This window comes from Helianthus annuus, chromosome 7 (assembly GCF_002127325.2).
Source record: "Helianthus annuus cultivar XRQ/B chromosome 7, HanXRQr2.0-SUNRISE, whole genome shotgun sequence".
In the NCBI taxonomy this organism is placed as follows: Eukaryota; Viridiplantae; Streptophyta; class Magnoliopsida; order Asterales; family Asteraceae; genus Helianthus; species Helianthus annuus.
In genome coordinates this window covers 145,557,784-145,618,731 of record NC_035439.2, presented here as the reverse complement: position 1 = coordinate 145,618,731, position 60,948 = coordinate 145,557,784, and the positions used below count along the sequence as shown (strand labels likewise).

Genomic DNA, 60,948 nt, shown 5'->3' with positions numbered 1-60,948 from the left:
ATTCCCTCTTTCTGAGTGTAGCCCTTTGCAACCAATCTCGCTTTGTTGCGTTCAACGTTCCCGTTCGGATCCAATTTTGTTTTGAACACCCATTTTCATCCTACGGGTTTGACTCCGTTGGGTAATTCTACCAAATCCCAAACGTCATTTTTCTTCATGGAATCAAGCTCATCAATCATTGCTTTATTCCATTCAGAAGACTGACCACTGCTAATGGCTTCATTGTAAGAGATAGGATCATTGAGCTTTCCGGGATCCATTTCAGTCAGGTAGGTAACATAATCATCCCAGTTAGGAGGCCTTCTTTGCCTGGATGACCTCCTGAGTAGATTATCGGGTTCAGCGTTGTCTTGGTTTTGAGCGTTTGATGTGCCTTCGTCATGAGGTATAATGGGTTCTGATTGTAGAGGTGAATTTGGAGTTGGTGCAGTAGCTTCAGGTGTAATAATTGCATTGGGTACAAGAGGAGTAATCGGAGTAATGGTAAGCGACGAGTCTCTCCCCCCCGCGTCTTGTACTTCTTGCAATTCTTCGTAAGGGTTGGTACTGCTCCCACTGACCTTGAAATCCTCCAGGAACGCGGCACGCTTGGTTTCAACAATACGGGTGACATGGGAAGGACAATAGAAACGATAACCCTTAGAGTTCTCAGGGTACCCGATAAAGAAACAGGTAACTGTCTTAGGGTCAAGTTTCCTTAGGAAAGGATTGTAAAGTTTTGCTTCAGCAATGCAGCCCCATACTTTCATATATTTAAGACTCGGTTTCCTTCCTGTCCAAAGTTCATAAGGAGTTTTAGGGACAGACTTAGAAGGAACTCTATTGAGTATATGAACAGCTGCTTTTAATGCTTCAGTCCAGAGGAATAATGGTAAGTTAGTGTTGGCTAACATACTGCGCACCATGTTCATAAGGGTACGGTTTCTTCTTTCAGCGACACCGTTCTGCTGAGGTGTACCAGGCATGGTGTATTGGTTCACAATCCCCTGGCCCTTACAAAACTCATAAAATGGACCAGGAGCTTGACCCACATCAGTATGTCTTCCATAATACTCACCGCCTCTATCTGATCTCACAACTTTAATCTGACGATCTAATTGCTTTTCAACTTCAGCCTTATAATCTTTAAAAGTTGTTAGAGATTCAGATTTCTCCTTAATAAGATACAAGTACATGTAACGAGAATAATCATCAATAAAAGTGATAAATGAAGTATGTCCTGTTATGCCAGCGATTTGGTAGGGACCACTAATGTCAGTGTGAATGAGTTCTAATAAATTAGAACTCCTAGTGGCACCTTTCTTATTCGCTAATGTCATTTTACCTTTAAGACATTTGACACATGTTCCAAAGTCAGAGAAATCGAGAGGAGGTAAGACTTCATCCTTTACGAGACGATTTAATCGCTCTTTAGAAATGTGGCCTAAACGCTGATGCCACAACATGGATGAAGTCTCTAAGTCTCGTTTCTCTTCCATCTTTGTGAGTGATTCATTAATGTTATATGACAACAAAGATTTGGAAAAGCCATCATCTAGTTCTAATCTATAGAGACCTCCATCCAGAACACCAGTACCATAAAGAACAGAATCATAATGGATAGAGAGTTGGCGATGACCATGGGAAATAATAAAACCGTCCATGTCTAACTTTGGTACTGATACAAGGTTCCGAGTTACCTCAGGAACATATAAGGTATCATAAAGTTTAATACATAAACCAGTTTTCATAACTAATTGTAATGTTCCAATGGCCTTCACTTCTAATTCTCGATCATCCCCAACCTTAAGCGTTCTTTGGTTTCTTTCCAGCTTCCGGATTGAAAGGAATCCCTGAGTAGAATTGGTAACATGAACCATAGAACCAGAATCAAACCACCAAGAATTAGCAGGAACACTTAAATTATAGGACTCAAGTATCATAAAATAATCGTTACCTTTCTTAGCCAGCCACTCCTTAAAGTCAGGGCATTCCTTCTGCATGTGTCCTGTCTTTTTACAGAACTTGCAGCGGATACTGCCTAAGGAGTTCTTAGAGCTGGAAGGTGCACTTGTATTAGGGTTAGGATTAGACTTATGGACTTTAGAAGCATCCTTCCTCTGATAATTGTGCTTCCTTTTCTTAGGATTGGAGGTAGTGAAATTGGCAACATCAGTAGTGCGATCCATCCTCATGCGCTCTTCCTCCTGTACGCACATGGCGACCAGCTCACTCATCGTCCATTTTTCCTTCTGAGTGTTGTAGTTGATCTTAAATGCTTCAAAAGAAGAAGGAAGCGAAGTAATGATGAAATGAACAAGGAAACCATCACTGATTTCCATTTCCAGCCCCTTCAGCTTATTGGCCATGTCATTCATCATCATGATGTGCTCGCGAATGCCGCTCCTCCCATCATACTTAGTTGTCACCAGCTTGAGAATAAGAGTACTAGCGTGCGCCTTAGACGTCCCTTTGAACTGCGCCTCCACATGTTCTAAGTAGGTCTTAGCATCTTCAGAATCAGGAATAGCTCCCCTGATTGCATTGCTTATGGATTGCTTCATAAACATGAGAGACATGCGGTTACACCTAGTCCACTTTTCATGAGTTAACTGCTCAGCAGCAGTACTTTGAGTGGTAAGGTCCGCTGGCTTTTTCTCTCTTAGAGCATAATCAAAATCAAGCAATCCGAGAGTAAGCATGAGAGCATCCTTCCATGCAGCAAAGTTATCACCAGTCAAAGGTGGAATCCCGCAGTTGGGTGCTGATAGTGGAAATAAGATGAGCAAGTTATGATACTAAGGAAGAAAAACTAATGTGATCTATGGGCACGTTAAACTAAGGCAGGCAAAATAATGACCATTTTACATAATGAAGCTGTGATAATGTCTATTACTAACATCAAAATAATAGACTTAACTAAAAAATTCTACTTAAACGAAAACAAAACAGCTTTGGCCAGAAGTGTAATCATTTAAGCATATGTGCAAAATGGTTGTAACAAATCAGCTTTGGCCAGAAATTGAAACAATCACTTTAGGTATGCACTTGCTAAGTATGCCATCTATGAAAGAATTAAATCAGCTTTGGCCAGATATTAAAACATTCATGCTTATGATGCACACTTAGCATAGCTTTCGTAATACTTGAATGATAAGTAGATGTATCAAGTCAGCTTTGGCCAGAAATGATATATCAAAAGCTCATTCAAGTTAAGCTATTCTGGTTTTGCAAAACATTATCTGATTCTGATTAATTAACTAAGTAAATTACAAAACCATTTATTTAATAGCAAACTACCCATTCCTTCATTAGAGTGAAGGATTTCTAAGGAATGTTGAAATAGTCACAAATTTCATGGATTAAAGAAATTCATGGGATTTCAAATTCCTCCCTCCCCCAACCAAGATTAATTTTACAAAGAAAAACTTCCTAATTCCATTCCATTCCATTCCATGAAACAAACGCTACCTAAGGGTTTATAGTTTAAAGTGTTTGGGATTTTAAACATCTCTTTTACATACCTTATCAAATGTTAAAACATGTTTCCAAATTAAATGGATAATCTTTTAGGCCCATCCATATGGTTTGACATATAACTGGCCCATTTAAAGGACAATAGGTAACAGATTTAGACCAAAAGTCAAGGATCATCATCATCATCGGTAATTCAGTAGTAAGATTTGTTCTATTAAGTTTTATCATTTATTGCTTGAAGGTATTACTGTCATGTGTGTGTTTCCTGCCTCGATAAACAGACTTTTCATTACAATTTTTTAAATATCTTAATATGTCTAATCCAAGCTCAATATAAAATATGTGTGACTTTGTAATTTTCATGGATTTTATGTTGAAAATATTACAGGCCAGGGTGTTTCAATTTCAATGTTTAATGTGTTAACATAATTAGGCAAACATCACAAAGCTTGGACACTGGTGCAAGGCTAGTCGGTTGGTGAGGTACCGACTAGCGATTAGTCAGGATTAATAGGGATTAATCGGATTGGTATTTTGTATTTTTTATAGTTTTAAATATACACACACCTTTTTACCGGTAAATGGCCAAAATACTGATACCGTACCGAAAAACGGAAAAAATTGGTACCGGTACCAGTACCGAATATAACCGGTGTGGTACCAATTCGACACCAATACCTGGTATCAAACGCTAGCTTATCCCAAGATAGGACATAAGAAAACATAAATCAAAACATAGGAAAGATAAATAAGAACTCTAATGTCTCTAAAATAATACAAAGTACCATCATGATCCAAAAAAAAAATATTTTTGGACCATTTTCCATCTAGCGAATGTATAAAAACCGTCTACAAATAGAGTGTAATTGTCAATCTCACGGATCAACAACGTATTCATGGGGCAATAACTCACTAACTCCATGAATTTTGGCATGCTAAGTGATTAGACCATATAAAATCCATTGTTTTATTGTCTGATGGATCTCTAAATCTCTTCCAATCATGAACAACGTTGATCAAATCAGTGACTTTTGCTCTAATAGTCCGGCAACAATTAGCATGAACAGTTGAAACAACGTTAATATCTCTACTATCTTCACAAAATCCACTGAAATATATGGTGTCCAAAAATCTAACCCCAAGTCCCAACCTTTTAAAAACTCCTTTATGCATTAGCTCAACAAGAACATCTTGTTCTTTCATTCCAACTGAGGTGTTTCTTTGCATATACCACTCATCGAACAATGCAATTGTCTTGTTGTTGGATTTGATCATGTAGAAACCAGTGTTTAACGGATTCGTTTGTGACCATTGATCGCCATCAAACTGATCGACACTTATTTGAAGATCAACAGTTTCGTTTAGGGTTAGCCTTGGAAATGGATTCCTGAGCCACCAAACATCTGTATCCTGTACATTAATTGATTTCACATATATGTTATTAAGAATTACAAGATATCTTATGTCTATTACTAAATTATTTTAGCTACCCTACTAAGACCATGCGTAGTGGGCAATATTCATCCTTTGGCGTTTTGCGTCATCCGACAGCCCAGTCAGCAATGGGGCATTATTGGGCGTTTTCTAAAATGGGTATGGTGGGGATGGGGCATTATTGGGCATTATGTTTTGTAATAAAATAAAATTAAAAAAAAAAACTTAAAAATCTTATTGGCCAAATAATGTAAGCTGAAATATGATTGGACAAGCTCTCCCCCCTTTGGCGTGATTTTAAGAACGCTTGCACAAAAATATTGCCAAACACGCCCATGCGTAGTGGCTAAAGGGCAGTTTTGGGCGTGATTGAGCATGAAAAACGCTCAAATGGGCAACCACTACGGGTATTCTAAGAAATTTGCATGTATCCATATTTTTTTTTTTTTATATTTAGAGTGTTTACGTAACTATAATAATTTAAATTTAATGTTCAATTAATGTATTATTTGGATTTTATTATAACATGCCTAACTTTATAATTCTTTATTGAATTTATTTTGAAATGGTTTATTAAATGTAACAACATATAATAAAATTGAAATGATTATACAAAAACTATTTTTTTGTGTATACTTATATAACATAATTAAAATTAAAAAATAAGCGGTACTTATAACTTAATGATACAAAATGTTTTTTAAGGTAACAAAAGATGGTTTGAGAATTTTTATACTTCTATGCATCTTTAAAATATAAGTTGTTTTCTTTTCCTTCGATTTAATTTATGAGTCTATGCATTTCTTGAAAAACGTTAGCATCACAACGATCAAACTAAAGCTGACTTACTGTGAAAATAAAGTTGTATCCATGTCGAAGAACATCTCCAAGAAAACGGGTTCTTAGCCACATCATCTTTATGAAATCTTCTGACATGTAAACCTTCTCATCCACAAAGTCATCGCCATTGGTTTTCAGCCAGTAACAATGTAATCTAAGAAACATGCACCGTTCAAACGCGGTTTGATCAACTGCCACGATTAAAAGATGGTTAGTCAATCGCCTTGTATCTTCTCCTAGCCAAAACCCGTCTAAGAATATATCAAACATAGGTTTGTCCCCCACGGTGTAAGCTCGGTTCACAACCGCGATGATCACTGTTTTGTTCGCCATGGAAGCTCCCTCCAAGGCTGCTTCCAACTCATCTCTAGACTCATGCTACAATCACACAAAACTCAAAACTTTATCACAATTTTATTCATACAAATTTGGAAAACTAATAGAATGTAACTCATTGCCATATATCAGACCTTTTAATGCGACATTTATGTTAAGCGAAGTTGAATTATAATTGAATGCAACTCATGTTAAAGAAGTTAAGTTGCTTTGCTTCTAAAAGGTCACATTAGCCTCATTTTCTAATAGTGAGACGATTATCGAAGTATGATGAAGCTTACGATGGCTGATGGCGGTTTGGAACAATACAACTTGTCAGTTATGTTGGTTATGGATGCCGATGGGTTTTGTTCTGGTAAAAAATAAATAAGAAGAAAGGATATAAGCAGTAAAGTGCAAAGGGCAAGAGTGGCTCCAGGTTTGAGTGAACCATACATTGTGATGATGAATATATTAGGAAGGATTTGTGTTAAATTTGGAGAGGAATGGTGATTTGTAATGGTTGGATGGGAGTTCATATATATATATATAGTGTTGGCGTCGTGATTGGTTTCTTTATGGCTTTTACTTGACGTGTTATGCCATGTGTGGTTGTGGATATCACTAGGGGTGTAAACAAACCCAGAGGCTCGAGAGCTACTCGTGATCTGCTCGGTTAATAGCTCGAACGAGCCGAGCCTTAACGAGCCCGAGCCCGAGCTCGAGCTTAAAATAGAGCTCGTTTTGTTATCGAGCCCGAGCTCGAGCCTGAAATACAAAGCTTGTTTAGGCTTGCGAGCCTAAACGAGCCCATACAGAATTTTTTTTTATATATAATATATTAATAATGATGATAACATTGATGAGCCGAGCTAGAGCCGAGCTTTGGCTCGTTTAAGTGATGTTGAAGCGAGCTCGATCCGAGCTTTTAGCTTGTTTAAGCTTGTTCTCAAAATAGTTCCAGCCGAGCTCGAGCTTTGGGTTTTACTCACGAGCCGAGCTCGAGCTTAAAGAAGTAGGCTTGAACCGAGCCGAGCTCGAGTTCGAGCTTCGTATAAACCTAACGAGCCGAGATCAAGTTCGAGCTTCGTATAAACCTAACGAGCCGAGCTCGAGCTTGGTCAAGCTCGGGCTCGGCCCGGCTCGTTTACACCCCTAGATATCACATAATACACCCATCCATGGAGTGAGGATCGTTTCCACATGAGTTAATTTGTTTTGGTTTTCCGATATCTATTAACTTTTTTGGTGTTCAGATTTCCATTAACTCAGGGTCGGCCAAGGGTAAGCCAAATGAGGCTTGGGCCTTAGGCCATCAAAACTATAGGACCTCACAATTTGATAAAACCACAGTCCATTTATAAAAGATTTAGGGTGTGGGTTATCAACAAATTGATGGTTGGTAGTGTAGTGGTTTTGTTTATGTATTGATGTTGGTGAGACCCGGGTTCGAATCCCTGGTTCACCATTTTTTTTGTTTTTAAATTTTAACACAGTCTTTCAAATAATTACACTTGGGCCCTTCAAGTTTAACTTTCAATTACATACATTTTTTTGGGAAAAAGGCCACAAGATTTTACTTCGCCTTAGGCCACCAAAATGGTTGAGCCGGCCCTGCATTAACTCAATGTCCTAAATTTATTTCAATTGTTCAAAAAGATCCCGGCTCACAGCTCGTTTTAATCGCTGGAAAAAAGTTCCGCTTAAAAAAACAATTGGTTTTTAATGAGCCGAACAAGCTCGGCTAGGTTTGTAAATGAGGTGAGCCTAAGCCAAGATAGGTTCAGTTTGTGGCTCGCTCGTTTACAACCCAAAATTAGTGTTTCGTTAGCTTAAATAGCCTTTTATTTATTTTTGTTTTATGTAAATCATTATCAAAATGTGTAAAATAAATAAAAAAATAGAAAACATTTTCTAACAAAATAATAAACGAGCCGGCTCGATGAGCCATGAGCTAGCCCGAGCTTTTTACAAGCTGAGCCTGAGCCGGGCAATTCAACTCGTTAAGATATATGAGCCAACTCGATTTGACTTGGTTTTTTAAACAAGCTGAGCCTGAGCCCACCCTAGCTTGGATTGACTTGGCTCAACTACAACCCTTGTTTTAATGTGGAGGCTCGATTGCTTTGGGCCCGGTTCTAGGAAACTATAGAGCATACGATCAGAAGATCAAATGGGTTGGCCCATTTTGTTTTAAATATGGTCCATATTAGTTTTTTTTTGGTGAATAAAGCAGTAAACCCTAATATTGTATCCATTTATATTTAGCATGTAATTCCTCACGAGTAAAGGATAAAGCAATATGATAATATCCTGGTTGCAGCAAGTGGGCGTAGATTAGTCGACCGAACCACGTAAAACTTGTGTGTTTCTTTGTTTGTTTATTAACTCCTACAATTTTGTTTGGGTTTGTATGTGTTTGCAATACCCAAATCCTTAACAAATGGTATTAGAGCTTTTATTTATTACAAGGAAGGTCGTGTTCTTTGTGCGCCATTCAAAGAAAGAAAAGTCTTGTTCTTTGTGCGCCATTCAAAGAAAGAAAAGGACAAATATATGTATCTTTGTTTTGTTGCAACGTCAAACAATTTAGTGGTCTTGCGTGGATTGGTACCCAAGAAATTTGTCCTAAAGTGGTAATGGGGTATGTGGCGCCATTCGACAATCTACATCCACCATCCGGTGGGTTAGAAACTTGTTTGTCATTTGTTCCTTTTCATATTCGGGACAGAATTTTCTTTCTACCAAGCTCTTAAATTCTTCCCAGTTCATAGCATACGCCATCCTTCTTCCTTTTGCTTGTAACACCGTATTCCACCATTCTAGCGCCCCTTCTTTGAAAAGATTTGACGTGTACATGACCTGATCATCCTGAGCACATATACTTATGGCAATTACTGCCTCAGTTTTCTCTAACCAACGTAGTGCCGCAGTCGCTGCTTCATTGCCTGCAAACTCAGATGGTTTACAAGCAAGAAATTCCTTGTAAGTGCAACCAGGCGTTGCAACTTTCATTTTCTTAGAGAGCGGCGCTTGTTGTGGTTCATTGTCATGATTAACATGATCATTGCCTCTGTTTACGCTATTACTGAAGTTATCTTCAGAAATACGTTTGCTAGGAACGAGTTGTTGTGGTTCTATTGGATTTTTAACAGCAGCAACGATTGCTGGAATAGCGTTGGCTATCCCTTGAGCTATCATTGTTGGAATAGTGTTGGCTATCCCTTGTGCAATGATATTTTCTATATCCTGCCTAGTCATATATTGATCCCCCGGTTGTTGCTCAGAATTATTAACTGGTTCATTATTTGTGTTTTCCATCTGATAATTAATGTATATATATATAAATATATAATTTATTAGTATCAACAATTATATCTAAAATCATCATATAAATTTCTTAATATACATATAACCAAATTATCGATTTCTTAATTCCTATTTTTATATTTTATAGGAGACATCAATACACACTTTTACCTTGTAATGATTTTATAGGTTGATTTTTACTATTTTTATTATACAAGCACAGTTCCATAGATCCCCTATCCTGTGGTCAGATGATATTCTAGTAATGGTGTTCTCTCTCATCGTATTTCCAGGAGATCTGTCCCCCAATCTCTTGGATCCTATTTCCATTGTCCATTAGTTCTTCACCAAGGCGAAGTTTAGCTGTATTCTCGTTACTTATTGGTGGATTTGGTAAAGCTTTTTGAATTGAACTGAGGAAAAAGCTTATAGGGATGGTTTTGTAACTGTATTTCGTTAATCAACCATTCGTCTATTTGCGAGTGGATTGAAGGGTTTGGAACATGGTTGTAAAAGTCCCGCCTAGGCTCTGAGTACTCCCCGAGTACTCGCTACAAGGTAGGCTGCCGAGGCACGAGTACTGGTCTCCCAGGCCAATTACTCCCCGAGTAATCTCCGCCTAAGCCGAGTACTTCCCGAGTACTCCCGAATCCGACTAGGGAGCGCCTAGCGACTTTTACAACCATGGTTTGGAATAGCTGGTTCTAAGTTCATTGGTAGTTGTGTTTCAAGAGAAGGATTAAAAATATTTTCATTAACAGGCTTAATAGTATTATAGCTTGCCATTATAAAATCTAATTCTTCCTGAGATGGTAACTTTTTAATTTGCCTAGAACTTTCCCCAATTTCTATTTCCTTAGGTTTGGGTTTCTCGAGAGGTAAAGCATCGAATTCTATAGGTTCTTCTATGTCTGGTATATATCTATTGAAATCTCTGGAAACCTCTACTCTTACTGGATAGAGATTTAAATTCTGAAGGGCCTCAGACAAGTTACTCATGCTGTTTAGCAAAATAGACATAGTCAGAATTCATAAAATTTATAGAAAACTTTTTAAATATTAGTTCCTGCTGGAGTACTGGGTACTATTAAAATAACTGAAATTTACATCACACGAGGTTTTATTTATAAATTTTATGATTTTCTTGATAAGATTTCTAGACTGTAGATAATAAAGGTACTAATATTTGAGTCAAATTATTTAAGAATTTGCATTACTGGCTACATTGACTAGCATGTAAAGATCTGCTCATACTGTACACAATTAGTCAGATAAATAAACAAATAATCACAAAATAACAATTAATGGAAATTAAGTATTTTCTAAATACTTAATTGGCTTAAATCAGTGGCTTGAAAAGTGGCTCTGATACCACCTTATTTCTGTCACGGCCCCCGACCTGGTTTGACCCGTTTCAGGAGCCGCGAGACAGAAATCCCGTGGTATTTAATTTAGGCGACAGCGGAAGTCTTTTTAAAACAGGATCTTTTATATTTTAATTTAAAACTGCACGTTACATATTTTAGGGATAAAACCCTGTAATTTACAATACGGTGATTTCAATGGAAATCTTTATTTTTCAAAACATGTTTCTTTTATTTATTTTACAATGAGCCATATTTCTAAGCTGGTAGTGCTTCCTGGCACTTTTCTTTGCTCACAACAGATCACCTGAAACATGTTTGAAAAAGGTTTTGTCAGCGGGGAAATACTGAGTGAGTTCATTCAGGTTTGTAGGAAATGACCCATAGTTATAAAATTACAGCATAAGAGCGATTACAATGGTTCATATCTTATTTTTATCTGGCTTTCTGTCACAATGGTGACAAGTCACAATGGTGACGATGGTCATACCACTATTAGGTCAATGAACTCTAATAGTGACGTTCCTCCCTAGTAGGTCAATGAACCTAACTGCGAGAAATAGTAATGTGCACAATACCCCACTAACCAATAAATCAAGATATCCACGACTTAGTCCCTGTAATTATAACTTTTTAAAAATAAATTTGGAGTATTGTAAAACAGTTGATAAAAAGAGAATGACTCACATTGCAGATTTAACGAGCAGTGTATAAGCCTACTGATTAGCCTTGATTATTCCTAATTTAACAATAATGCACACACACAAACGGGTTAGTAACTAATTCAGCAGTTACGTCAATTCACGAGATTAAACCCTCACATCGATTAACAAGTGCTATACTTAATAATTCAATCGGATTCACAACGAATAACAGAGCATAGTCCGAATTCGAACAGTACTCAAATATTCAAGTCGAAATCACGACGAATAATCAAAGTACAAGCTCAATTTGAGCAGCACTCGGACAATCGTTGGATAGTTATAATCGATCGGACGTTGAATCGTAATAGCGATCGAGTTATTACCCTGATTGCGGCAGCAATTCGTGAATTGTGTGTGTTATTGAACTGATTGTGATATAACTCTTCGTACACAACGAATTTCTTCGTCGAAACAAGAACAGAAGGCAAGTCCCGACGTCTGCTATTTATACTAATTTTTGGGACTCGCTTACGGACCGTATGCCTGATCCCTTACGGTCCGTAAGCTAAGCAGTCTAATTATAGGCTGCCTAGGCTCGGGACTAGGCTTGCTGAATCAAAATTTCAGCCAATCAGATGCTAGCAACGAGTTATTTTGGATAACTATCAACTAGGGTTTGCCCCCCTTGAGTTTTAGGGGCCCTGATCCTGATTCCGATTGTTCTGAAAATTTTTGGGCTAATGCAGAATTACTTGGGTGTCTCAATTAGGGTTTTCTTATTGACTAATTATCGTCCTAATTATTGATTTTAGTGACAGTTGTTACAGTTGTTGTTATTGATTATGTAAAATTGTAGTTTGTAGGGTTGTTAGGGTTTAAGTGTTTAGATAAGTTAAATTATACAAAAACTTATACTTTTCTAGTTTTTTTGTTAACAAGAAGAGGGCAAATCTATTAGGTATTTGTTTTACTTTATTTATTATCGTGTTTTTCTTTATTATTGTATGATTGCACGGCAAAAAGAAAAAAAATTGGATACCCCTGACTTAGTGGGCAAGCTCCGCCACTGCCTAGAACGACTCCCACACCCACCTCCAAGTCCCTAACATATGCAAAACCTAGATTACAAGAAGGAAACTAACATAATAGAGTTTAAATAATACAATTGCACGAGGACCCCCAACCCCAACCTCGTTCTATATCCCTAAATCTGCTGAGTGAAGATTCTGGCAGTATTCCGGTAACATCCGAAACCCAATACGCATTAATAGATGTCAACTTGTCAAGTTACATAAACTAGTTGTTTACCATGCGCGCGCGTTGCGGCGCGCTAAACCAAATCGTTCTATAAGAATGACAAAACATGTCAAATAACAAAAAGTAACTCAAACTAAAACGTCACGTATTTTCGGTACCGGTTCGGCACCGGTATTCACTGATTTTACCCTCAAATACAACCCCCGCCCAAGGGGCCACGCCGAAACCCAAGCCCACCCGGGGTGGTGACTTGGGCGTTTGTACCCAACCCACGACACAACCCCAGCCCCATTCCCCATACCCCATATTCTAATATTTTCTAAATCTTTTTTTAAACACATAGCTGTTGGCAAACGGCTAGCCCAAACGGCTACTTGTCTTGGCCAATGAGATCCAACCATGTCATTTTGATAGCCCCGCCCAACGCCCGGGCTGAAACCACCGCCCAAGGGGCAACGCCGAACCCCAAGCTCACCCGGGCTGGTGACTTGGGCGTTTGTACCCAACCCACGACACAACCCCCGCCCCATACCACATATTCTAATATTTCCTAGAATTTTTTTAAACACATAGCCGTTGACAAACGGCTACTTGTCTTGGCCAATGAGATCACGCCATGTCATCTTGATAGCCCCGCCCAACGCCTGGGCTGAAACCCCCGCCTAAGGGGCCACGCCGAAACCCAAGCCCACCCGAGGTGGTGACTTGGGCGTTTGTACCCAACCCACGCCACAACCCCCGCCCTATACCCCATATTCTAATATTTCCTAGATCTTTTTTTTAAACACATAGCCGTTGGCCAACAGCTAGCCTAAACGGCTACTTGTCTTGCCCAATGAGATCCCGCAATGTCATCTTGATAGCCCCGCTCAACACCCGGGCTGAAACCCCCGCCCAAGGGGCCACGCCGAAACCCAACCCACCCGGGGTGGTGAATTGGGCATTTGTACCCAACCCACGCCACAACCCGTGGCCCATACCCCATACCCCATATTCTAATATTTCCTAAATCTTTTTTTAAACACATAGCTGTTGGCAAACGGCTAGCCCAAACGGCTACTTGTCTTGGCCAATGAGATCCAACCATGTCATTTTGATAGCCCCGCCCAACGCCCGGGCTGAAACTCCCGCCCAAGGGGCCACGCCGAAACCCAAGCTCACCCGGGGTGGTGACTTGGGTGTACCCAACCCACGACACAACCCCCGCCCCATACCACATATTCTAATGTTTCATAGATTTTTTTAAACACATAGCCGTTGGCAAACGGCTACTTGTCTTCGCCAATGAGATCACGCCATGTCATTTTGATAGCCCCGCCCAACGTCCGGGCTGAAACCCCCGCCTAAGGGGCCACGCCGAAACCCAAGCCCACCCGAGGTGGTGACTTGGGCGTTTATACCCAACCCACGTCACAACCCCCGCCCCATACCCCATTTTCTTATATTTCCTAGATCACTATTTAATTAATATATATTCACTATTCATTCACTTTTATTTTTATCAGTATATAATACTCTCATTTCTCAACCTCATGCTAGTTTAGGGCCTAAGGTCAATTTTACTTCACATATACTTAGAACTTTTAACGGGCTAACAGTTCTAAGATCTAATGTTCAAGAAGTAGAGATCAAAACTATAATACACATAGACAAACACCATCCGTGTCATTATTTGTGATATTATGCACCCAATAACATTTTCCTTATCAAGTTCATTGTATATTTAATTGAAATTCCAATATGAAATCACACCATCGACTAATCACTGATAAACTCTTGAAGAAACACTGACCTGAACGGTAGATTCCGACTAGGACTTCAACTCTTGGCGATCCGAACCACTAACTGCAAAACAGAACACCGTTAGGACTCGTTACAGGAATGGTGTTATTCCTGTAACCACCATCCGGCGTGAGAATAAGTCTCGGTTTTGGAGTAAGAAAATATGTGTAGAGAGAGAGAGAGAGAGTAAACGAGAGCAGAAAATGCATACCTTTGATGTTTACCTCTATTTATAGTTTACCATTAGGGTTTCCCCTAACTTAGGATGGGCTCCGATAAGTTAGGGATTTGCATGATCTTCCCAAAAAATTGGGGATTCGGTTACGTGGCTTATCCATGCAGAATAGAAGATTCTAGAATAAACATATGTAATTATATATATATAATAAAATAATAGGTAATGACCGAGTCGGGTTAACCGTTCCAGGTCATACCTCGTCAACTCTTGATTAACAGGTCTAGCCAAGACAATGACAGGGAATACAACAAAAATAAAGAAAAAACACCAGCAGTTAGTTTACTTGGACTTCGACAACTTCTTTCATTTTCATTAGTAACGTATAAAAGGATAATTTCGGTTTCGGTTGAAGATAATAACTAAACCAACCAAACAATGCACACCCTTGTAGTATCTGTGTTTTTCGTCGCATCGCGGAGGCGCCCTTAGAGTGTATATATATACAGGTACGTTCTTTATGTAATTTTATTAAGTAGACATGTTTTAACCCCTACTATGCCATTTTAAGTAGACATGTTTAATCACCAGAATAATTATAGGGTTTGGCCAGAATTTGGTTGGAATAGATGGGTTGCCACCGATTCTTGGCCGATTAGGACCGCCTAGTTCTGTCTTTGACCACTGTTGACTGCCTAACGGCTAATGGGCTGATTAGATGACAATTCGTAGGTGAAGATTATATATATATATATATATGTATATATATGTATATGTATATGTATATATATGTATATATATCTATATGTATATATATATGTATATATATATGTATATATATATGTATTTAATCGTGTAGCCATTATAATCATTTATACTATAATGGATCAAAATAATAAATGTACCTTATTAAAATTAGTTGGTAATTGTTGATGGACTATATTACCCTTAATAACTAATAAAAGTTTTCAGTTGGGTGTATTTAAGAAGATAACTAGAGAGGGTTAAAGGTTAGACACTTATCATAACATCAAGAATCGTACTCCTCTCTCTCCATTGTTCATGAGTTCATCATTCATACGAACTCCTAATCCCATTAGTCATATACACCCTAAATTGGAACCTAATCAAGCTGACTAACATGTCGAACTCCATAGTTGCATCAGTTTCTAGATTATCTGCTGACCTCAATGTTGTAATATGTACACAATTCAAATGTTTTCCATTATGTACTTATAGAACTTATCAACATGTAACCCTTGATTAGCAATTAATCGGCGACTAAATGAGAGGCTAGGCGCATATTATATTTTTATGCTGGGAGAGGCTAGGCGCATGTTATGCTTTTATGCTTGCAAAAAAAAATCTCTGATAAGTCGAAAGTCTACCACATGTTGTTGTGTTGATTACAAAAGCAGATAATAACAGTCAAAGTGCAATACTCTTAGCAAAGAACCAAGTTTATCACATAAGGAGCACTTTAGTTTTCTTGCATAACCTTGCATATGACTAGAAGTTTGGTTTTAAGTTTTGTATGAATGTATGAATTCTAGGATGACCCATCTTGCTAATTCGAACTTTGGTAGTAACTCTTATAAGATCTTGACTGATTTTAGTTGTAATACCCTATTGACTTTTTTCTTGGAAATTTGGACTCTTTGATAGGTCGAATCCCCATACCAAACAGTAGGATAACTTCTCAACAAAGGAAGGTAAACATTTAAGTTTGGGTCAAACAACTTGCGACTCCGGTATGCTTCATTTACCTCTTTGTGTTCCGTGAAAGTCCATGGATATAAATGAGTCACACTCTTTAGGAACCAAACTGGACTTGACATTCCTAGCTCTTAATATCAAAGGCCAAAACAGTCTAGTCACACCTCAAGAACAAAACCACAAGGCAGTCCAGAACGCTAATGTGACAGAAACCTCTAGTGTCAAAATCGTTGATGAGCGCTGGAAACATGGGACTAGGGATTTGAACATATTTGTGAAATCTGGAAAAATGGATTGGGATGCTTTGATTGTTGCTTGCAAATAATCATCATGGAATCATTCATCTGCTTATTTGACTTCTTGAATTATGGTCTCACTAAAAGTCAAAGTTTGACTCTTTTCGGTTTGGGAGAAGCCAGGAGAAGAAAGTTTCTTGAATTATTTCCAGAGGCAGTTTGAGTCGCTAAAGGATCTTTTCGGTTTGTTCATGGTGGTCATCGGTGTAGTTGTTTTTAGGCAAACTGAGTCGCTAAAGGATCTCCAGAATCTAGCGGACGAGGCTACGCTTTATGATAAACAATGGCAAGCATCATGTGGAGATCAAATGAAACAAATGTATAAACTAGTGAAACTTCTTGATCCACAACTAGAATCCTTGATTTTAAAGTAATCAACTTTCAGAATCTTTAAATCAAAATTCCTAACTCAAAATTCTTAGTCTAGCAACAATTAGAAGTCAAATGTGAATTTTCTAACTACTTTTTGACAGAGAAATGAAGCACAAACTCACAACTGAAATGCACCAAGCCCTCGAGGTCGCAGATCAAAATTTGGCACATACTACAGTCTGCAAGATCTTAAGAATAGAAAATTAAAACAAATTTACTAGAATAGTAGATTTCAAACTAAACAACTAAACAAAAATGTGAATCAATGAGATCGATGATTCACACGAAATCAAATAAAAAAGGGAAAATCAAGCAAAATCTTCGATGTCAATTTTGAAGAAGTGTGGAATTTACTAAAGGATTCAACTCACTAATGCTTAAATTCACTGATAAAAACTCTCAATTCATAGATAGGGAATGCAACAAAAATAAAACACCAGCAGTTGACTTTGACTTTCACAACCTTTTCACTTTCACTGTTAATTTCTTTTCGAAAAAACAAATATTTATACCAGCTGGATCCAAAATCGACTTTTGGCAACAATTGTCTAATATAGATTAAATTCAAATAATGGTCCCACCTATCTTCATACCGATTTATATTCAACTTGTTGTACAGGTGGAGACGGGGATATTTCAATTTGGGAAAATAAGGAATCTGTTGGTCAACCAAGAGGGTTTTCAATTTTGTCACCCTCCTGCATCCTTGGACGGACCACTGAGCTTCGGAAGAGTCCGCATGTTATGTTGATGCGTCCATGTCCCTAGAAGCTGACACGTGTCCCACATGTTTAAGCGTCGGTGGCCGACGCATCAATATCTTAAAGTTTGTTGATGCGTCCGGCTTTGACTTTGGCTGACGCGTCCCTGCAACCTGTGTACGTGTCTCGGTTGTCGCTTCCGAACGGCTTACTCGACGCTTCCGAATGGTTTGGCCGACTCTTCCAATTTGTTTGGCTCGGCTGAGTTCTCTAATATATTTTTTTTGTTTTTTTACTCTATTAATTATATGATCTCTAAAATGTTCCCACATAACTTATCTTGAAATATAACATTAAACATAATTTTTCAAAGTTAAATATTACAACCTAAACCTAAAGATATGAGCTAAATATAAATTTTTAAAATTTCAGCACATATATACAAGCCCACGTTGTCCATTAGTGTGTATGAGCATGATGGCAACCGGGAGGCGCTCCAGTAACATACCAGAATCAGTAGAAAACATTATTTGGGCCAATGATAAGCAACAACATGAAAATTGGCTTCCAAATATTCTTGAGTTTTATTATACGGGTGACTGTACTTCCTGTTATTCCAGCTATATTGGGAGCACACCTCTAGATAAGCACTGGTGGGGTGGCCAATTAGGTTTCTGTGGAAACGGTTTTATTCAACAAACGGTAATTGTGTAATATATTTAAATTCTATATTCAAAAGTTAAAATATCAAAATATTGTATACAGCATATCGGAGCATGGTGTAACTGGCTCGTGCAGACGAAGAAAAATGAAAATCCCGGAATTGTCACATCATCAGTCAGTAATCGCTGGACGTTGCTCCTGCCTCAATTTCTCAATCTCCTGGTAGAACAAGATCATGATGCTTACGGATATGTAAATGGCTCTAGCGGAATATATCCTGCGTTGTGGGATGTCGATACGGTAAAAATAATAGTAAATTTTTTTTTCCGATACTACAATAGTAATGTTAACTTAACCTTTGTCAGGTATACATACCGGTGTCAAGAGACGAAGAATATTGGGCCGTTATTAAGATTAAAATGCCATCTTATACAAACAATTGCGATGCAATTACTTGTGGTGATTCGTTTTGCGTCCACCGGAGAATATACCAAACTCTTATCGAATTCCAGTCGGCATTCCTATGGTTTCTGGGATAATATTGGACTCAGCGACGCTTAAACATGTGGGACACGTGTCGGACACGTGTCAACTTCTAAGGGCATGGACGCATCAACATAACATGCAGACTCTTTCGAAGCTCAGTGGTCCTTCCAAGGACGCAGGAGGGTGGCAAAATTGAAAACCCTCTTGGTCAATCAACTTCGTAATTTTCCCTTTCAATTTTCATATGCTAACTGGCTATTTCCTAAATGCGTTAGTTTTTTTCAACATAATACCGAAAGCCCTCAAAATTAGAAATCATTATGATATGTTTTTAAGTCTAATATTGATTTAATTCAAAAAATGGTCCCACCTATCTCCATGTAAATTTATTCTCAAGAAACGGTCTGCTCGTTTTGTAGAAGTGGAGAGGATTCGGTCGATCATATCTTCACCAACTGCATGATTGCTGCTATTCTTTGGCAAAAAATATGCTCTTGGTGTTGGGTGGAAAGTTTTATTACATTCTCGTTCAGAGATTTATTTGATGGATATACATAACTATGTGGGCTTGAAGGATCCGGAAAAAGAAGCGCTTCACGGAATCGTCATCATTGGGTGTTGGAGCATATGGAGAGCTAGGAAGATCACATTTTCTCATATGAAAAGGTGAAAGTTGAAGACCTCATAAGCGAAGTGAAGACGGTGGGTTATTTTTGGTTTAAAAGTAGATCCAAATTCAAAAACATCTCATGGGATTCTTGGTGTAAATTTGTTATTATGTAGTTTGTTTTGTTTTCTGCCTCCCGGTTTTTCGGGTTGGCCTTTTGTTGTTTTTATTGAAGTTCTCCTTTCAAGGAAAAAAAAAGTTGTGCAGGTTGAGATGGGGACTTTTCATCTGCTAACTGGCTATTTCCTTGATGCATTAGGGGATACGGAGTGGCATGCGGCAATCAACGGCAAACGTGTTTGCCGAGCGGCAAACACCGCCGCCGGCAAACTTGGGACGCGGCAAAGGAGCAAAATCGGTGATGGATTACCGATTCGAGAAGAGGGAGAAGGAGAGAGAGGGAGGGTATTGTGGGTGGGGTCCATTCCTATCTCAACCAATCACACCTTTTTCCTTTTTTTTAAAAAAAATAGTTTACCACTTCACCAAGTGTTTAAACCATTGCCAACATTTTTCACCAAAGTTTAAACACTTTTGCCTAATTGACATGGCGCGCTCTCATTGGTCGGTTTTTTGGTTTGCCACTTTAAAGTGTTTAACCACTCCTTATACCCTTAGTTTTTTCAAAATAATACTCAAAAGCCCTTAAAATTAGAAATCATTATGATATGTTATCAAGCCTAATATAGAGTAATTAATTCAAAATGGTCATATAAAAAAAAATTCAACTAGTTGTGCAGGTTGAGATGGGGACTTTTCATCTGCTAACTGGCTACTTCCTTGATGAATTACAGAATTAGCCAATGATCTCTAGATCAAGTGGTGGAAGGCTTGTATTTCTCTTGAGAGATGCAGGTTCGACTCCCACTTGGTGCAGAGTGAGGCATTGGTGGACAATGATAGGAGACCCAGGGAAACCTGGGTTGGATCCTTGAGCCAAACGGGTTTTACCGGTAATTTCACTGTCATGTCTACGGGCGGGTGGGTTACCGGGTTTTCCCCGGAATTGGTGGTGGACTCGGGTTACTCTCGGAGTACTCCGTTTGTCCAGTGGGTGCCCCGAGAGTGCTCGGGATTGAGTTTGTTGGCCGTTAAAAAAAATAAAGTTTTTTTTTTCAAAATAATTATACTATCATTATGATATGTTATTAATTCTATTCTAATATAGATTAAATTCAAAATGGTCCCACCTATCTCTAAATAAAAAAAAAAAATTCAACTAGTTGTGCAGGTTGAGATGGGGACTTTTCATCTGCTAACTGGCTACTTCCTTGATGAATTAGTTTTTTTTTTTTTTTTTTTCAAAATAATTATACTAAAAGCCCTCAAAATTAGAAATCATTATGATATGTTTTTAAATTAAACTCAGCATCTCCTTGTGACCTCAAACAGGAATGACTGCCTCTCTAGTTCAAGCTTAGCCTCATTGATGAAGACTATAATTTAATCTCATTTCCAATCATATTCTGGAAAGATGTGAAACATATGACTTTTTGATCCATGATAGACTGACTTGTATTCCATTCATATTCTGGAGAGATGTGAAACATATGACTTTTTGATCCATGATAGACGTTGACTTGTTTGATGTTTGATTAATTCGCTTAGAAAATGCATGATCATTGCTTTCATATTCACAAATTTATATTTAAACTCCGAGCACAAGTAGCTGTAATTTACAACATCATCAAAATCAATATGAGGGATGGTTATACCTTTCCATGTTCCTCGTCTTGCTACTTTTGCTTACTTCTGGTTGTGGCTTTTCTTTGTTTATGCTTAAGTGATAATAGCAAAGGTGATGTACTATGCAAGGATGATGAGAGGGAAGCACTTCTTGAGTTCAAGCATGGGCTCATAGATAAAGCAGATCGACTTGCTTCTTGGGTTGGTGACAAGAACGACTGTTGCAATTGGAATGGGATCGTTTGTGATAACTTTACTGGTCATGTTCACAAGATTCATCTTCCAGGTAATTGTAGTATGAATGATTACAACAAAATCGAAGAATACGAAGAATTCTTGAATCAAAAATTTAGAGGGGACATAAGTCCATCGCTTCTGAATCTAACGCAACTCAAGCATTTAGACTTGAGCTGCAATAACTTTGGTGAAATGGAAGTTCCTAGCTTTATAGGATCTCTTGGAAACTTGAGGTATCTTAATCTCTCGCGTTCCGTGTTTGGTGGAACAATCCCTCCACAACTGGGGAATCTGACAGAATTGCGCGTCCTATGTCTTGGAAGTTTTTATGATATTGAAGATAGTGATGAATACGAATATACTACAATCACCAACATGAAGTGGCTGTCAAGTCTCCGTTTGTTACATCACCTGGATTTGAGTGGCATGGACCTTAGTAAGGCAACAGACTGGCTTGAGGTTATTAACACCCTTCCTTCTTTGGTTGAACTACATTTGTCCCATAGTCAACTTTTGTGTATACATCCTTATGTTGCTAATCTTACTGTCACATCTCTTTCCTTTCTTGATCTTTCTGGAAATGATTTTAATGACAACTGTGTGCTGCAGTGGATTTTCAGTAAAACTAGTCTGGTTTCACTAGATTTACGTGGGTGTGGTCTTCATAGCCCTATTCCTAGAAGCGTTGATAGCTTTCGTAACTTGACTTCTCTCAAGTCGCTTCACGTTCACGGGAATGATTTCATGAGTTCTTCATTAGTGTTAAAAGGGTTGTCTAGTGTAGGTGGTAATCTCATTTCATTAGATATTAGTTCTTGCGGTATTTCAAGTTCACTTCTTGCTTCCCTTCACAACCTGACTTCCATACTTACCCTTGACCTGTCATATAATGTACTCAACAAGACAATACCTACATCATTGGGGAATCTTTGCAATTTGAGACATATTGGTCTAGATGGTAACTCGTTTCCTGATATTAGCTTTACAAGCCTTCTTGAAAGCTTTTTTGAGTGCAAATCACCAAAATTGGAGTCCTTATCTCTTCGGTCTACAGGACTTTCAAGCCATCTTCCAACTCAACTTGGACAACTTGTATATCTGGAGAATCTCCAACTTGAAAATAACCATATTGATGGTACTATTCCTGAATCAATAGGAAGATTAACTCTCTTGAGGTCGCTATATCTTGCAAAGAATCTTATCTCGGGTCCAATACCATATTCAGTCGGAGAATTGTCCTCGGTTGAGGTGTTAGATCTTTCAAATAATCGACTCAATGGCAGCCTTCCTGATAGCCTCGGTCAACTTTCAAAGATAATTTATTTAGATTTTTCTTACAACTTTTTAACCGGTGTTGTGACAGAAGCTCATTTTGACAAACAAGCTAAACTGAAGTACCTAAATGGAGTAGGCAACTACCTATCCCTAAGACCGCGCCTTGTGAACTGGGTTCCCTCTTTCCAGTTGCAGTTCTTGTATTTAAGTTCGTGGAACTTAGGGCCTCAATTTCCATTGTGGTTGCAGCTGCAGAGGGATTTAGTAGAACTGGAAATTAGCAATACAAGGATTACATCAATGATTCACGAGGCATTTTGGAAATCATGGCCTAATCTACAATATCTAAATATGTCACGAAACCAAATTCAAGGAAGGTTGTTTCGTATCCCTGCATCGCTTCAAGTACTTGCCTTGAATTCTAACGAACTTAGCGGGCAACTCCCTGAACTCTCTGAAATTAATTCACATACAAAGATTATGGATTTGTCAAATAATTCCTTTGGGGGATCTTTGCGTCTTTTGGTGTGTCCTTACGGTGAGAAAACTCTAGAAATTCTTAATTTGGCTAACAATAATCTATCAGGTGACATTCCTGAGTGTTGGAGGAAGTGGCCGTATTTAGTATTTCTAAACTTGGAAAACAACCACTTGTTTGGTGGTATACCAAGAACTTTCGGATCATTATCTTCTCTGCAGTTATTAAATATATACAACAACAAGCTCTCTGGAGGAGTACCTACTTCTCTAAAGAACTTGACAAATTTAATAATGCTTCAACTTGGAAGAAATGAGCTTGTTGGACCAATTCCGACTTGGTTTGGAACAAAACTCTTGAGTTTGAAAATTCTTAACCTCCGATCAAACAAATTTAATGGAAATCTGACTCATGAGCTTTGTTTCCTTACCGGTATTCAGATCTTGGATCTTTCTCATAATAATCTATCGGGACATATACCAAGATGTTTCAACAATTTCACTTTACTCTCTGGGAAAGAAACTACCTCAAGTGATAGATTTATCTTCTCTTATACTAGACAGATCATTGGCAGTGCTTCATTGTTTATAAAGGGACGAGAGGATACATATAGCACTATTCTCGGACTTGTGTTGATGTTGGACTTTTCAAGTAACAGTTTTTCTGGGAGCATCCCAAGTGAGCTAATGGACCTCCCAGCATTACAATCTTTGAATTTGTCAAGAAATCAGTTGATAGGGAGAATCCCTGAGAACATTGGAGATCTGAAATCACTTTTTTCATTTGATGTATCTCTTAATCGGCTTTCTGGGGAGCTTCCTAAGACCTTGTCAAGCTTGAATTTTTTGAGTAGCTTCAATGTGTCCTATAACAATTTGACAGGAAAAATCCCACTGGGCACCCAGCTTCAGAGCTTCAACGAGTCATGCTTCTCAGGCAACAAGCTTTGTGGAGATCCACTCACTGAAAGTTGTTCAATTGATCAGGCACCTAACAGATACGAAGAAGAAGACGATGAATCACATGGAGAAGATCGGGACTTGGTTATTAGCATAATGTGTGGATTCCTTGCTGGTTTCTGGCTGGTGTTAGTTCCGTTGATAGTTAGCACCACATGGAGAACTGCACATTTCCGTTTCTTGAGTCATCTGAGATGTATATTTTGTAATGCTATTCAGAAGTACTGTTGTAATCTTCTTTCCAGGTGATTAAGAATATTGTAATATGTTCAGTTATACTTTGAAAAACAGCTACTACTTTTTAATAAAGTTACATGTTAATGTTGGCCCCAGTCTATGAACTTGATATGAAAATAAAGATGAAATAAGAAACAAATTCAACAGAACTTACAGAACTTCAATTGTATTGCATAATTGTGATTTTACAGGCGAGAGATATTTACAAGTGAAATAAACAACCCTATTTTGTTGGGTTATTCAGTTTGTTTGCGGGTCACACGAGTCGACGCGTTATCGGGTCATGAGTCAAATGGTCGAATGGGTCATCCGGGTTGTTCCTTCCAGCATATGCTAATATTGAAAAAGGAATTATACCTAGAATTTAGAATCTGCACGTTTGTGTGAAATGGTCAAGTTTGACCGAGTTTCATGCAAATGAACGTTGGATGGAAGTGAACGTGCAGTAATTGTTTATTAGCATGTGTTCAATTTTCAATTATAAATAGCAGTAGTTTTTTCTTTGTTTCAGTAACCTTTGTAATTCTTTAAAAGATCAATATACAAAGAGTATTGTGTGTGTAAGTTTGTATTAGCCAAGGTCTGAACCAACAATTGGTATCAGAGCGAAGGTTAAAGAGGGCTGTTTTGAGAGTCGACCGTCGCAAGTGTCGTTCGCCTTCGGGTGCAGTGCGGGTTGCCATCGCAACGGAACCGTAGGTGGGTCGACAATCACAGGCTTTGGCTACTGATTCGGGTCGGAAATAGGGGGTGTTACTACACACATAACACGGGAGATCAGCAAACAACAGAAAACGGAGAGAAAGAGGTGTTACGGTTCGGCCGTTGTCGCGGGGAATTGCCGTTTGGAACGGCGGTGTTAACCGATGACGAACACTGAAGATCCTTGGTTGTTAGGGTTATCAAAGGAAATGGTAAGCGAACCAGGGGGTGCAATCGATTCAGGTGCAGGTTTTCAAGATAGGGTGAACAGCACGATTGATTGAGTAGGAAAAAAATAAAGGTTTCAGTTCTAGCGGGTCAAGAGGGTAGCGGAGACGAGTTGTGATTAGGCCAAATCAGCGAGCTTGTAAACCCAGTTTTGTTGATAGGGATCATGTTTTTATTTGTCGGATACTCTTTCTTGCCTAGGAGAAGAATCGCAAGGAGGCGTCGAATTCTTATGGCAGAAAAAACCAACGGGTGTAGCGCGGTAGAAACGAAACAGCGGGGTGGCTGAGATATTCGTTTAGTGACTCGAAGACGGTGCAGCGGGTGGCTGGTGTCTAGTTGGCGGTTGATACGCAAGTGGTGCTTATCAAGTAAGAGTTTGACAGAATAATGAAATCACGATCCGAGATGGCCTTCGACATGACCGAGGAGAGGTCAATGGTCCGGGATAGGTCGAGTAAAAGACGACTTTGGACGTGGTCGAGGTGAAGACCGGGGTGTCCAGGATAGGTCGAGTTAATCGAAGGCTTTGGGCGTGACCGTGGTTGAGGTCGGGAGTCCGATAGAAGATGGTTCGAGAGGAGATTGTGATTCGGGTGTCGTGAACGAGTGGTGTGAACAAACCGATTAAGGGGGTGATTGTTGGGTTATTCAGTTTGTTTGCGGGTCACACGAGTCGACGCGTTATCGGGTCATGAGTCAAATGGTCGAATGGGTCATCCGGGTTGTTCCTTCCAGCATATGCTAATATTGAAAAAGGAATTATACCTAGAATTTAGAATCTGCACGTTTGTGTGAAATGGTCAAGTTTGACCGAGTTTCATGCAAATGAACGTTGGATGGAAGTGAACGTGCAGTAATTGTTTATTAGCATGTGTTCAATTTTCAATTATAAATAGCAGTAGTTTTTTCTTTGTTTCAGTAACCTTTGTAATTCTTTAAAAGATCAATATACAAAGAGTATTGTGTGTGTAAGTTTGTATTAGCCAAGGTCTGAACCAACATATTTGAGGTGCGAATGAATGGATGTGACTCCTCTTGAATCGACATGATGCATGAAGACCTGTGGTGTTGTCGCCTTGTGAAACGTCGTGTCTGCAGGAGAGGTGTCGCTTCCCTTTAGATGTAGGTTGTAATCTTTCCTTTAGTCGCTTCCAGTCCTCGCACTTATTAACTAATCCAATTACAACATAAACGGACTATCTTCAAATTACATAAACAACCTACTTCTTTTGACCCGCATGGATTAAGGAATTACACATCAATAGTTTAGACCTTCTTTTACCTACTTCTAACACCTTCATAATGTAAGAAACGCTAGAGAGATGAGAAATACTAGAATATATATAGTCTTAGTTCCACTATCACTTTCTTCCAAACCCCTTGCCATCCAGTTGTATTACTTTTTATGCCTTCTAATTCAACAAATCTCCACCATGGCGAATACCAATGCCACCAATCTCACTGTTAACCATCATAGTATCCTCAAACCAATGTTCAAGCGGGTTCAATAATGATCAGGTCCAAACAAGAATTGAACGTGGTCACAACCAATACTGCTGGATGTTAACTCAGATATAGAGATACCAAACACTAAAGTGCTTCTTCCTTATGTGATAAACTTGGTTTTCTGCTAAGAGTTTTACACTTTGACTAACATCATCTGCTTTTGTAATCAACACAACGACATCTGACAACATAGTAGAGTTCCAAATTTTCGGAGCTTTTGTATGCGTAAAATCATAAAATATGGTTGACCTTTTCTTGTCTAAAACCTGCACCGTCATAACCAAACCATTGACTGTATTTACTGTTCGAATACCAATCCAACATACGTTGTACTACGGATGTACCGTATAGAATCCATTTAGCAGCTTGCCAATGTTTTTCTCTTCGATCATGCTTATACTCATTCAAATGAAACGGATTTGGGTATTCCACCAGTTAACATTGCAAACAAAAGGATGGGCTTTTTATTGTCCTTCAAATGGGCCAGCTATTTGTTAAACTATATGGGCCTAAACAGTTTATTCATTTAATGTTGAAAACCTATTTCAAGATTTAATAAGGTGTGAAAAAGAGAGGTTTAAAAACCCAGCCAACCCAGAACGAGATTCAATGGCCCATTCAAGTTTGGGTGGGTCAATAAAAATTCACCCTTAACCAAAAAAAAAAAAATTAAAAGAGTTTCACTTTAAACTTTAATAATCATAATACCGAGCGGAAGCATAAAAGACTAAGAGACTAAAAGACGATTGCGCCAAATTCCTTTTTTTGTCAAGTGGTGTCAAATCTTGACAAATTTACAACCTAAATACGATATTAAATGAATAGATAGGCATGTAACTTCTTGTGGTTCATTGTAAGTTGTACATTTTTTCTAGCTCACTTGCTTCTCTTCACTTGTTTCAAATAGGAGTCCGCTAAATTTTGGATGAGCTCTTTATCAACAACCATCAAGATGAACTAAAAAACCTAGATGAACTCACGAATTTCTTCTTTTTTTGTGAGAAAACTTGGTTGCATCACAAATTTTGGTTACGGGTGCCCGGGTACAACAATAACCGGTTCTAGGATTTTTTTTTCTCGGGTCTACTTCCAGATACGAGTTTTTTATGCACCTGTCCTCATGACTTTCGTTTTGGGTTGCTTTTAGTATAATATTAAGGGTTTATAGTTTAAAGTGTTTGGGCTTTTAAACATCTCTTTTACATACCTTATTAAATGTTAAAACAAGTTTCCAAATTAAGTGGATAATCTTTTAGGCCCATCCATATGGTTTGACATATAACTGGCCCCTTTGAAGGACAAAAGGTAACAGATTTAGACCAAACGTCATCATCATCATCATCAGTAGTAAGATTTGTTCTATTAAGTTTTATCATCTATTGCTTGAAGGTATTACTATGTCATGTGTGTGTTTCCTGCCTCGGTAAATAGACTTTTCATTACAATTTTTTTTTTAAATCTTAACATGTCTAATCCAAGCTCAATATTAACATATGTGTGACTTTGTAATTTTCATGGATTTTACGTTGAAAAAATTACAGGGGTGTTTCAATTTCAGTGTTTAATGTCTTAATATAATTAGGAATCTGGAGGCGCTAGTCGGTTGGTGAGGTACCGACTAGCGATTAGTCAGGATTAATAGGGATTAATCGGATTGGTATTTTGTATTTTTTTATAGTTTTATTGATGTAGACTAGGAAATAGGATATGAAATTGGACCTGTTGATTCACACAGAATACCAGGAACAACTCTTCCAAAATTCGTTGATTCTTGTGGAATACCGAAAATTGGGGGTTTCACACTCAAGACACTCACAAGTGAATTGGGAGAAAAAAATGACTTTTCATTAAACTCAAAACTGATTATCTTCCTCCCATTACATCCATATAAATAACAACCTAAATTCAAAACGGGCCTCAAAACACACTTGGGCCAAAAGCTAGAAGCAAATAAAAGTCCACGAAAAGCACTAAAAAACATAAAAATGTAAATAACTCATAGAAATAAGCGTTTTTGGGCCTGGACGTTGACCCACGTGGTTTGTGGAAAGATGGGCTTCGTTCTCACGATCGTATCGCCTGGTCGCACGCCCAAAACGGACACCTGTAGCCCAAGTTAGAGCCATTTTAGTGAAGCCCCTTTTGTCACGCGATCTTGGGCCTCTAAATACAAGATGGCCCGTTCCTCAACACTTGGGCCTGCATCATTCCCCCCTGGATAGACAAAATTCGCCCTCGAATTACCAACAGGTTCATCATCGGAAGAATCACCATAATAAGGCACCAGATGCTTCACGTTAAACACATCAGAACAACGAATGTGACTCGGCAGCTTCAGACGATACGCATTCGGATTGATCTTCTCCACGATTTCAACTGGACCAATCTTCTTGGCTGACAACTTATTGTATTCCCCAACTGTAAAACGATCTTTAGTCAAAACAGCCCAAACAAAATCACCTTCCTCAAACTCAACATGCCTACGCTTCTGATCAGCAGCTTGCTTATACTTCAGATTAGTTCGGGTCAAATGATCATACACAGCACTATGAACTTCATGTAAACCCTCTACAAAATCTTGAACTTTCTTTGGGACAGATCCAGAAACAGAAAGAGACATCAAATCAAGTGGTCTCCGAGGCTGAGATGAGTAAACTACCTGAAATGGGCTATACCCGGTGCTCCGATTAACAGCATGATTATGAGCAAACTCAGCTTGGCATAATTTTTGATCCCATGCCTTCACATGATCACCAACCAAACACCTCAGCAAATTCCCAAGTGACCGATTAACAACTTCAGTTTGGCCATCAGTTTGTGGGTGATAAGCACTACTGAAGTTGAGCTGAGTATTTACCATCTTCCACAAGCTACGCCAAAAATGACTCAGAAATCGGGTATCCCGATCAGACACAATAGAAGAAGGTAGCCCATGCAAACGATACACGTCCCGAAAAAAGAGTTGGGCCACATTAACAGCATCAGTCGTCTTCTTGCAAGGAATAAAATGGACCATCTTAGAAAACCGATCCACCACAACAAAAATAGAATCGTTACCCCTCTGAGTACGAGGTAACCCCAACACAAAATCCATACTAATATCAACCCATGGCTGCGAGGGGACTGGCAAAGGCATATAGAGACCCGCATTGGTAGCCGTGCCCTTTGAAACTTGACAAATACGACACCTCTTCACATAACGATCCACCTCTTTCCTCATAGTAGGCCAATAATAAGAAGCTTGCACCAACTGTAAAGTGCGGTCACGACCAACATGCCCTTCACCATGTAACTCCTTAATAATCTGTAAACGAAGACTAGAATCAGGAATACATAGCTGATTCCCCTTGAACAAAAAGCCATCATGCAAAAGAAAGTCTGACTTCTTCCCAGTTTCCACATCCTGCAAAATAACTGAGAAATAAGGGTCAATGGCTAACTGCTCACGAATGACCTCCAGACCTGGCACATCAACCCTCATAGAAACAAGCAGATTATTCCTCCTGCTTAAGGCATCAGCAACCTTATTTGAAACACCATTCTTGTGCTTGACCACAAAAGTAAACTTCTCAAGAAAAGCCAACCATCGTCCATGCTTATGAGATACCTTGTCTTGAGTACGAATATGCCTTAAGGAATCATGATCCGTAAACAAAACAAACTCCTTTTGAAACAAGTAATGACGCCAATGCTTTACAGCTTGGACCACTGCAAAAAACTCCAGATCATAAGTACTGTACCTCAACTTAGGCCCAGTTAACTTCTCACTAAAATAAGCAACAGGTCGACCACCCTGACTAAGAACCCCACCAATTCCAACCTTTGAGGCATCAGTATGAAGTTCAAAAACTTGAGAAAAATCAGGCAATACCAGAATTGGTGCTGTAGTGAGCTTCTCCTTCACAACTTGAAAAGCCAAATCTGCCTCAACTGTCCATACAAACGTCTTCCCCTTGATACAATCTGTCACTGGGGCCATAATAGAACTGAAGTGTGGAATAAACCGTCTATAAAAAGAAGCAAGCCCATGGAAACTAAGAACTTCAGTAATGGTAGTAAGAGTTGGCCAATTTTGAACAGCCGCTACTTTGGATTCATCAACCTGTATCCCATCACCAGAAACAACATACCCCAAGAACAACACCTTAGGGGTCATGAACACACACTTCTTGGTGGCTGCATAAAAACGGTCCCTGCGTAGTAAGGCCAAAACCTGCCTCACATGCCCAGCATGATCGCTGAAGGAAGCACTATAAATAAGAATATCATCAAAATACACAACCACGAACTTCCCAAGAAAAGGTCCAAGTAACTGATTCATCACACGCATAAAAGTACTAGGTGCGTTTGATAAACCAAATGGCATCACCAACCACTCATACAACCCTTCACGAGTCTTGAAGGCAGTTTTCCACTCGTCACCCGGTCTAAGACGAATCTGGTAATACCCACTCTTCAAGTCTAACTTCGTAAAAATAGTAGCACCACTAATCTGATCAAGTAAATCATCAAGTCGAGAAATAGGAAACCTGTACCTCACAGTAATCTTGTTGATTGCCCGACTGTCAACACACATACGCCAAGTGCCATCTTTCTTTGGAGTCAATAAAGCCGGAACAGCACAAGGGCTCATACTTTCACGAACGTGGCCCTTAGAAATCAATTTCCTCAACCTGCCTTCGCAACTCTTCATGCTCACCAGGGCTCATCCTGTAATGTGGTCTATTGGGTAACTGTGACCCAGGCTCCAAATCAATATGATGTTGGATGTCACGCAAAGGTGGCAATCCATCAGGCAATTCATCAGGGAAAACATCAGAAAATTCTTCAAGCAAAGGAACCATAGCTTCAGGAATGTTGACCCCATCAACCACTTCCTTACCAATCAACACAAAAACATCATCTCCCACCTCCAATTCATTCTCAAACTGAGAAAGAGTCAACAGGGTACCGGTGGGCTTGGCGGCTACTTCTTTGGGTTTATTAGGCAACAAAGTTATCTTCACATTATCAAACATGAAACTGTATGTATTAGAACGCCCGTTATGCACTACGCATCGATCATATTCCCAAGGCCTCCCCAACAACAAATGACAAGCGTCCATAGGTACCACATCACACCACACATCATCCTTATATGTTTTACCAACAGAAAAAGAAACAAGGGTACGCTTACTGACTTGTACCTCGCCTCCCTTCTTGAGCCACTGGAGCTTATAAGGTTTACGGTGGTTCTCCGTCTTCAAACCTAGCTTTCTGACAGCCTCCTCAGAAACTAGATTGTCACAACTCCCTGAGTCAATAACAAAGGTACAAACCTTTCCCAACACAGTACAAGTCGAATGGAAGATGTTATGCTTAAGCCAATCATCATCACTGGCCTTTGGTGTATAGCATGAACGCCTAACCACCAGACTCAACCCCACATCTCCAGCCACCTCCTCTTCTTCACACTCAGGCTCCTCATCATAAACCGGGCCGTCTTCATAAGTCTCACCAACCTCATCATCATCTTCCCATCCATCAGGCTCGTTATACAAGTGTCTCTTCCCAGCCTTCTTGCACTCTGCCTGGCGATGACCCGTCTCCCCACAATTAAAACATTTCATATTGCTAGTACCGGCCCCTTTAGAACTAGACCCAGCAGCGCCACCACCCGATTTTGCTTGATTGGGCACAAAACAAGACGCCACATTGCCCGAACCCGAACTACCTCCTGTCAAGGCAGATGAGGCTGAACCACCACTACGTCGGGTTTGCTTTTCAAAAACCAGGGCACGCTGATGTGCATCAGAAATAGTCAACGGATCAAACAAATTCACAGACTCCATAATTGCAAGCCTTAGACCACCAATGTAACGAGAGACAAGTTGATCTTCAGTCTCTTGAATATCATTTCGAGCCACCAACTGATAGAATTCCGTTGTGTAATCTTCAACCGTTTTGGATCCCTGCTTTAAATTCTGTAACCGCTGGTACATTAAACGCTGATAATTATGAGGAATAAAGTTGGCCCTCATGCACTTCTTCATCTTCCTCTAGGTTGTGACCTTTGACTTTCCCATCCTTTCACGAGACAGTTTCAGTTGTTTCCACCAAGCCGATGCCCTACCACGTAACCTGGTAGCAATCAAAGGAACCCTTTTGTCTTCGGGTACCTCTTTGAATTCGAACCCCTCTTCAACCACAGCAAGCCAATCAATGAAATTTTCTGGATTCAAAGTGTCACCATCAAATTCTGGAATGCTAGTACGCATCCCCGCCTCCCAACGCCGATTACCATCTCCACGTTCACCCCTTGGTTGCCCCTCCTGTTCGTCTTCGGAAGTCGAATCATCACCAAATGGGTTACTAATTTCAGAACCATACCCATCATTGGGTCTCTGCCTCCTACGATTGATCAAATCGGCCATCCGATCAGTCAACTGATTGACCACTTGATCCAACCGTTCATCCACTCTCGCCATGAGTCGCTGCTCCAACTCTCGTTCATACACTTCATCAAGAGGCCTGTTGTTGTTTCTCCTTGGAGGCATTTTGAGCCAGGAATTCGGCTCTGATACCAACTGATGTAGACTAGGAAATAGGATATGAAATTGGACCTGTTGATTCACACAGAATACCAGGAACAACTCTTCCAAAATTCGTTGATTCTTGTGGAATACCGAAAATTGGGGGTTTCATACTCAAGACGCTCACAAGTGAATTGGGAGAAAAAAATGACTTTTCATTAAACTCAAAACTGATTATCTTCCTCCCATTACATCCATATAAATAACAACCTAAATTCAAAACGGGCCTCAAAACACACTTGGGCCAAAAGCTAGAAGCAAATAAAAGTCCACGAAAAGCACTAAAAAACATAAAAATGTAAATAACTCATAGAAATAAGCGTTTTTGGGCCTGGACGTTGACCCAAACCACCTACGGTGGTTTGTGGAAAGATGGGCTTCGTTCTCACGATCGTATCGCCTGGTCGCACGCCCAAAACGGACACCTGTAGCCCAAGTTAGAGCCATTTTAGTGAAGCCCCTTTTATCACGCGATCTTGGGCCTCTAAATACAAGATGGCCCGTTCCTCAACACTTGGGCCTGCATCATTTATATATACACACACCTTTTTACAGGTAAATAGCCAAAATACTAATACCGTATCGAAAAACGGAAAAAATGGGTACCGGTGCCAGTACCGAATATAACTGGTGCGGTACCAATTCGGCACCAATACCCAGTATCATCTCGAGGTTCAACAATACCCAGTATCATCCATGAAAATTACCAAGTCACACATATTTTAGATGTGAAGACTACAGGTTTTTTGTGGTTCAACAATAGGTATAAAAAGAGGGTTGTAGATTGGAACAAGGGGTGTAAATTTGACATTATGTGATGCGTGTTTGGTTGCGGCTTCGTCTCATCTCGAGGTGAAGTGCGCGCCTGTTTTTGGTTGTGGTTGAATGAAGTTTATTTTTCAAAAAAAAAAACCAATACCCAGTATCAAAGGCTAGCTCATCCCAAGATAGGAGATAAGAAAACATAAATCTAAACATAGGAAAGATACATAAGAACTCTAATGTCTCTAAAATAATACAAAGTACCATCATGATCCCCAAAAAAAAAAAAAAATGGACCAATTTCCATCTAGCGTATAAAAACCGTCTACAAATAGAGTGTAATTGTCAATCTCACGGATCTACAACGTATTCATGGGGCAATAACTCACTAAGTCCATGAATTTTGGCATGCTAAGTGATTAGACCATATAAAATCCATTGTTTTATTGTCTGATGGATCTCTAAATCTCTTCCAATCATGAACAACGTTGATTAAATCATTGACTTTCGCTCTAATAGTCCGACAACAATTTGCATGAACAGTTGAAACAACGTTAATATCTCTACTATCTTCACAAAATCCACTGAAATATATGGTGTCCAAAAATCTAACCCCAAGTCCCAACCTATTAAAAACTCCTTTATGCATTAGCTCAACAAGAACATCTTGTTCTTTCATTCCAACTGAGGTGTTTCTTTGCATATACCACTCATCGAACAATGCAATTGTCTTGTTGTTAGATTTGATCATGTAGAAACCAGTGTTTAACGGATTCGTTTGTGACCACTGATCGCCATTAAACCGATCGACGCTTATCTGAAGATCAACAGTTTCGTTTAGGGTTAGCCTTGGAAATGGATTCCTGAGCCACAAAACATCTGTATCCTGTACATTTATTGATTTCACATATATGTTATTAAGAATTACAAGATATCTTATGTGTTTTAGTAAATTATTTTAGCTACCCTACTAAGAAATTTATAACCTTCTTATTTCTTTTTATTTAGAGTGTTTACATAACTATAATAATTTATATTTAATGTTCAATTAATGTAATATTTGAATTTTATCGTAACATGCCTAACATTACATTTTCACGTATGATAGTGGAAACAATCAATTAAAGTCGTATTTTGTCGAAAATATCAACTGAGTAACATGTTTCATCTTTAAAAAGGCAAAAAAGTGAAATGACCAAATGTGTCAAAAGTATTTGAATGCTTAAAATGTTCTTAATCGTTTTATCAAAAAGAAATCTTGTATCATACTTTTGATAATATGTTTTCGCTACTCATAATATATAGAAAAAAATAGAATGCACAAACGGTGTTGAAACGTTGGCCTAACATGACTTAAATCCTTTTGACCCGTACTCATTTGACATGAACCCGTTACAACCTAAAAAGAAAGATAAATAAGATTCAAACACTTCCCATTAAAAAGAAACAAAAATCCTATTTTACGAGTATGTGGTTGACCTGAGTAGTTTATTGTGAAATAAAAAATAAATCGGAAACCACAACTAATATGTTGAATATGAAAATTGCATATTATATGAAAAAAAAAAACAAAAAAGTATTGAATCATAGGTTTTAAAATTATAGATAATTGTCCTTAAAAAAAGATAAAAAAGAAAAGTTGAAGTATTCTTTTTATAAAAACTTTAAGTATTTGCATAATACTATTAATAATCATTAATTAGAATTAGATATAAATTAAATAATATTATTAATTAATAATTTAAACAAGAAAATGACATGTGGCATTAGTGAGAATTTTTTATTATAATTAGATTAGATTTAATGTAACAACATATAATAAAATTGAAATGATTATGCAAAAACTAATTTGTTTGTGTATACTTATATAACATAATGAAAATTAAAATTCAAGTGGTACTTATAACTTACTGTGAAAATAAAGTTGTATCCACGCCGGAGAACATCTCCAAGAAAACGGGTTCTTATCCACATCATCTTTATGAAATCTTCCGACATGTAAACCTTCTCATCCATAAAGTCATCGCCATCGGTTTTCAGCCTGTAACAATGTAATCTAAGAAACATGCAACGTTCAAACGCAGTTTGATCAACTGCCACGATTAAAAGATGGTTAGTCAATTGCCTTGTATCTTCTCCTAGCCAAAACCCATCTAAGAATATATCAAACATAGGTTTGTCCCCCTCGGTGTAAGCTCGGTTCACAACCGCGATGATCACTGTTTTGTTCGCCATGGAAGCTCCCTCCAAGGCTGCTTCCAACTCGTCTCTATACATCGAGGCCTCATGCTACAATCACACAAAACTCAAAACTTTATCACAATTTTATTCATATAATTTTGGAAAAGTAATAGAATGTAACTGATTGCCATATATCAGATCTTTTAATGCAACATTTATGTTAAGTGAAGTTGAATTATAATTGAATGCAACTCATGTTAAAGAGGTTACGTTTCTTTGCTTCTGAAAGGTCACATTAGCCTCATTATAGTGAGATTATTATCCAAGTTTGATGAAGCTTACGATGGCTGATGGCGGTTTGGATCGATACGGCTTGTCGGTTATGGATGCCGATGGGTTTTTTTCTGATAAAAAATAAATAAGAAGTAAGGATATAAGCAGTAAAGTGCAAAGGGCAAGAGTGGCTCCAGGTTTGAGTGAACCATCCATTGTGGTGATGATGTGGTGACGACTAGTTTAAGGGTTCATGAATATATTAGGAGGGATTTGTGTTAAATTAATTGTAGTGGAATGGTTGGATGGGAGTTCGTATATATATAGTGTTGGCGCCATATTGGTTTCTTTTATGGCTTTAACTTGACGTGTTATGCCATGTGTGGTTGTGAATATCACATAATACACCCATCCATGGAATGAGGATCGTTTCCACATGAGTTAATTTGTTTTGTTTTTCCGAAATCTATCAACTTTTTTGGTGTTCGGATTTCCATTGACTCAATGTCTTAAATTTATTTCAAATTTGTTCAAAAGATCACGGCTCGCAGCTCGTTTTAATCGCTGAAAAACGTTCAAGAAAACAATCGGTTTTAAATTAGCCGAACAAGCTCGGCTAGGTTTGTAAATAAGGCGAGCCTAAGCCAAAACAATTGGTTTTAAATGAGCCGAACAAGCTTGGCTAGGTTTGTAAATAAGGCGAGCCTAAGCCAAGATAGGTTTAGTTTGTGGCTCGCTCGTTTACAACCCCCGCTTAAATAGGCTTTTATTTATTTATTTTTGTTTTATGTAAATCATTATCATAATGTGTAAAATAAATACAAAAATAGAAAACATTTTCTAAGAAAATAATAAACGAACCGACTCAATGAGCCATGAGCTAGGTCGAGCTTTTTACAAGCCGAGCCTGAGCCATGCAATTCAACTCGTTAAGATATATGGGTCAGCTCGACTTGACTTGGTTTTTAAACAAGCTGAGCCTCAGCCCACCCTGGCTTAGAGTGGCTTGGCTCAATTACAACCCTTGTTTTAATGTGGAGGCTTGATTGTTTTGGGCACCATTCTAGAGAACTATAGAGCAGACGATCAGAAGATGGGTTGGCCCATTTTATTTTAAATATGGTCCATATTAGTTTTCTTGGTGAATAAAGTAGTAAACCCGTATCCATTTATATTTAGTATGTAATTCCTACCGAGTAAAGGAGAATGCAATAGGGTAATGTTCTGGTTGCAGCACGTGGCGTAGATTCGTTGACCGAACCACATAAAACTTGTGTGTTTATTAACTCCTAAAATTTAGTTTGGGTTTGTATGTGTTTACAATACCCAAATCCTTAACAAATGCTATTGTAACTCCTAAAATTTAGTTTAGGCTCTGCATATTCACACACCCAAGGGCCTATTTCCACACCTTCAAGACGCCTATTCATTTTTAAAATACGAACGTCATAAAATCCAAATAATGCATGCCATCAAACATGAAAATACACATGGATTAAACTTAAATTACGCATGGGTTGTGTTAACCCTAACTAGACATGTTATAATAGATAATTATGCACGTTATTTGCTTAATGTGCACCTACGTACGTTAAAACACATCTATGTTTAAATTGTCACTAAATATAACACACACACATATATATAAGGTACTAGAGTAACACTAGGTTGAGAATGAACTGTGTGAACTAATCTAGGCCATTGGATGACATCATCTAGAGATTTTTAAACAATGGCAAGTGATGTGTGTAAAATGCAATATATAAATTACATCAAATAAGGCATAAAACTAACCCATTTTTAGTACTAATGTTGGAAAAAGTGTGCTTTTGTCTTCCTTTTGTATTTTCAGGATTAAATGAGCTCAAATTAACAAAAGAAACAAAAAGACAGCTAAATCTAACATAAATACAAGAAAAGGAATAGAAATGGATTGCCCGACCCCTCGACAGCATCCTCCCAAGCAAAACAGAGAAGACAGAAGACAGAAGACTGAACACGCCACGTGCTCAGCCAGCACGGGCCGTGCCCAAGAAGCAGCAGATAAGACAAACCTGCAGAAGCTTCTATTGCCCACCACGGGGCCGTGCCAAGTGAACACGGGGGCATGACGAAAGTACTGCATGCGCATTTATTGTAATTGCGAATTACAACTAATGAAGAGAGAGATTGTCAGACGGGCACGGGGCCGTGCCCAGGCTTCTGTTCAGCCTATAAATAGGAGTGCTTGGAACCATTGCAACTCATCCCTTGGCACACCACCTCTCTCACACTTCATCCACCACCCACCACCATCACAACACCATCATCCACCACCATCATCCATTGTCCATGATAGAGTGTGTGAGTTGTCTCGGGATGCAAGATTGATCGTAAGAGTTCTTGACAATCAAGGCCATGTTTGCCTAAGTCTCTTACATCACTTGGTGAAGACAAGTGTTTAGTATAATACTTTTTATTTTTAATCTTTTGCACTTTTTATTTGGTTTTGCATTAATGACTTTAATAACTAGTTTCTTATGTTGAAGGTGATTCTTCCTTATCATTTGTTCGTGGTGTCTTGGCATTATTTTACTGTCTATGTAAAATAAAAGATTTTCACCATTCATATCTCCACGGTCTATATGGAGGTATGTTGGCTACCTAGTCGGGAGTTAAGGGAACGGTTTGGTAAGGGTCTTGCCCTTGTTTAGCATTTAGAGGTCCTGCAAGGGACCTGGGTGTCACGGCCCCCGACCCGGTTTGACCCGTTTCTGGAGCCGCGAGACAGAAACCCCGTGATATTTGTTTAATTGAGTTTAGCAGCGGAAATTTTTAACATCAGGATCGTTGTGAAGCTAAAACTTTTCCCGATTATTTTTATTTCACAATTCGGGATAAAACCCCGCTAATTTACACTACATAAGTTTAGTGATAAATTCTTATTTCAAAACATCTTTCTTTATTTTATATTGAGCCACTATTTTAAGCTTGAAATGCTCCTCAGCACTTTTCCCTGATTTACAGCAGATCACCTGAAACATGTTTGGAAAAAGATTTTGTCAGCGGGAAATACTGAGTGAATTATTCTAATTACTGAAAACGACACATTTTATGATTATTCACAGTGTTAAGATCTTTTACGCATGTTTCTGATATCAACCAACTACCCACAGTATTTGTCACTCGACCGAATCTGTGACAGTGGTCATATCACCATTGGCTGCCCCAATGAATGACGTAAATCAATTAAATTAGGTTTGCCCACCTAAAATGATTTAAACTGTAGTAATGTGCACAATACCCCACATACTGGCTGTAATTTGGTGATTACATCAACTTAATCATTGGTATTATAATCTCGGAAAAATGAATTTGGAGTATTGTAAAATAGTTAACACTCACAAACGGTGAGAAAAGAGTTTATAAAAGAAGAATAACTCACATTGCAGATTTACTACGGATAGAATAGGATTTTAGCTCTGTTAACCTAATTTCACAACAATGCACACAAAACAGGGTTAGTGATCAATACAGCAGTTACGATAACTTACGAGATCAATTTCTCACAATGAATGACAAAGTGCAATACTTCAACTCATTTAACAAAATGACAAACGACAAAGTATAATACTTCAACTCATTTATCGAATTATCGACAAACGACAAAGTATAATGCTTCAACTCATTTATCGAATTATCGACAAACGACAAAGCATAACCCAATGTGGGCGGCACTTAGACATTCCTTGGATATATTGATCCCGGAAACTGAATCGTAATAGCGATCGAGTAATTACCCTGTTCCGCGGCAGCACCTCGATACTAGTGTGTGTTTAATTGTGATATAATTGATCTAATTCGATGCACAGAACTCTTTTGATCGAACTATGAACACCTTCAGTCGACTGCCAAGGTCGGCTATTTATAGTGCAAATTTCGACTCGCATACGGATCGTATGGCTTGACCTTTACGGTCCGTAAGGGACCTGGTTAGCTTACGGTCCGTATGGACTTAGCTTTACGGTCCGTAAGGGTTACTTTTAGGCTTATAGACTAGCCTTCTCAGTAGCCTAGCTTTGGTGATTCAATATTTTCGAAATTTCTCAAATAGACAACGAAGTTTTAAGATAAATATTAATTAGGGTTTAACCCCCCTGAGTTTTAGGGGTCCTGATCCTGATTCTGATTATTCCGGAAATTTCAGGGTTAGTGCCAAATCACTTGGGTGTCTCAATTAGGGTTTCCTTATTGACTAATTATCATTCTAATTATTAATTTTAATGAGAGTTGTTACATCCTCCCCACCTTAGGAAAAATCTCGTCCTCGAGATTTACTGAAACAGATGAGGATACTTGCGCTTCATTTCTGCTTCTAGTTCCCAAGTGTATTCTGGTCCTCTCTTGGAATTCCATTTGACTTTTACCAATACAAGTCGTTTGTGTTTGAGAAATTTGACTTTCCGGTCTTCTATTTGTAAAGGTTTTTCTATGAATTTCAGTTTTTCATTTACCTCTATGTCTTGAAGAGGTACTATCAGAGATTCGTCTGATAAACATTTCTTAAGATTGGATACATGAAATACATCATGTACTCCAGCTAGTTCTTCTGGTAGTTGTAACCGATAAGCAACTGGTCCGATTCGTTGAATTACTGAAAATGGTCCAACATATCGGGGACTCAGTTTTCCTTTCTTACCGAATCTTACAACTCCTTTCCAGGGAGATACTTTCAGTAGTACTTTGTCTCCTATTTGGAATTCAAGTGGTTTGCGACGATTTTCTGCATAGCTTTTCTGGCGATCTGTGGCTGTTTTCAATCTGTCCTTGATTTGAGTTATCTTGTCTGTGGTTTCTTGCACAATTTCTGGACCTGATAATTGACTTTCTCCTATTTCCGCCCAACATACAGGGGTTCTGCATTTGCGTCCATATAGTGCCTCGAATGGAGCGGCTTCGATACTTGAGTGATAACTATTGTTATAGGAAAATTCAATTAATGGTAAATGGTTATCCCAATTACCTCCAAAGTCAATTACACATGCCCGGAGCATGTCTTCCAGAGTTTGGATCGTCCTTTCACTTTGTCCGTCTGTTTATGGATGATATGCGGTGCTTAGATTGAGTCGGGTTCCCATTGATTCTTGAAAACTTGTCCAAAATCGGGAAGTGAAACGACTATCTCTATCCGATACAATGGAGAGCGGGACTCCATGTAAGGATACTATTTCATCTGTATACAATTTGGCTAATCTTTCCATGCTAAAGGTTTCTTTTATGGGTAGAAAATGAGCTGATTTGGTTAATCGATCCACGATTACCCAAATTGCATCATTACCTTATCTGGTCTTGGGTAACTTAGTAACAAAGTCCATTGTTATGAGTTCCCATTTCCATACAGGCATTTCTAACTGTTGTAATAGACCTGAGGGTTTCTGGTGTTCGGCTTTAACTTGTGAACAAGTTAATCACTTGGATACGTATTCAGCTATATCCTTTTTCATTCCTATCCACCAGAAATTCTTTCTTAAATCTTGGTACATTTTATTGTTTCCTGGGTGTACAGTATACCTAGATTTATGGGCTTCTTCTAAAATTTTCGATCTTAAATTTCCTTGGTTAGGTACCCAAATTCTGCTTTTGTGGAATTTCCAAATTCCATCATTTCCTTGTTCCAATTCTTTTAGGTAACCTTTCATTCCTTCAGCATCGTCCTTGATTGCCGTTTTCTGGATTTCCTTTACTTGTTCCCTTAAATCTACTTGTAGATTTATTCTAAGAGCACGGACTCGCTTTTGCTTTTCCTGGAACTTACGACTTAAGGCATCCGCTACTACGTTAGCTTTTCCTTCGTGATATTGAATATCACAGTCGTAATCACTCAAGACTTCCATCCATCTTCTTTGCCTCATGTTTAACTCTTTTTGCCCGAATATATACCTTAAACTTTTGTGATCTGTATAAACAGTAAACTTACTTCCATACAGATAATGTCTCCAAATCTTAAGGGCAAAAATTATAGCTCCTAATTCTAAATCATGAGTTGTATAGTTTTCTTCGTGCTTTTTCAATTGTCTGGAAGCATATGCAATTACCTTCTTGCGTTGCATCAACAAACATCCGTATCCTAATTTTGAAGCATCGCAATACACTTCAAAATCTTCTGTTCCTTCTGGTAAGGCTAAGATTGGTGCATTGGTTAATTTCTACTTTAGGATTCTGAAGGCTTCTTCTTGTTTTGGTCCCCATTCAAACTTAGTGGCTTTACAGGTTAGCTTAGTTAATGGTACAGCTATCTTGGAAAAATCCTTAATAAACCGTCTATAATAACCGGCTAAACCTATAAAACTTCTAATTTCCATTGCAGTTTGTGGAACTTTCCAGTTGGTAATGGCTTCGATCTTAGCAGGATCTACGTGAATACCTTCGTGATTCACCATGTGGCCTAAGAATTGCACTTCCTGTAGCCAAAATTCACATTTTGAGAATTTAGCATACAACTTTTCTTTTCTTAACAAAGTTAAGAGTGCATGTAAGTGCTGACAATGTTCGACTTGGCTTTTGGAATAAATGAGTATATCGTCAATGAACACAATCACAAATTTATCCAAATATGGTTTACAAATTCGGTTCATCATGTCCATAAATGCAGCTGGGGCATTTGTTAATCCGAAGGGCATGACTGTAAACTCATAATGACCATACCTAGTTCTGAAAGCAGTTTTAGGTATGTCTTCTTCTTGTACTTTTAATTGATGGTATCAGATCTTAAGTCTATTTTAGAGAAATACCTAGCTCCTTGTAATTGATCGAAAAGATCATCAATCCTAGGTAATGGGTATCGATTCTTAATTGTAACTTTATTCAATTCTCTATAATCATTACACATTCTCATTGATCCATCTTTCTTTTTCACAAACAACACTGGTGCACCCCAAGGGGATGAACTAGGTTGTATAAATCCCTTGCTTAGTAATTAATCTAATTGTTTCTTTAATTCTAGCATTTCGGTAGGAGCTAATCGATAAGGTGCCTTGGCTATTGGTTTAGTTCCTGGAATTAGATGAATCCTAAATTCTACCTCTCTATCTGGTGGTAACCCAGGTAAATCTTCTGGAAATACTTCTGGGTATTCGGAGACTACAGGGATTTCCTTGAGTTCCTTATCTTTAGTACAAATGATTACGGAAATCATATATACTATTCCTTGGTTCCGTTCATAATTAGCAACTTTCATTACTGATATGAACTTTACGGTCTTCCGAGGTTTATCTCCTGCAATCTTAATTACCTGTCCATTAGGTGCTTGAATTTCTATAGAGTTCTTATCACAAATGATTTGAGCATGGTTGGCTATTAACCAATCCATTCCTAACACAACATCGAATTCAGCTAATTTCATAGGAAATAGGTTTGCAGTAAATTTATGACCTAAAAGTTCTATTTCTACTTTTTGCAAAACCTGATTGATTTTAACTGAATTCCCATCTGCAGTTTCGACTGTAAAGATCTGCCTAACTGTAGTTAATGGCAACTTAAGAGCTTGACAGAATGAAGTATTTATAAAACTTTGGTTTGCACCAGAGTCAAATAATACTTTGGCATAGACGTTGTGGACTAAGAACGTATCGGCGATCACATCCGGAATGAGTTCTGCTTCTTGATTAGTCAGCTGAAATGCTCTAACATTCTTCTTAGTAGTTCCTTCAGCTGCCTTGGGTTTGTCTACTAGATTAACTAACTTAGGACATTCGGTTTTGAAATGGCCAGCTTCTCCACAATGGTAACAAATTACAGATTTCTTCCTGCAATTTTCCTCACGATGTCCTGTTGTTTTGCAAAAATTGCAAATTCTATTGCATCTTCCAAAATGGTTCTTACGACAAATTTTGCAGAATGGCATAGTTGCAGATCGCCCTGTCCCTCTTTTCTTGAAATTACTACTATTACCCATCTTGAATCCTTGGGTAATTTTCTGAGCTAATTCTTTCTTCTTATCTTCGTCCCTTGTGCGTATCAGTTCATCAGTTAAGGTGTTAGCTAATTCTACTGCATCGTCAATAGTGCGAGGTCTCGTAGCTTTAACGATATTACGAATTTCGCTAATTAATCCCCAAATATAGCGAGAAATGAGTACTGGTTCTGGCGAAGCCAGTGTTGGTACCACTCTAGCATATTCGAAGAATGTCGAAGTATAACCACGACAATCTACCCCGGTCATTCGATGATTTAGGAACTTATTTGCCATCTGTTCCTTCTCATACTCAGGACAGAATTTTCTTTCGACAAGATTTTTAAATTCGCCCCAAGTCATAGCATAAGCTACCCGTCTGCCTTTTGCCTGCAGCACGGTGTTCCACCATTCTAGTGCTCCTTCTTTAAACAGGTTTGAGGCATACATGACTTGATCTTCTTCAGCACATTTACTTATTGCAATTACTGCTTTGGTTTTCTCTAACCATCGCAGTGTTGCAGTTGCTCCTTCGTTGCCTGCAAATTCAGCGGGTTTACAAGCAAGGAATTCTTTGAAAGTGCAACCAGGTGTTGCAGCTTTTCGCTTCTTAGGGCGCGGCGTGTGCTGAGATTCATTGTCATGATTTATATGATCATTGCCCCCGTTTATACTATTACTGAAATTATCTTCGATAGTATGTTTACTAGGAACGATATGTTGCGGATCGTTTGGATTTTTCATAGCAGCAACGAACATTGGAATTGCGTTGGCTATTCCTTGGGCAACCATATTTTCAATATCTTGTTTGGTCATATATTGATCTTCTGGGTGTTGCTCTGATTGATTAACTTCATTTACTGGTTTGTTATCATTATTTGCCATCTGATGATAATTTATTAGGAGTAATTAGCAATTAGCAATTTATACAAATAATCGAACAATTTGTAACACATATAAGTCAAAATTATCGATTTCTCGATTCCATTTTATATCAGTATAGTATGCATCAATACACACCGATATTTTACAACGTTTTATTCGTTATGTTACAACTGGTTTTACTATTTACTTGTACTATTATACAAAGATAGCTTTACCACCCTCCTACTGGTCATTCTAGAAACGGAGTTCCCTCTCGTCATACTTCCAGGCAATCTGTCCCCCTATTTCCCTAATTCTATTCCCTGCATCCATCAATTCTTCACCGAAATGGCGAAGTTCAGCCAGGTTTTCATTGCTCATTGGTGGATTAGGTAGGGGTTCTGGGTCGAACTGTGGAAGGAACGAGTAAGGGCTATTGACAATATTTTGAAATTGCCAATCGTTAGTCCACCATTCTTCCATTTCTACAGGTTGGTCATGGACTATTGGTTCAGTAATTGTTGGTGCAAAATTCATAGGAATTGGGTTTTCGATAGGATAGGTAAAGATACCCGGGCTGGCAGGTTGCATAGTCTCACATTTTTCTAGTAAAATATCTATCTGCTCTTGAAAAGTAATTCTCTTGTTTTGGTTAGAGCTCTCTCCGACTTCTACCTGAGTTGTTCTAGACCCTTGCCCTATTTCTATTTCTATTTCTTGAGAATACTGATCAAACTGTTCCTCCATTTGCCTAAACTCTTTATTGGCTTCAGTTTCTTGTTCTTGCGGATTAGGGTTTTCCTGGATTATAATCGCCTTTCCTTTTTCTAAAGGTTTACTAATTCTAGGAGGTTTTGTAACTGACTTTTTCTTACGTATACGGCTTCCCCATACATAATTTTTCTTTGGCCTTCTTTTTGGTTTGGTCACTGCTGGAATAGGGAATTTTACAGGTTGGTCCACATCAGCAAAATATCCCGTAAATTCATGAGAAACTTCGATATTCACTGGCTACAGATTGAGGTTCTGAAAAGCTTCAGATATCTCGTTCATGTTGTGTAGCATATATGCAAAATGCACAAAATATCAAGTTAAAACTTTGGAACAAAGTTTAACAAATAACATGGAAGTTTTATTGCACACTATTTGTACAAAATACAGGAAACACACTCAGATTTATTTTACTTTATTTATTTACTTATTGGGAAGTACTGCTTGCTAAATTTAGGGCATCTAGAGATTTGCATGTTCTGCCACAGTGGCTAGCATATACAAATTTGCCCATTTTTCATCGAGTTTATCTTCCCAAGGTGATTTCTTAAGTAACTCCAGGGTTTCCTTTTTGATTTTCTTTTCTCTGATTTGCTCCTTACTTTTCTTAATAATCATATTCCTTTTTCTAGGAGAAAGCGGATATTCATAATTTGCTTTTTGCACAAATATTCCTTCTTCAGGAATTGTAGGGAGCTTTGAAAATTTAGTTTTGGACGAACTTCCCTCTTCGTAAATTGATCTATCTAATTTAAGATAGATATCTTGCAACTTTTGTTTACCCATACTGTAACTAACAAATAATCAGTTAAAAGCACATAAACATATAATCACATAATAGTAATCAGGAAAATTAAGTATTGTTTAAATACTTAATTAGCTTAACTCAGTGGCTCTGGTACCACCTTGTTTCTGTCACGGCCCCCGACCCGGTTTGACCCGTTTCTGGAGCCGCGAGACAGAAACCCCGTGATATTTGTTTAATTGAGTTTAGCAGCGGAAATTTTTAACATCAGGATCGTTGTGAAGCTAAAACTTTTCCCGATTATTTTTATTTCACAATTCGGGATAAAACCCCGACAATTTACACTACATAAGTTTAGTGATAAATTCTTATTTCAAAATATCTTTCTTTATTTTATATTGAGCCACTATTTTAAGCTTGAAATGCTCCTCAGCACTTTTTCCTGATTTACAGCAGATCACCTGAAACATGTTTGGAAAAAGATTTTGTCAGCGGGAAATACTGAGTGAATTATTCTAATTACTGAAAACGACACATTTTATGATTATTCACAGTGTTAAGATCTTTTACGCATGTTTCTGATATCAACCAACTACCCACAGTATTTGTCACTCGACCGGATCTGTGACAGTGGTCATATCACCATTGGCTGCCCCAATGAATGACGTAAATCAATTAAATTAGGTTCGCCCACCTAAAATGATTTAAACTGTAGTAATGTGCACAATACCCCACATACTGGCTGTAATTTGGTGATTACATCAACTTAATCACTGGTATTATAATCTCGGAAAAATGAATTTGGAGTATTGTAAAATAGTTAACACTCACAAACGGTGAGAAAAGAGTTTATAAAAGAAGAATAACTCACATTGCAGATTTACTACGGATAGAATAGGATTTTAGCTCTGTTAACCTAATTTCACAACAATGCACACAAAACAGGGTTAGTGATCAATACAACAGTTACGATAACTTACGAGATCAATTTCTCACAATGAATGACAAAGTGCAATACTTCAACTCATTTATCAAAATGACAAACGACAAAGTATAATACTTCAACTCATTTATCGAATTATCGACAAACGACAAAGTATAATGCTTCAACTCATTTATCGAATTATCGACAAACGACAAAGCATAACCCAATGTGGGCGGCACTTAGACATTCCTTGGATATATTGATCCCGGAAACTGAATCGTAATAGCGATCGAGTAATTACCCTGTTCCGCGGCAGCACCTCGATACTAGTGTGTGTTTAATTGTGATATAATTGATCTAATTCGATGCACAGAACTCCTTTGATCGAACTATGAACACCTTCAGTCGACTGCCAAGGTCGGCTATTTATAGTGCAAATTTCTGTTAGAGCTTATGAGATCGTTGGTACTTGTGCTGGATTAGTTTGATAGTAGTTTGTATGCATTTTGAATGTTTAGGGGGTTATTTTGTAATTATCTAGAAGTTGTGATCCTGACTTGGTGTAGTTAAGATTCCAGCAAATTTATAAATTTGCTGGCAAGTCAGGAGGCTAGTATAAATACCCCAAGCATTGTAACTTATTCAAGCTTTTGGCTCTTGGTTGAATCAAGTGTTGTTTACATTCATATTGTGCTTAGAGCTGATTTCTAAGGTTATTCATTGCTATATCTTTCTGTTTGGATTCAATACAACACTAGTTGTATTCATCAATCCATTAGCTTCATCTTCATTCTTGATCTTTCTTGACTTTTCATAGTTCAAACACTTAATCAATAGGTGTTTTGGACTAAAACAACCAACCACTGTGATCCGGATACGTTTTGGGATCTACAATTTGGTATCTACAATTTGGTATCAGAGCCTTTGTGCTCTTGGTTGTTGTGTTCTTGTTGAGATTTTTCATTGTTTTGAAGGTTTTTCAAAGTTTCAAGGTTTTTCAAATTTTTGGGCTTAAAATGGATTGATTTGGTGTGTTTAATCGATATGTTGTTGTTAATACTTGATTAGGGAGTCATTTTGGTCATTTTGGTGCATCAAAACATGGTTTTTGGGCTGTTTTTGAGTGATTAGAGGGTTTTAGTTCGTGTTAAACCCTCTGTCCAGCGAAATTATCTTGAAGACAGCGAAGAATATTTGAATACAGCGAACTTATTCTTTGAATATAGCGATCTCAGCGTTGAATATAGCGAAATAATTCAAATCGCTAAGTGTTTTATCGCATAATCAACAAATTCGCCGACTATCGTTCGAGTGAATTTGCTGATCATCAGCGAAATAGTGCCACTTGTCCCTTAAGCGAAATTATCGAAGGCGACTTCGAGAACCGTGATAGCGAACCATAGTGTTCTTATCACGGTCACCGGCGAAATTAACCTAACCCTTGTCTGTGTTTGTTTTGTCAGCGTAGATAGGTTGATCGCTCGTGCAGGATTCATAACTTACCAGCGAAGGTTAGCGAACCAGTCAGCGAAGATCTTTAATCAATATCGCTCACTGGCGAATTTAAGCTCCTGTCGGCGAAATTAAGTCTGTTCAGCTCTCGTCTGTCAAAAACAAGGAAAAATGTCGCTAAATCAACTAAGTCCAATTGCTCAAGCGGAACTTGAAACTGGAACCACCACTCGCCCGCCTAAGTTGAAAGGGGCGGAAGACTTTAGCACTTGGAAAACTCGCATTCAATCGTTCTTCGAATACACGGATTACAATCTGTGGCTCTCTGTTACCGCTGGACCTCACATTCCAACGGTAGTTAGAGGAGAAGCAGTTGTTGCTAACAACGACGCCGCTACCTTCACTGATGAAGACAAGGCTCTCATTCAACGTGATCGTCGTGCACACGCTGCTCTAACCATGGCTCTATCAACAAACGATTGCAACATGTTTGAAGAACACCGAACTGCAAATGCACTCTGTAATGCATTGATCGAGTACTATGAGGGAAATGAAGAACTGATCGAAAGCAAGAGAGATATGGTGCAGAAGCAATACGACATGTTTTGCGGAGTCCGTGGAGAAAGTTTGTCTGATCACATTAGCCGCTTCCTAAACATGATGACCAAAATGAAGAAGGCAGGAAATCCTGTTACCAATCGTGCTGCAATAAAGAAGCTGCTTGATTCGCTCCCCAAGGAATGGAGCCTGCAATGTATGATGATCAAGAAGGATTTCCTCAACAATCCTAATCCTGTCACTCTGTCAGATCTGATCAACACCCTAAGGGCATTTGAAATGGATGTTAACAAGAGAGAGATGAACACTGCTGGATATCAACCTAAAGCATCTCAACCTTCAGCTGGATTGAAGAATGTGGCATTTCTCGCTTCAGGGGGCATCACTCCGCAAGCTTCTGACTTAATTTATGCAAATGCTTCCGCAAGCGCATCTAAAGCCCCACAAATTGTTGAGAAGACTATCACTGTTGATACTCAAGCATTGAAAGTTTCGACCGAGAATGTGGCACTCTTCAACACATTTCTGAGCAGCTACGAAGCCCTAATGTCTGGGGAACTGAAGAAGGAGATGTTTACTGCTGAAGACATGTATCAGGTTGATCCAGATGATATGGAAGAAATGGATTTGAAATGGCAAATGGCCATGATCACTCTGAGGTTAAAGAAATTTCAAGACAAGACAGGCAAGCGATTAGGTCTTGGAAAAGCTGGTTTTGACAAATCCAAGCTGAGGTGCTACAACTGCAAGAATCTTGGACACTTCAAACGTGACTGTCCATTGTTGAAAGAGGGAAACAGTGAAACTACTCCTGCTGTTAAACAAATCACTGTTGAAGAAAACAAAAACAACGCATCTCCCAGCACGCCAAAGGCTTTAGTTGTTGAAGACTATGATTGGAGCGAAGAGATCACTGAAGCTAAGGAGCAAGTCAACAAAGCCCTAATGGCCAAGATCTCAAGTGAGTCATTAGCAAGGCAGTTTGAGAAGCAGACAACTGGAATCCCAACTGGAAACAATGATGCTGACAAGGGATTGAAAAGCATCCTGCCCTCAGTGAAGCCTGGTAATCAAGCTGAAAAGGAGGTTGCTAAAGAGTCATCTGAGAAAGGAAAGGATAAAGCTCAAGCTACAGCCATGAAAGCAGATGCATCAAAAGAAAAAGGCTGACAAGGACTTGGTAAATAGTATTCCTCTCAGTTTTAAAGAAAAATTATGCTCCGAAGCATGCGTTGATGTCGTGGCACATTATAAGTTCTTAAATCTGGAGTTTGAAAGGCAAAAGGACAAAGCTTTAAAAATTAATAACGAGCTTAAACAGAATGAGGCTGCATATCAGAGAAAGTTGAACTCAACTTTGGCTGAAATGCAAACTCTTAAAGAATTTGTGTTTAGAAAAGATTTCATCATTAATGATCTTACAGAAAGTTTAGAAAAAGCTTTGAACGAAAAGAACAAACTTCAAATTATAATAGATAAATGGAATGTCAGTCAAAAGGCCTTTACTGACATCAAAAATTGCCAACGACCAACGTTTGTGAAAGACGGGATTGGTTATAAGGATAGGCACGGAAATGAAAGAAAACTTTTCTTTCCGCCTCACAGCAAAAACTACGTGCCTATGCCTACTCCTCATCCCGAAAACGATCTCATAAATGAAAAGGCCTCAGTTGAACAAAATGAATTTTATGAAAATGAAACAACTGCTAACTGTTCTAAAAGCAATGCAGATTCCATTGAGTGTAAAGAGGATGTGTGCGATGATGATGGAGACTGCGGAGGGTCAAAAATAGGAATTGGTTACTCAGGCGACAGTTATTCCACCGTTAACTGGTTCGTCTGGAACTGTTCTAAAAACAATGTTAAGGATGAATGTAATAGTTTAACTAGGTTGGATGACTGTAATGGCCAAGTGCCTAAAATTAAATCCGTGGATGACTGTAAAGGCCATGTGCCTACATTTGAGACCCGTGATCATGAACCTTATGCGTCTGAATGTCATGATTTGAATTATGCGTGTTGTGATGATAATGTTGCTTGTGAATCTCCTGTATTTGTGCCAGAAATAAAAAGGAATAGCTTTGGAAAATTCCTTACAGAGGAAATTCCCGAGTTTATTCCTTACAGAACAGGTATGACAGAATCGGAAAAGAGCGTTACTGAAGATCAAGATAACGAAGATTCAAGCGTCATTAACACAGAAGACGAACAAACATCAGAAAGTTCGCATTCAGAAACCTCAACTGAAGATCAAGCAACTAGCGATGAAAGCTTCGAATGTTCAAGTTATGAAGCAAGTGAAGAACAGAGTTCAAGCGAGGACAACACGTCTGAAGGTTCACTTGATTCAGACAATGATGAAGAACTTCCCGAAGATGAAAGCAGAGTGGACAAGAAAATGAAGAAAGCAGAAAGCTCAAGACTCTCATCACAAACATCATCTTCTCACATCAAAAGACCCAGACATAAAAGATGCTTTCGCTGTAGTCATTTAGGACATACAGCGAAACATTGTAAAACCAAAAAGTTTCCTAAACCAGAGCATGATTTTATTACAAACGTCACGCATCAACTAAATTATCTTAAGAAATCTGTTAAAAATCTGGTTGAGTCAACTAATTATCTTTGGAAACAAAAAGAGGTCAAAGTGGGTCAAAACCACGATAGATTTGAAATGAAACAAATCTGGGTTCCTAAATCAAACTAATATGTATATTTGTATATTTGTATATATCTGAATAAACTCCAGAAATGGCTTCGAATGCTCATGGAATACATCTGGCACGTCGACAGCGGATGCTCAAGACACATGACAGGGTTAAGAGAACTGTTAAAGAACTTCCGCTTCATTGATGGAGATTTTGTGTCTTTCGCTGGCGACGAAAAGGGAGGGAAGATTGTTGGAGTAGGAGATGTTGTGTCCGAAGCCCTCACGCTGGAAAATGTCAACTATGTTCCAGAGTTGTGCTATAATCTCATGAGCGTCTCTCAAGTTTGTGATAAAGGAATCTCGGTGTTGTTCAATGACATGGAATGCTTGTTCCTGAAGCCGGGATATGTTGTTCCTGCAGAAATGATCATGCTTACTGCTCCAAGACAGAACAACACATATGTGCTCAACATGAAGAATGCCAAGACAAATGACAATCTAACATGCTTAATTTCTAAAGCTTCAGAATCGGAGTCACTGCTTTGGCATAGACGACTGGGCCATGTCAATTTCAAAAATATGAATAAACTCTCTAAGTTAAACTTAGTTAGAGGTCTTCCAATTAAAGAATTTCCATTTTCTGAAAAATGTATTGCATGCGCCCAGGGAAAGCAGCATAAGAAACCTCACAAGTCCAAAGCAGTGAACACGATCTCTGCACCACTTAAATTACTGCACATGGATCTCTTTGGTCCTATCAGTGTTAAAAGTCTCGCTAAAAGCTCTTATTGTTTGGTTGTAACAGATGATTATTCTCGGTTTTCATGGGTATATTTTCTTGAAGCAAAGAGCGAGACAGCTGAAGTGTTAAAAACATTCATTCCTCTGATAGAGAACGTGACCAAGCTGAAAGTGAAGTCTATTAGAAGCGACAACGGGTCTGAATTCAAAAATCAGACCTTCATATCATTCTGTGCAGAAAAAGGAATTCATCTTCAATACAGTGCAGCCAGAACTCCCCAACAAAATGGAGTTGCTGAACGAAAGAATAGAACGCTGATTGAAGCTGCAAGAACCATGCTGGTGGACTCCAAGCTTCCAATTATCTTCTGGGCTGAAGCAGTTAATACGGCATGTTACGTTCTGAACAGGGTGCTCATTGTGAAACCTCATGGAAAGACAGCATACGAGCTTCTTTTCAAAAGAAAGCCACTTATAGATTTCTTCAGGCCATTCGGATGTTCGTGCACTCTTTTGAATACTCAAGATAATCTCGTCAAATTTGAAGCAGTGGGTGATATCTGCTACTTTATGGGGTATTCATCCACACAAAAGGCCTACCGTGTTTACAACAAACGAACAAAGATGGTGATTGAATCGTACTATGTGGACTTTCAAGAAGGAAATTACACCAACACTGGCAGCACTCCTGACTGGTTCTATGATGTGAGTGTGATCTTCAATAATTTTGAAATTCCGGAGATTGCGTCAGACCCTGAGCCAGTCGAAGACACTCAAGTTGAACCTTTGTTTGACTCGTCTGACATTGGCTTAACTCCCTTTACCACCCGATTATCTCCATCATCTGCTGATCCGATTCTGGCTGTAAATGAATCAAATGGTGACACTTCGCCTGAGAACACCCAAGACAATGGTGCTTCTTCTTCACAGGCGAATGTGAATGAGCCAACTCAAGAAGATGATCCACCAATAATTTATGTCGACGAACACTTCACCAACCTTCCGCAGCAAATCGAATCTCTGACAAATGCAGGATACAAGACAAATAGAAATCATCCTCTTGAAAATGTCATCGGCGCAGTAGAAGAAGGAGTACGTACTCGAGGGCAGTCAGCAAGCATCAACAAAGGTCTCTTCGCAGCTTTTCTATCACAATCAGTTCCACGCGACATCGAAGACGCTATTCAAGACTCCAGCTGGGTTCAGGCAATGCAAGAAGAATTATCTCAATTCAGGAAACTCAAAGTGTGGGAACTTGTAGATCTACCTGAAGGAAAGTTTCCTATCGGCACTAAATGGGTCTTTCGAAATAAGATGGATGATCGTGGGGTGGTTATCAAGAACAAGGCTCGATTGGTGGTGCAGGGTTTTCGACAAGAAGAAGGGATTGACTACGAAGAGGTCTTTGCTCCAGTCGCACGATTGGAGGCAATCAGAATATTCCTGGCGTATGCCTCTTATAGAAACTTCAAGGTCTTTCAAATGGATGTCAAAAGTGCGTTTCTGTACGGGAAAGTCAAGGAGGAAGTTTACGTGTGTCAGCCTCCAGGGTTCGAAGATCCTCATTTTCCAGGCCGTTATTTTAAATTGGATAAAGCACTTTATGGCCTTCATCAAGCTCCACGCGCATGGTACGAAACTCTGTCCACATACCTGCTGGATTGTGGTTATTCCAGAGGAACGATTGACATGACTCTCTTCACCAAGAAGATAGGGGAAGATGTTATGCTAGTCCAAATCTACGTGGATGATATTATATTCGGGTCAACAAATGAGGCTTTGTGCAGAGAATTTGAAACGATCATGAAAGCAAAATTCGAGATGAGCATGATGGGAGAGCTGAATTTCTTCTTGGGTTTAGAAGTGAAGCAAAGGGAGGACGGAATTCTGATTCATCAGGCTAAATACATTCGGGACATTCTCTCGAAGTACAACATGAATGAATGCAAGGTTGCAAGCACGCCCTTCGCCTCGCAAACAGAACTCACTCTAGATCCTCAGGGAAAGCCAGTGAACAAATCCTTCTATCGCTCAATGATCGGTTCTTTGATGTACTTGACAGCCAGCAGACCTGACATCATGTGGGCAGTTTGTCTTTGCGCTCGTTTCCAAACAAATCCCAAGGAATCCCATGAAATTGCAGTAAAGCGCATCTTCCGCTATCTCAAAGGAACCCCAAAACTAGGGCTTTGGTATCCTAAAGATAGTAATTTTGATTTAATTGCATATTCTGACAGTGATCATGCAGGTTGCAAAGTAGATCGCAGGTCCGTATCAGGAGGATGTCAATTTCTGGGAAACCGGTTGATTTCATGGCAAAGCAAGAAGCAAACAACAGTATCCACATCGACTGCTCAAGCAGAATACACCGCGGCATACAGTTGTTGTTCACAAGTTCTTTGGATACAAAATCAGTTGCTGGATTACGGAATCAACATCATGAAGACTCCGATATTCATCGACAATGAAGCGTGTCTGGGAATTGTGAAGAATCCCGTGCACCACTCAAGAACCAAGCACATCGAAATTCGCATTCACGCAATTCGAGATGCTTATGAAAAGGGATACATTCAAGTGGTGCCAGTGGATACAACACAGCAACGGGCCGACATCTTCACAAAAGCGTTCGACAAAACTCGTTTTAACCAGTTGGTAACCTGGTTAGAAATGGTTAACTTCCTTGATTGGAAATGAATCTTGTGTTGATAAAAAAAAACCTTTTAATTAAAAGTAATATAATAAAGTTTTTGCGTGTTGAAAATAAAACGAGTATTGAAAGATGTCGCCCACCAAAAAGATTTTCTGGTTAAAATTTTATTTTCGGGCAAATGGACTCACGAAAATAAAAATTTTAGGGGGGATATTCAGAAAATCCTTGAAACAGATGCTTATGTCAGACTCCTGTTAGAGGAAGTGATAGAAAATTGCTAACACTTTGTCATTTCTTTGAACAGAATATAATATAAAATCAGGGTACCAAGCAACGACGTGTCGGTAGATTCAGCAACACCGACGAGTAAACTGCTGTTAGGGAGCCAAACATAATGTCTACACAAGAATTCTGGCTTCTCTCAGGCATTACGCACCTCAGTGGGTAACACGTTGCGGCATATGGCTTAATGGTCTTGAATCTTGCGTTGACAGATTGCCAAAGTCTGAGATTTCGGGTCTTTATATTGGTGTTTCGTTCGGAGGATATCATAGTTGCTCTTCTGCTGTACGGTGGTACTGACCTAGACGCTATGATATTCTCTTATTAATAAGTGCCTCATTAAAAAAAAAAAGGCCAAACCCTGCATAATAAGCGCCATTATTGGCCAAAATCCATAATAAGTGCCATCTTTGGCCAAATTCTCTGATAGATCAGTAGGCAACTCTGCTGTACGGTAGTACTGACCTGTTAGCCGAACCATCTATCTTAACCCTCGATAGTTCCTGGAATCTCTGTTGTACGAAAGTACAGACCTGATCTTCGTTCTATCGTTGAAGAGAATGAATCCAATATACTCACCCGTTATGAGGAATCTTTGTGCATACCTTGATCGCGGGGGTATGTTCTGATGTGGGACTCACGAGGGCGTAATGATTCTATTTTCAATAGCTTGTGTGGGGGCCATCGAAGACTTGTCAATATTACCCAAAACATGATAAAACACGCTCTCCGAAGGTATGTTGAAAGAAGGATGCATGGATTTAAGCGGACAAACATACTGACAGTTTTTCTTGTGCCCTGGTTAGTAATATAATGATAATGTTTAAAGAATTTGGCGAGTGTTGGCAGTATGATTCTCTGCAGGTAAGTTCGGTAAGTGCCAGACATTTCAAGAAATTCTGAGTTAAATGAATCCTCGATATGCAAGAAAATTGAAGTTCGGAGTCAAAATGGCCCAAATTTTAACTTTACTGTGAATATTCAGAAATAAACATGTTTTTAAACAAAAAATGGGCACGTTTTTCGAGAAAGTTTGAAATCAACACGCGAAATCAAAATCTGCTTGAAAAGGCAACAAAGGCGGCGAATTAAAGATACCAGCGAACTTACAAGTTCGCTGGTTGTTTTCAAACCGTACATATATAATTTTTTTTACCAACTGTTAAAATTCAAAATTCTTACTTTGAAATCCTTTCATCGCCGGTGAACCATTTTCTTCATTTCTTCAATCTCCAACCTGTCATTATCATCAACACATTGTTCATTTTCATTCAAGATTTCAAGGTATAATCCTCTTTCTGTATAGTATATCATTCATCAGATTAATGGTTATCTATTTAATTGCTGGTACAGCCATAATGTTCATGAAGTTCAATTGGGGTTTTTATATGTTCTTGAATGGGTTTTGGGATGGTAAAAGATCTATTATCATGTTTGATGTCATGAATGTTCACATCAGTGATCATTCCGACACCCTTCGATTGTGTAAAGTCTAGACTAACAGGTTATAAAGGGAATCGATTGAATATGAACAGGTTAAGGGTTTTAAAAAGGGTTTTATAAGGAAAATTTGAATGCAGCGAAATTAATATGGTGCCAGCGAAGTCAGCGAAAATAGGTAGGGGAGACCAAAAGTCTCGAACGCGAGTTCGAGCAATTAGCGAACGATTTAATTCGCTCGGATAGCGATCTAGATCGCTATCTTCGCTGATAGAACATTACCGGAAAAGAAATGTTGTCTTCGCTATATTCGCCAGCGAAGATACCCTAAAAATCATGTCTGATGATCAGCGAACATAGCGAATTTATTAAGGATTATCGGGATTGGTTTGGTTGGCTAAGTCAGCGATGCTCGTTCATCGCTGACTGATCAAATGCATGATCTCGGCAACACGTCTTGAACGCGAGTTCAAGCAAGCGGCCACACGATTAAATCGCTCGGGTAGCGATATAGACTGTGATCTTCACTGGCAAGTCAGCTCCGAATTAGGACCATGTCTTCGCTATATTCGCTAGCGAATTTAAAAATGATTATTCGGTAATCAGTGTCAATGGTCATCATCAGCGATGATACTATCTGATCTGGCAGCGAATTTGTGATATATTCAAAATTTTTTATTTATTATTCTATTTTATTTTATTTTATTTTATTTGTTAAATATTATAATTGTATATATCCTGTGTAAATTCCATTCTGTGCATCGTTTATCTGGTAATTATGCATTCTAACTTGCCTCGTTTTCTGTGCAGCATGGTGAAAGTTCTAGAATGGGATAAAACACTCAAACATAATCAGAGCATCAATCTCGATGAAGTGCCTACTGACTTCGAAGATGTCACCAGATGGGTTCGTGACAGCAGAATCGGTTACGCGGTGGAGACATCCGTTCCTGTTTATCCAATACATATTCAAGATTTCTGGCAAAACGTGAAGCTGGAGTCTATCAACAACAAACCGGGAATCTCTTCAACCGTCCGTAACAAACGAGTGGAAGTGACAGAGGAAAGGATTCGTCAAGTTCTGAAGTTTAAAGACAGCAGTGAAGATCCTCAAAGTCTTAGTCAAGATGACATTCTTGACGGTTTTAGAGGAATGGGATACGTCGGGGATTTCAGAAACAAGAAAGAAATCAAGAGGGGTGGTCTCACCCGGGATTGGAGGTTTATTGTTCACGTGATCTCGATGAGCCTAGCTCATCGAAAAGGCGGATTTGACGGGCTGAATCTAGAATGGTCTGCAGCCATGCTGAGCTTGTGTATCAATCAGAAATTCAATCTCTCGGGCCTCATATTCAATTATATGCGAGAGAATGCAAATGGAGCAACTTGGGCGATGTACCCGAGATTTATTCAAATGCTCATTAATGATCAACACAAGGACCTCCCAAATGACGGAAACACCTACAAGTTTCACGTGCCTACAAGCAGACAGTATACAGAAATCAAAACCAACGAATGGGTTTTGCTGCACGATTGGATGTATAGAGCTGAAAGACTACCTATCGTTAAGGTAGCATATCAGAAATACAAAGAGGGTGTCAAAGCTAAACAGCAGAAAGCTGCACAGGCTCAGGCCGAAGCAGCTGCCAGAGAAGATCGAAGCAAAGGGAAAAGAAAAGACAAACAACCTGCTGAAGGAGAACCCCCAAAGAAGAAAAAGACAACGGGAGGTTCTGAACGTCTCATGAGTTCAGCAATCAGGGCAGCAGATACTGAAGAGCATCGTCAACACATTCAAGATCTAAAAGCCATTCATGCAATGCAGGAGAAAGAGAAAAGAGAGAAAAGTCTGAAGCGTAAAGAAATATCTTCTTCTGAGATGCCCGAAATAGTTCCTGAAGAAACTCAAACTCTCAATGATTTCGTTGACGAAATTCTTATTGATCCATATGAGGCACAAGCAGGTCAAGGCCCATCAAAAGTATCTCCAGTAAAACCCACAAGAATCTCAAAGCCACCTGTTGTTCCACAAAGGCTCCGTCCCTTTCAAGACTTGTATGACCGATTGATCAAAGACACCGGGCCTTCTGTGGCGAAAGAAATTTGTTTATTAAAGAATCAAGTTAATGATACAAACATCCTGAGAGAAAAACTCAAAGATCAGAGGAAGAAGAACAAGGATATGACGGCATACATGGCCAAGCAAGCCAAATTTATCAGATTTCAGCAAGCTGGCTTGGAGAAACTCTACAGGATGATGCACGGGATATGTGAAAAGACGAAAATTGAGCCGATGTTTACATTCGATGAAATTTTCGACTTTGATGCTTTCATTCAGGAAGAAACAGCTCGCAAAGAAAAGGAGGCTGAAGTAAAGAAAAGGAGATTAGAATCTGTTGACAAAGTATCAGAAGGGAATGAAAGTGAAGAAGAGGAGGTGGATCGGGAAGTCATGCCACCGACCTTTATTGAATGGGGGCTCGAGGATGAAGTCCTGTACGAGCAACAAAACGGCAAAACATTTGCTCCCGAGCACCCCGAATGGTTTAAAAAGGAACGAGAAAAGCTTCCTGATCTTCATCAAGTGATAAGAGTCGAAAAATCTGAGGCAACTGAGAAGATCATCAGTTGGATGTATGACAATCTCAGAGGCATGTTTGTAGTGAAAAGACGTGGTGGAGTGATTCAGTATTTTGAAACAGGATTTGATCTCTTCACTCTCCCAAGGTGGGATCTGCGAGAGCTTGGGCGTCTAGATCTGCTAAACCATGAAGACAGAGGCATTGGAAGGGATTTTGAACGGATAATTGCAAAAGAATGTAACAGAGACTTCCCGAATCATGCCCCGCAGCGCCCAAGACGCCGAGTATCAAAAACTACTTTCGATCCAGTAACTGGCAAAGGAAAAGTGACGTGGGTGGTCAACCCTGCTAAAGTTGTCACTAGAGTCAAGCTTCCAGAAGAAATCCCTGTAGCCCTCAAGGATTTCAAGAAATGGTTTTACGATAGCAAAACCGGTGAAGCTGTGATCAGGTCAAACGATAATGTTGATATTCGAATTCTGGATCCTATGGACGTGTTTAAGTTCGGGCTCTCAGATCTCACCATGCTGAATGCAAGCCGTATTAACGTTGGAGCAGGCAATGCCAATCTTGAAGAGGCAGCGTTGTTTCAACGAGCAGTGGAGCGTGCCTGGAGATTGAAGAGAGATATGCTTGATGTGATAGACAAAATGGAGAAACGAAAAGAGAAAGAACAGAAAAAGAGAGAAGCACGGAAGAAAAAGAAACACGAGAAAACAATGGAAGGAAGCTCTTCTTCAAAAGCAGATACAACCACCACCACCTCTCAAGCCACACCAACA

General features: G+C 38.8%; 4 protein-coding genes across 4 annotated transcripts; 1 reads left to right on the top strand and 3 right to left on the bottom strand.

The window, feature by feature from the left end:
* Positions 1 to 4,238: 4,238 nt before the first annotated feature.
* LOC110867151 (uncharacterized protein At1g28695) lies at positions 4,239 to 16,367 on the bottom strand. Its single transcript, XM_022116284.2, has 4 exons — positions 16,343 to 16,367; positions 6,348 to 6,418; positions 5,740 to 6,108; positions 4,239 to 4,866 (listed from the first exon to the last, which is right to left on the bottom strand). The coding sequence occupies exons 1-4, from the start codon at positions 16,365 to 16,367 to the stop codon at positions 4,369 to 4,371; spliced, it is 963 nt and encodes a 320-aa protein (XP_021971976.2). The 3' UTR covers positions 4,239 to 4,368.
* On the top strand, positions 16,366 to 24,736 carry LOC110867152 (receptor-like protein EIX2). The gene is made up of 7 exons (XM_035975086.1): positions 16,366 to 16,602; positions 16,708 to 16,907; positions 18,282 to 18,363; positions 18,427 to 18,624; positions 19,737 to 19,882; positions 21,262 to 24,357; positions 24,541 to 24,736. Exons 1-7 carry the CDS (start codon positions 16,366 to 16,368, stop codon positions 24,734 to 24,736), a joined length of 4,155 nt encoding a protein of 1,384 aa, XP_035830979.1.
* A 6,704-nt stretch (positions 24,737 to 31,440) lies between these two features.
* On the bottom strand, positions 31,441 to 32,820 carry LOC110867153. The gene has a single exon (XM_022116286.1). The coding sequence runs from the start codon at positions 32,818 to 32,820 to the stop codon at positions 31,441 to 31,443; it is 1,380 nt and encodes a 459-aa protein (XP_021971978.1).
* Positions 32,821 to 34,447: 1,627 nt separating this feature from the next.
* LOC110867469 (uncharacterized protein At1g28695) lies at positions 34,448 to 36,667 on the bottom strand. Its single transcript, XM_022116475.2, has 3 exons — positions 36,646 to 36,667; positions 36,034 to 36,411; positions 34,448 to 35,008 (listed from the first exon to the last, which is right to left on the bottom strand). The coding sequence occupies exons 2-3, from the start codon at positions 36,397 to 36,399 to the stop codon at positions 34,511 to 34,513; spliced, it is 864 nt and encodes a 287-aa protein (XP_021972167.2). The 5' UTR covers positions 36,400 to 36,411; positions 36,646 to 36,667; the 3' UTR covers positions 34,448 to 34,510.
* Between the last annotated feature and the right edge of the window lie 24,281 nt (positions 36,668 to 60,948).

Coding starts and splice junctions, on each gene's coding strand:
- LOC110867153 (XM_022116286.1), bottom strand. CDS start 32,820: ATGAAGAAGTGCATGAGGGCCAACTTTATTCCTCATAATTATCAGCGT.
- LOC110867151 (XM_022116284.2), bottom strand. CDS start 16,367: ATGGACTTTCACGGAACACAAAGAG. Junction 6,419..16,342: donor CTTTCACGGAACACAAAGAG/GTAAATGAAGCA, acceptor ATTTTTTACCAG/AACAAAACCCATCGGCATCC. Junction 4,867..5,739: donor GATACAACTTTATTTTCACA/GTAAGTCAGCTT, acceptor ATTAATGTACAG/GATACAGATGTTTGGTGGCT.
- LOC110867152 (XM_035975086.1), top strand. CDS start 16,366: ATGGATATAAATGAGTCACACTCTTTAGGAACCAAACTGGACTTGACA. Junction 16,603..16,707: donor TGGATTGGGATGCTTTGATT/GTTGCTTGCAAA, acceptor GTTTGGGAGAAG/CCAGGAGAAGAAAGTTTCTT. Junction 19,883..21,261: donor GAGAAGGAGAGAGAGGGAGG/GTATTGTGGGTG, acceptor TTTATGCTTAAG/TGATAATAGCAAAGGTGATG.
- LOC110867469 (XM_022116475.2), bottom strand. CDS start 36,399: ATGTATAGAGACGAGTTGGAAGCAGCCTTGGAGGGAGCTTCCATGGCG. Junction 35,009..36,033: donor GATACAACTTTATTTTCACA/GTAAGTTATAAG, acceptor ATAAATGTACAG/GATACAGATGTTTTGTGGCT.